The sequence below is a fragment of the Perognathus longimembris genome, chromosome 9 (assembly GCF_023159225.1).
Source record: "Perognathus longimembris pacificus isolate PPM17 chromosome 9, ASM2315922v1, whole genome shotgun sequence".
Taxonomy (NCBI): Eukaryota; Metazoa; Chordata; class Mammalia; order Rodentia; family Heteromyidae; genus Perognathus; species Perognathus longimembris.
Window position 1 is genome coordinate 38,954,594 of NC_063169.1, and position 72,089 is coordinate 39,026,682.

Consider the following 72,089-nt stretch of genomic DNA (forward strand, 5'->3'; position numbering starts at 1 on the left):
TCTGTTGATGGGGCTATTAGCAGAGTTTGTAGATTCTACCACCTGGCCCTTATTCCATTTCATCCGAACTTTAGTACCTGAAAATATACTGTGACAATCATGTTCCACTCCTTTTAAATCTTTTACTACTGCATTAAGTGGAGCATATATAAGAACCAGTTTTCATGGAGTCTAAAAAAGTCCTCCTGCTTATAGCAAAAATCAAATGCCAATAAGAAAATGGCAAAGGTTAAACATCACTTAGCATTGTTAGCTGGCTCTTAGGCTGTCTTTGTGAGAGGAAGTCCTTAAAGTACCAAATGGAGGTAGAGGCAGCTGGAGTTTGTATAATCATGTAATTCAGGGGAGAGAATTTCAGCTCCTTCCTCTGTCACTTTTGCAGGGTATTTCTAAGTACATTAAGGTTGTTCACGTACCAGTAGCTAAACAAAATAGGACCTCAAAGGAAAAAGTCTGCATTTCTGTAGGATGGTTGTCCTGAGCTGGTTGTTCTTTTTATTAAATTTATTTTATTGTTATTGAAAAGGTGATGTACAGAGGGATTACAGTTACATATGTCATGTGAAGAGTACATTTCTTTTTGGACACTTTCCCAGTCCCACCCCCAAGTTGTATAGTTCATTTTCAACACAGTGTCTAGTGAGTACCACTGTAGCATTTGTTCAGCCTTTGTCCATTCATTTTTCTGTCCCCCTATGACCCTCCTAAAGAAAAATAAGGGAACAAACAAGACAAAAAGAAAAGAAAAGAACAACACCAATGAAAGAAAATCCTCATTTCTGTTTCCTGGAGTTCATTTTGATAAATATTGTTTTATATGATGTGATGCACATGGGTGTCACTGTGTGTGAATGCCTAGAGTCCTGTATAATTTATCCTGTCCCAGTCTATTTTAGATCTAGCTTCTGCATAGGAGAGAAAACATGGTTGTTCTTTTTTGAGAAAGGCATGTGAACAAGTTTTGTTCTGAAATCAGACTCACTGAATCCAAATAAAAGGCATGAAAAGTGGTCTTCTGACAGAAAAATAGACTTTCTTGATCTATAGCCTACTCATCCCTTGTCTTCTACAAAACAACATTCATCAGCAACAGGAGATGGAAACATTGTTCCTGACACTGTGACTTAGCTGTTTCCTTGTTTGCTGACATCTGTGCTTCTATATATAATTTTCTTCCTTTATAAGAAACTCTGCAATAGAAATTCAGCTTATTTGCAGAGGTGCTCTAGGGGACCTACATAATCCGAATTTTATTTGGGCTCTATTAAGGCCTCAGTCTAGTAATGCTTTTGGAATGAACTGATAGATTTGAGGACACAATTGTTTAAAGTGAAACCATTCTGGGTCATTCTCACCATTCTAGGCTGTTCTGTACAATGACTCCAGTAGTGTGGCATTCTATAGATACGCAGCACACCCAGGAATGGAAGGGAAAGCCAATGAGAAACACTGTGTGTATCTCTGTTCCTGATGTAGGTCCTCCATACTTTCTACTTGAAACTTTCTGGTGGACACTTGCCCAATATTATGACAAATATGTTCTTGGCCCTAGGTTTGATGCAGTGGATTGGTTTATTAGTAGCAATCATTTAATCAATTCAACATACATTCTTACTACGAATTGATTATATGAGTTGTCTTCCACATTCTTTGACAATTTGATCTAGTTACCGTGTTTGCTTTCATGTAGTTTCCATAGGATAGTTTGCTCTTTGGTTTCCTTTTGTATGACATGAGGGAAATGATGCTCAGGATATGTTTTTCATGAACTGTAAGTATAAAATAGAAACAGTGAGCTATGTTGGATGGCTTGGGAAGACTCAAGTGCTATGAATTCCTACTCTTGGTAAGGACCACAAAAGATCCTGAAGCCCAATCTTCTCAGTTAACTACATCTGAAGATCTTCATTTAGTTTAAACTCCAACATTGTCAGAGAGAGAGAGAGAGAGAGAGAGAGAGATCAATATTAATTAAAATCATCCTTTTAAAAATAATAAAATGTGCTATTCTTTCTATTATGGTTTAATTTATTAAACTTGTCATTTGGTTAATCAAAATTGAAAATCTACTGTGTCAAGAACTAGCTTAATTAAGGAGGGTAGTATGGCCATTTGTTCATTTCTGTGAATTTGTATGATCTCATGACCTTCTTCACACAATCTTTGACTTAAATAAACACTGCCAAGAAAACTACTAGAATTGAAGAAAGCAGAAAGTAGCTGAGAAGACTGACAGTACATGGAGAAAAAGGGAAGAAAGCAATGAGGCTTTCACATGGGAAATTTAAGAGTGCTGTATCTGGGCTGGCAAGTTGAGGCCTTTAAGTAACCTTGCCTTCTAGATGTGCTAGTGCAAAATTTGCAAATTTTGTCAAGATGAGGTACAATGAACAACTTCTACGTGTGTGTGTGTGTGTGTGTGTGTGTGTGTACTTATTTTTAAAATAAGCTAGGTCTGCAGAGTTTGTATTTAAAGGAATTCAGTTCCATTTCAGTAGTGTTTAAGTAGTAGAAACAATCGTACTCTCATTGTTTTTTCACTGCACCATTAACTCTAACAGTTATACCATGTTTTTATGAAACCTGCGCCATCTTGAGAAAATACAGTTGCAAACATTTTGAAATCTTGTGAGGAAACAGAAATAAAACATAAAAAATAAAAAATAAAACATAATCTTTTGCTTATGCTGGTAACAGCAGTGGACTCAGTCACATTTAAAACAAAAGAATTCTTGATTGTTCTCTAGCTTAATGACTTAGTGACCAGAGGTAGGAAGGAAGTCTGTCCTCACCCAGGGCTGCTCTTCTGTGGTAAAATATTGATATATGCAATCTTGTTGAACCTTACAAATACCCAATGAGGAAACAGACCCTCTACTTCAAAGATAATGAAACTCAGGGAGAGATAGTCATAGTTATTTGCAGTGGCAGCACCAGATTCAGAGCAATAACTGACACAATATCCTATGAGTTTTCTAGATTGCCTGACTTTACTAAGTTGATAGTGTGTTGTGGGGGTGGCCTGTCTGAGCCTCAAGCTCCTTGCACACTGAAGATGCTTCTTTGAAGAAACTACACTGAGTCTGAGTGGTGGTGCATATCTGTATTCCCAGCACCTGCAAGGCTGAGTGAGAGGCTCTCAAGTTCCAGACCCATAAATCTAGAACTCCCATTCCCATATAGCACAACTGAAGAATTCTCTATGGAGGTAGGACCCTGATATTCTACTAAAATACAATATCTGGCATACAATATACTCAAGACATATTTACTAGGTAAATATATGGAAGATTGGAGGAAATGTTACGGCCGACCAACCTTTAAGAATCTGAAAATTAATTCTCAAATTATATATTTTATAAGAAAAAGAAAAGGAGAAGTCAGTGGGAAGAGCTGCCCATAGGTGAGCCTGAAGAAGTGGTCAGGAGACATTGTGAGGAGTTAATGAAGGGATGAAGGATTTCAGTGACTGCAGCAAGAAATGACAATGGCTGCTGTTTCAGTAACCTGGACGGACCACTCCCTAGCTATGGGACTGCACAAATCGTTCTTCCATTTTGAGATTCTGTTTTTTATGTGTAAAATGAAGACAATAATATTTGCATTCAACTTAATATGCTGACAGTTACTGATGTGCAATAATAGTGCAATGGTTTTACATTAAAAATATTGTTATCATTCCTGCTATCTCCCAGCATTAGAAATCTCTGGACAAATAGCAGCACAATTTGGAACACTAATTAATTCCTTTTGCATTTTTAAAATCCTTTTTCTGGTGATGCTGCTGTGGCTGGTCCATATAACTCATCGAGAAGCAAGGTTAAACCCCTTCAGAGGCTCTGGCGCTCCTTCCACAATCAAGTTCTACCAGTGGTTCCTATGCATACTAATATGTGAGAAGCATTGATCTAGAATACAAATGGTTCAATGCAAGGGGACAGGCTTTGTATAAGATAGAATAGCAAGATGAATTTATGCTGGTCTAAATGGTTACTGCAGAGTGATTTTAATGGGACCTATCACCTTCTGTTTTCTTTTCACTGGGACCATTTGAGAAGGTAACTGGTGCCCAGGAAGGCTCACTTGCTGCCACAGATACAGCTAAGCCCCTGCCCCTCTCCCTTGATTTTATGCAATCAACGCATGATACAGCTGGGCCGGTGTATTCTTAGAGTGTTACCACCTAGGCCAAAGTGAATCTGCCATTACAACTGAGGCCCTTCTTTTGTGTGTCAGTCCTAGTTCTTGAACTTGAGGCCTGGATATTGCCCCTGAGCAGTTTTTGCTCAAGGTTAGAGCTCTATAACTTGAGCCAAAGCTCCACTTGTGGCTTTTGGGGGAGGGAGGTTTAATTAAGTCTCATAGACTTCCCTGTCCCACTTGGCTTTGAACCTTGATTCTCAGATCACAGCCTCCTGAGTAGCCAGGATTAAAGGCTCAGCATGTAAAAACCAAACTGAAACAAAACAAAATAGCAGTCACTTGGTGAAACAGGTTCTCAGTCTTTCCACCCCCACTAGATCTCAACAAAAAGTTCCCCTTATGGTTTGTTATCAGAACTTCCCAGGCTTCCAGCAAGAAACCCTCTCCCTCCTGTTCTCATCCCAGGGACTTGGAACAGGAACAACAGAGGCTGTTTTCCTGTTCAGACTGTCTTCATCTCAAGTAGGGAGCTCCCAGAGGTAGAATGGCTCCCATGTGACTGACTGTCAGCCAGACCTTGAAGAAATGGAGACAGAGAAGAAGAAAGGGGATATAGGGAGAATGAAATCAAGGGGGAAGAGAAAAGAAACTTTTTAATTCTGAAGAGGAATTAAAATCATTGAGAATCCCAGGTCCCCACTCCCTAGATCCACATTACCCTAAGAATCATTGTATCACTTTGGAGAAGACAAAAATAAGATCTGTATATGGGTGTTCTATCTGCCAGAAGCTGCAGTCTTGAAAAAAAAGATGAAGACATCGGCCAATAGCTATGTGCATCAGACTATATAAAATGATTTTTATCAAAATGAATGATTTTTATCGAAATGAAGTCCAGGAGGTGGAAACAGAGGCTTTTGTTTTCCTTTCCCTTTGTCTTGTTTCGTTTATCTGTCTTTTGAGAGGGGAAGGGGGAACGGAAATGAAAGGACAAAGGGTGAACAAACGCAGCAGTGGTACTCACTAGACACTAGATTGAAAATGAACTATGCAGCTTGTGGGAGGGGACAGGAGGGAAATACTAAGAGAGAGAAAGAGTGACATTGTTCAAAAAGAAATGTACTCTTTATCTGATTTATGTAACTGTAACCCCTCTGTCCATCACCTTTACAAGAACAACAGATGAAAAAAATCTTTTTAAAGAAAAAAGGTGAAGAAACAAGCCCTTAAAGGAGCAGAGGTCTAGAGGCGATTGATTATCTAACTGCAGTAGCAGTCTCTGTTAGGTAAGAAAATCTGAGCTCATTACTCCCCCTGCTGGAATTGCGAGAGTTGATTACTGAATACAGAAACTCCCAATTAGTGATTCGATTCAAATAATCTATCCTCCATGAATGAAACAACCAAAGCACAAAATCACATTTGATGGGATGGGGAGAGCAAAGCCAATTTACCTATTTCTGAACGTTTATATCCCAGGTAATAAAGAGAAAATGTACATTCTGCCGGAAAGAAAACTAGAAGGAAAAGACCCCAGGGAAGATACCTTCTCAACAGCAAGGGTACTAAAGCATTAGTGTTCTGCAGATCCAGCAGCACATTTGTCTAGAAACCTCCTGTCCTGCTTTTCTACCCAGTACATCACAGCACAGCACAGCACAGCTCCCTTTCTCCTCATGGAAAACAGAGATGCTATGGCTGGCTTCTCTGCCAACTATTACACTATTCAAAAGATTTTCCAAGAACACAGTAAGAATCCTGTTTTAGAAATATGTTCTTCTTCATATATTCCTAAGGTAGTTTGTGATAAACAAATACCCTGTTTCCCATCATAACAAAGAAATTATTTTGTATAATATAATTTTTAAGATTATTATGATAATTTCAAACTTATATAGAACAGGAATTATCATCATAATTCGTTATACAACTGCAAGAATTATCTTCAGAGAGCTCAAGATGGTGGCACATACCTGTAATCCTAGCATTGGAAAAACTTAGGCAGAAGGATTATGCATTCAAGGCAGCTAGGCCTACATAGCAAGTTCTGTCTCAAACAAACAACCACCTAATTATCTATACAGCACTCATCAATATCCTTACTGTTTTATAATTTTCAAGTGTGTTTCACAATTATTATTTTATTAATAAGTCATTCAGAGTTTGTTCTAAATGATACACTATTCCTAAACATAGCAACAATATTATATCCACAAATTAACATAAATTATTGATATTGACTACTTAGTAAGGGTTCAAAATCCTATTCTCCTATAAAGGTCATCAAAATTTAAATTTATTTGCATTACTTTCCAGATTAAGTTAACACGTTGTGTCTGATTGATAATTCTTTCAAGATAATTTGGTCTATAGATTCTTCCTCCAAGCCTTCCTTTGCTCTTGTACCTTATTTCTGGGCAAGACCAGGATTCCCTTTAGAATGTCCTTTGTTTTGGATTTTGCTGATTGTGCATCTCTGGGGTATATATTAATAAAGTTTTCTGGTCTTCTGCATATTCATGTTTGTATATTGAATTGGTATTTGTGGCTTAGAGGCTTGCTGGATTTAGGTTTAATTTTTTTTTTTTCTGTAAAACCACTGTAGGTGATGAAGTAGACTTCTATCAAGAGGCATCTAATGACTCTTATCACTGCTTTCTCTCAGTAGCTACTGTTGATACTCAATGCCCAAACAATTCGTTCATTGGGGTTGGAAAGTAATTATATTCTAATTCTATAAATTGTTATGCATTCATTAGCTTTATACTTGTATAAAAGTTTTCTGCATTTGCTTTCCCACTAATATAGTTTATGTAGGATTAGGAAGCTAAATGATGGATCTTTTCCCTCTTTTTACTAGATATCAAAATAATGACTTGATTGCTAAGAATCTCCCATAGATAGCCAGTGTTTATTCTAGTCATGTCTTATTAAATTACCTTGGAGACAATCTTAGGATTGTTTAGTTTTGTCATAATTCTCAGGTTTCTAAAAATTAATTACAAACATGCATTTATATTATTGTCATTCTTTTTATAATGATAACACATTTCCAACCTTTCATTTGGACAAGTCCCTTCATTCCTTCAGCCGGGGGCTACACATTCGTTCTTAAAGAACCTTACAGCAATATCTAGGCCAGATTCTCTCACCTAGTTTTACACATGGATGAGAGGGAATTTCACATAGATACCTACCCATTCATGCATCCATCCATTTACTTGTTCACCCATTAAACTCAGCCTATTTAGTGCCAGCCAGTGTCAAATATTGCCCTAAAACAAATAACATTCATTTCATCTTAGAATTATAGTTCAGTGAGGAATGAAGTAGAGTGGGGGTTCGCTACAATGAAACGGGGTTCCCCCCCCAAGGGAGGGGATTCTTGGTTCCCCCAAGAGTCCACCACACAGTCTCCAGCTACAAGATGATAAAAAGACAGTTTTATTGGGGAAGTAAAAAGTGAACAAAAAGTGAACCTACCGGCCTTGGTCGCAGCCCAGACTCGGGAGCCCAAACTGCCAACCACGAGTTCAGGAACAGGGTCTAGACTCGGGAGCTGGGACCACCCGCACGTGTGCAGCCCAGACTCGGGAGCTGGAACTGCGTGTCCCTGTGGCCTTTCAGCCTGGTTATAAGGCATACATCACAGACAAAGTTGCCACACGCAGGTGACCAATGAAGATACAACACTTACAGAGCATGCTAGGCCACATGCAGGTGGCCAATAAAGTTACAGTCTGTCTCATAATATCTGTTTGAACCAACCTATCATTCTAGTTAGAATTGTCGAATGGATTTGGCGGGGCTCACGTGATGCAGGTGGATACACCTACCCATGGGAGGGCACAGGTTCCCTTGAAGCTCCCAGGCCTCAGGTGGTCAATTTACATAATTTAACATAGTAAAGGGGAGCTTCCCTGAATAGGGTGGGGGAGAGCTTAGTGGAGATGGAGTTGGCTTCTGCTCTTAGCTGAGCAGGAGTCAACCTGAAGTCCCTCCACAGTTAATGATGGCACTGGCCAGATCTGACCTCTCTGTTACAAGGAACACATGAAAAACATAGCAAATTTACAAAAATACTTCTTTTTCATTACAATCTTCCCATTTTTTAAAAAAGTTTTAGAGCTTTTTGTAGTAGCAAAGAGACAGTATTTGGGAAGGAAGTCTGAAAGAAGTTGAGGTAAAGGTGAAGTAGAAAGAGCTAATTTCCACAGTTGTGATTATATATTTGTTTCTGTACATATCTTTTTATAGAGTGCTATGTGTCCATAGTATGCATATCAATCACTTTTCCAGTGACTGATAAGGAAAATCTGTGACCACAGCTGTGCCCCTGAATAGAGAATTACAAACTAATGACACAGATGAATGACCATTGGGTTGTTTAATGCTCCAGAGGTTGGGATCTAACATTTTGATATTTTGATATTTATTTCTCTGCCTAAATTAGCATTTCTTAACATGAGGCATGTATAGGGCCTTATGTACTACCACTAACCATACTCCCAGCCCTCACATGAATCTAAAGGATATTGCAAAAACTGTTGTAAAGATAATACATAGGATTGGATAAATCATTATCCCTGGGTTTGAGAGTATGAATTGTTTTATGACCCTCCAGATGACACTAATGTGCAGTTAAAACTAAGAACAAGAACCTAAACAGGGTTTGTGCTTAGTGAACAATGATCAAATGAAACAAATTCTCTAATACTATCATTAGAGGGCAGCACTTCCCCAAACATTCAAACTCCCATCCAGCTCTTAGAACTTACCTGACAGCTTACTTTTTCTAACATTTAACATTGTTCTACTTGTATAAAAATGTGACTTTGGTTCTAGAGTCATATAAGCTTTAGCCATATACTACAATTCCATACATTTTAAACTTATGTAAAATTGAAGCTTTTAACCTAGATTGTGGCCATAATCCAGCCATTTCAACAATACCAAGTCTTTCCAAACTGCATTATTTTAAATTATGTAAAACTACAAATGAACAATTCAGAGCTGTTAACACAGTAAATAATACTTTGTTTATAATGAAAAATATTTTCAAGTTTAGAAAACGATCTACTAAACTAAAAAGATAATAGTGTGAATTATCAGACAAGAAAACCAGGAAAGAAAAGTTGGTCATTTCACAGTCCTGCATTGCTACCTGAGAATAATCATTCAATGTTTACTTTGTTAATTAGATTCAGCGGGTGAGACCAATGACCCAATTTTATTTTTAAAAAAGCTTCCCACATATTTAAAACATATTCCTCACATTTACATACATCTGTGCACAGTCAGTTGCATGTAGAAACCATTTTCAAATACGTGCGTGTATACCATTTACTCATGACACTGGACCTTAAAATGCAGTTTTCATTAAAGCTCATTAGGTTTCATTGTTGTTTGTTCTCATGGAGCTGAAGAAAAAGTCTAGGGCCTCCCACATGCTAGCAAGGGTGCTGGGGATATACTAGGATACATCTGCAGCTCAATTAATATTTCAGACCATCCACAGACTATGCTGAAATGTCTCATTACTGCAAAAATGATGATTCAACAACATTGTCTCAAAATTTGCACATATTACAGTGTTGCACTCAAGAGTTTCTGAAAGACACAGGTAAGTCTTAAATTTTCACCATGTCATTACAGAACTTGTAGTAGACAGACAGGAGATTACATGCTGATTATACACATATTTATTTGGTAGAAAGTTGTTTAAAACACACAAGAAAGGCAGACAAAGATCAAAGATAGCTTCCATCGTATAAATAATAATCTCCCTTCTTGGGCAAAATCACTTTGTACTTGATGTCTCTAGTGGAAATACTTCTCATCTCCAAAGATGCCAAACTGTCTGTGTGTATGTGATATTCATGCTTTAGCTTGTAAAAATGAAAACAAGATAAAATAGTGTTAACAGATGGCACAAGGGACTTCCACACAAGGATCCAAGAACAATGAACATTGCTAATGCCACTTTGGAAACACTCTGCTGCCCAAGTCTGCTAATCTCCTTTCCTATAGTCATGGAAGCTATTTGACCACTTTGCCCTAGATCACAAGATCAACTGCTGCCCCAGTCTCATTGCCACAAGCAGGCAAGGGTAAGATGGAAAACAGTTTCAACATTCACCACTTGGACTCCTGCCTTGAGCAAGCACATTTGTTGTTCATACATGGACTTTTGGCTGCCTTCTCTCATGGCCATCTGTTCACCGAGGCATTGTGCCTGCTCGTGTGTGATGGCACAACTACTCCTAAGAGACATACACTGAATGTATGTGTCTAAACTATCTGCATTTTCCAAATTTAATTAAAAATATATTACATATATAATTTCTGTTGGTCCTAAAAAGTCATCAAAGCCTTCCTTTTGGAGGGAATAGTTTCAGGGTCCCAGCAAAATGGAGAAGATGTTGACATACGCCATTGGTCCTCTGGCCCCATGCATGCATTTTAAACCTCTGCTGGACTGAGAAATGAAAAACTGATTTCTGTATCCAGACAATTTGTGAGGTTCCTTTGAAGATCAATGGCAGATGTCTTTTCAGTGTGATTGGCAATGATATTGACAGCTGTTTTTTCCATGATTAAATGCAGGATATAAATACAGCTGCATGCATCACTGCTTTCACATGACCAGTTCTGAGAACACAGTCACTGCACACTTGTTAGCCTCTATCTTCAGGGACACACGTGTCTTATCAACTCACAGAGGTCATTTACCCACTTGGAATATTTGTTTTTCCTATAATTGGTTATGGTTCAGCCTGAATTGTCATGAACGGCATTGAAATAACACTTGATCATAGGATTTTTTGATAAAATCCCCAACATCTAGGATTGCCTTGTCAAGAAGGATGAGTTGGGCCTTTCATACCTTTCAGCCTCAGTAAAACATTTCACTTTGCTATGTCCCTTTTCAAGGTTTCACTGTGTTTCTTCCCAGATTCCTGAGCATCTCTGGGTGGCATTTGAACTTATTCCCAGGTCAGGTTTCATCTTTCCCACTGGAGAGATCATCACGTTTTGCAGCCAACTTGACTATCCTTCTGCCTTTGGCTGATGGGCTATTTCACATACTTACATCTAGAACAGAAAGGGAAGTTAAATTGGGAAGCAACCCTAATAAAGCCAGCCAGATACTACCTGCATGAGCTCTAGCACTGAAATAATCCATCAAAAGGGTTTGTGTACACAAACACCAGTAGATTTCATCATTTTAAATCTTTTGCATCCAAAACTCTAGTTAGAAAAGTAGTGTTTTCTTAACCAAGACTAGCATTCAAAGAATTACACAAAATAGTACATTTTATAAATAATTGGTAAATTTATAGATTGTTGATGTGGCTTTAATAACTAATACATTTTTATTGTGCTGGGATTGGTACTTAAAGTTTTGTACATTTGTTCTACTTACTTGCTTTGCTGGTATTTTAAAACTTGAGCCATCCCTCTAACCTTGCTTTTAGCTGGTTATTTTGGAGATAGAGCCCAATACATTTTCCAGCCTAGGATGCACTCAAACCACAGTCCTCTGTATCTCAGGCTCCTGAGCAACTGAGATAACAAGCATGAGCCACCTGTGCCTGTAGTATTTATAATTAATATACTTTAATATATAATATATAATATACTTTAATATATAATTAATATAATTAATATACTGTAGTATACCTCTGTAGTATTTATAATTAATAACTTACTTAATCCTTATGACAACCTTTCTAGATTAGTTACAGTTATCATTTTTACATAGCTCAATTAGCACTAGTTTGTCCCAGAATCAGTAGATATGTAACTGAGATTCAAACTCAGGCAGTATAGCATTGCTTTGTTTGGATGTGTCACCTGGAAAATGCAGGTGTGGCAGATGTGACAGGATTGGGAGATGCAGCTTTTAAGAGGCAATGAAGCTACGAGGATACCCCTCCTTGTAAATGCCTGTGTTAAGGGCCTGTGGCATGAAGTTGACATGGTTGCTTTTCTACCAATGATGATGCAACTCTTCTCCTCTGGAAACTGTTGTGTTCAAGGCACCTACATGTTAGCAGAGATCAAAACTTACTAGGCAACAAACCTTATTATGCCTTGTTTGTTGACTTCCCAGCCTCCAAAACTGTGAAAAGTAAGTCTCTATTCTTTGTAATTTACAGAGTCTCAACTACTTTTTTTTTAATCACAGCATGAACAAACCAAGACAGGCAATAAAGGCTAGATTTCCTTGTCACAAACTGTTGTGCCAAGTCGCAAGACCACCCCCAAAAATACCACTGAGATTCAGACACTCCGAAATGCAAAAGCAAGGCAAGGCTTTATTTAACGAGCTGCCAACTCTGGTCTCGTCCTACCCACCGACACAGTGGAGGTTAGGAGGAAGCCCCGAGCTGTGATTACACAGGGCTTATAAAGGCAAAGAACAAGGTTACAACAATCAGCTGTGCAAGCAAGATTAGAACACAGGTACAAATCTGATTGGCTCAGGGTTCGATTCTAAAATGGGGTTCACGTGGTGGGGCCTGACTTCAAAGTCTGGCACCTCAAAACCACCTCCCAAATCCAAAATATACATGGCTTCATAGAATTAAGAAAAAGTTTGAGAAAAGAAGAATTAGTCAACTGTGCAAAATGCTATTAAGAAATCAAGTAAGAGGAAAACAGGGAGGTATCAGTTGGGTTTGCAAAATGGAAAACATCCTTGATATTTATAGGAGTGCATATGCACAGTTTCCAGTTCCTTAGGAAATAAGCTTGTGTGGATTGAGGAGTGAATAAAGGCTAAGAATAATTTCACTCTTCAATTCGTGATTTTTATTATGGGTTGTATATTCAACTGGTATGTATGGGCATGAATGTGTAGGAATTAAGAAAAACTGAAAATATTAAGTAACTAGTTGCTATATATGTAAAGACAATTATAGTAAGTTTAATCATAAACAAATCACAATACTTTGGTTATAACTTTAATTATAGACTTGATAGATGATCAATTTTGCTACTTACCAAAAGGATCTTTTTCTTTTCCCCCCTTACTTCCCACACAATTTTGCATGGTATGAAGAAGAAGGCCTGTCTTTGTTTTGTTAAGAACAGAGTCATGTTTATCAGATGATGCCCTTCACTATCAATCACTGATGTGCTAAAGTCCACAAGTCTATGAGTCTTAACTTCTAAGGAGAAAGAGGATGCTATAACTCTGTCTGTGGATTTCTGGGACAGATATTATAAGGATTTCTTACTGACAATAAATATTTAGGGAAATTTTGCTGAAATGTCAGCATAGTAAAATTTAAATCTAAGTATATCCTGAGTCAAGTTATCTTGAAGTACTTAGGTGCTAGAAAGATTGTATCTGCCAGCTTGAAGAGTCTATCCTGTGCTGCAAATGTATTCATTAAAACTGACCTATATCACACTGTATCTCTAATATTGAAATGGTTTGTATCTCAAATGTATAAATTGAGCATAAAACATGATGGAAATTCTACTTTTAGTAAAGAAGCCATTTTTAGGAATTAAAAATTATCTAAATCTGAGGATGCAGAAAATAAATTAAGCATACTATCACTGAGTATTATTTAACCTAAATAATACTTTATCTATGGATAAAGTCACAGCTATATTCTACAGAAGTACTTTGTGATATGATTTCCATTGTGTATTATTCTCTGAGCTCAAAAAGGTAGAATTACTATATTTTTTTCTAAATAGATGTCAATATCAAAACTGAAGATGCTTGCAACTCTCCAGTTGTTGGGGACTCAGTTTTGGCCTTGGTGGGGGAAGGGTGCCAAGAGTGAGAAGCTGCCCTTCTCCCAGCCCTGGGACAGTGTGGGAGGGAGCCCCTCCCACCTTCCAGCCTCAACCGGAAAAGAAGCCCTCCGCCCCTGGGGGGGCCAACAGGTGCATGCCACCATGATAGGGTTGTCCAGCCCACAAAGGAAGTTTCATGACATCACCTGATAGGCAGCCCGGCTTAGCCAATGGCCCAAGTCCTTCCCTTTCCCGCCATTACCGCTATATAAACCCCCCTCCCAATTAAATCCTTTGAGACTCATTCAACCATCCAGCTGTCTCCCCATTATCTTTGTCCTGCGGTTCCTGTCACATTATGGGGGGCCGAGGAAGGGATTTCAGCATCCCACTTCAGCCTAGAGCAGTCCAGAAAGGACACGCCTTACTCCTTCTGCCTGTATGAGGGGTAGGGCGGAGTTTCTTCCATAGAATCGAGGTTCAAGCATTCCCCCCAGGAGATGGGGGGGGGGAAGGGGTCCTCGAGACCCCAACATTTGAACATCTCCTCTGGGGAAGTGAGGAGAAAGGGTGCTCAGAGATCCCGACATCCAGTGGCATGATTTTAGCTAGTTCTTAAACTATCTGAATTTTTTCAATTTTATCCTCTTTAAGCTAGGAATAGTAATAGCTAGTTTACATGTGATAAGTGTTTAGTAAATGTATTCTAATTTCAATTAGAGTGGTGTTGCAGCATCAAATTGATGTACAGACAATAATACATGATCTATGCAATGATAACACCCTACAGTATTCATTCTGTTTGAATTTTTAGGCACACAGAAATATGAATGTATTTGGGCTTATATCAGTCTAGATTTAATTTTAAAAGATAAATTACAGAGAAGAGCTAGTCCTCTTAATTACTAAAAATATTTATTTTTCTTCTCAATTAAAAGATAAACATCTTCTATCCAAATAAATATATGAAAATCTAAGTGTGATAGAAGTTACAACAAAATCAAGCAGTTACCTGGCCACTTAACTATGGTGTATACTTTATATTAGTTGGCATGACTCCTTGACCTTGATTTTTGACATTAATAGTGGTCTTTTTCTAAAAAATCTTCATAAGTACCTTTGAACGAGTGGTTGTGGTACAGATAAAGTTTGGGCAGATAGAGCCAGGTCATGTACCTCCTTTCTGCTCTTTTCCGACATGCTCTCTCCAACATTTCTGCTGCTCTTCCCATCAGTTATGGTGTTTTGCTTGGATTCCAATCTAGGTGGAGCAAGAGGCTAGACTACTAGGATTTGCATCAATAGACTGAAATTTTACTCATCTTCTAGAGAGAATGACAGTATACCACTTGTAAATGGAAAGACTAAGAAAAAATTATGTGAAGTGAGGTAAGTCAGGCCCAGAAAGACAAAGGATGCTTGTTTTCCTTTATACATGGAAGTTAGATTTTATAAATAAATATGATGGATGGTATGCAAACATATTAACTAAAATAAGGTAGATTCAACAGAGACTTCAACAGTGGAATTCCTTTAAAAAGCTAGATTTAATTTATAAACTTACAAATAAATGCATTGGATAGAATTGAAATAAGGTAGAGTCAACGGAGAACTCAAACTGGAATTCCTTAGAAAGGCAAAGTCAAGGTTCAGCAAAATAAAACACCAGGAGGCAAGTACTTGAAAGGTACTTGCCTTTCAAGGGGAAAAAGGGTAGGGGGACTCAGTCAAGAATCCAATGTATATACAGTATATGCTACCAAACTAAGAAGAGATGAGGTAATAGGGGAGGGGTGAGTGAGAATGTAGAAAAGAGTGACATCAAGATACATTCTATTCAGCCTCCTTGCACTACTACTTATAAATAATTTAAAAATAGTACCAAACATGATTTGTCTCTAATAAACAAGTAATTAATATTCAGATTTTTGTCTATAACAAAGCCAAAGTTTATATCTAAAGCAGTCAGCCCATAATTTTCTTTGAAAACATAAAAACAATTGGTCTGACTAATGTTTTCACTTATTAACAGGTGGTCACTGCCTTGAATGAAATATACTTTGTATTTTAATTTACAAAATAGACATAAGAATCAGAAAAGCTGGATCTCAAGTCTACCTCTTTACTACCTCTTTACTAATGTTTTAAAGTGCTCATCTTTACATTTTTTGCTTGTCCTGGGACTTGAACTTAGGGCCTGGGCACGGTCCCTGATCCTCTTTGTGCTCAAGGCTAGTATATTACCACTTGAGCCGCAGTGCCACTTCTGGATTTTTCTGAGTAGTTTATTTGAGATAAGAAAGAGTGTCATAGACTTTCCTGTTCAGGTTGGCTTTGAATTGTGATCCTCAGATCTCAGCCTCCTGGGTTGCTTAGATTATGGGCAGTAACCATTAGTGTCCAGCTCACCTTTAGATTCTTTATGTATGAGTTGGGAATACTCATGCCACTATCAGAACATTTTAATGATTAAAATCACAAAGCATGTGTAATATGCTTGATTTAAAGGAAGAAAAGAGAATGAGAGAGAAGGACTAGGTATGAGATGTCAGAAATTACAAATATAGGACAACAGTACTGATGACAGATTAAATATACACATACTTGTACACATACATGTGCAAGTCTCTTGGATCTCTTTCAGATGAATGAGTGACAATCTGGAAATGGGAAAGTGTGGGAAAGAATGCAGAAGAAACAACCCGGATGGCTTTAGTTTCAAATATGTTGGTTTAGGATGCCTACTAGACATCTAAGTGGAATTTAGGAAACAGGGACAGGCTGGAAAGACACACACAAGAGTTATTAGCAATTAGTTGACTATAAAAAATTTAAGCCATGGGATAAAATGAGTTTTCCAAGGGAATATGTGCATAAAGAAATGCCTAGAGTACAAAGGACTGGGTCTTTGAACCTTAGGAACAATAGCATTTAGTTCCAACTTATAAAGATGTACCATTAGAGGAGATGAACTAAGACTAACCTCTCTCCTGAATTCATTTACATATTCAGGATCTTTGGACACTATTCTAACACTTCATAGTAAGCAGGAATAACACTAATATTCTTGTAGAAAAATCCAGAAAATATATAGCTGTTACAAGTGATAACATTTATACATTCAAGGCATAAAGAATTAGTATGTACATGACTTTCCATAGCATTCCAATCTGTTTACTTTTATGCAAAAGATTTAATGATTCTGAAGTCCAAAGGTACAAACTATAAGTGCTCAATATGTGTTTTTATTTCCTGTTTCTATGTATTTATTTACAGCAAAAGCTCTATGAAGGCAAAAACTCATAATGTGTCTTCTACAGTAACTTAAAAATACAAAGTAGCTCGTGTTTTGAAAGAAAGGTTCTATTTCAACAATTACCATTTTTCTAAGGACAGTCATTCAAAAAATAAATCATATGGTAGACAAGGAAGATTTTTTGTGAGATGGTATTCTGTAGCAGGGTATTAGGGCTTTCTCTTATTTGATTCTCTTATTGACAACTATTCATTGCACAAATGCTTTTGTCCTTTTCTCCCTCTCTTTGCCACAATAGACCAAGTAATTAACCATGTGAAGAGGCTGTCAATTAAACACTGATACTAATCTAGGCATAAAAGCTTCTTTAGGGAACATTGGTTTTTGAACATATTTTCAGCATTATCAGCAGTGATTTTATTCAATCCAATTCTCATACAATAGAGTGCTCTAAATATTTACCTGCCATCCGGGAAACGCTTGCAACATGGGTGACCCACACTGTAGAAACAGCATTCACAAAGAATGTACAAAGAAGAAGCTCTCCATTGTGCCCACAATGCCTATTTCTTCCAGGAATAGATGTTCCATCATTAATTAATGTCCCACATCTTTAATGATAAGATTGTCAAGGACAATTAAGGAAATGATTACAAGTGTCCTTGGTAACTGGAATGCCCCATAGATTTTAGCTGACTTTCCCTAAGTGTGGCGTAAAGGTCATTTCTTTGAAGTGTAAAGATTTAAGCATGCCTTGCATTGGTGTCATTATGTAAAAATGTTACACAAAAAGAAAAAAAAATTAGCTTGATTTCTTTGGCATGAATAAGAAGATATAAATAATTATAATTTTGAACCACTGCCTCAGTAATTGACTAACATTTAATAGGACCATTTTCTTTGGGATTTGTTAGCATTTATTATTATCTTTCTGGCAAATGTATATGTCATAGGCTATAATTAATTTCCTTCAAATAAATACACTTTTGGTTCTCACTAACAAAACATGACATTCTTCTTCCTCTAATTTTTCCTTCAGTCTGTTGGTAATGCATTTAAAGATACTGTTTTTCTCAAGTTATCCCTAAGAGAAGTTGGGAGTTTGAGCAAAGCCCATTTCCCAGATGACTGTCAAACTATAGGAAATCTGTATTTTTATCCTATTTTAAAGCCGATGAGCCTGCCTGACCCAGGTTTATACATTTTAGCAGAAGCTGTGAGCCCTCAAACACTTTGTTACTCTTGGCACTGCAAGCTGCAGGAGCTAGCATGTTTGCTAGCATTGTCGTGGGGTTGAAAGTCCCACAGGTGTGACACAAAGGACCCAAGATGATGCTGTGCATACAAAAAATTTGAGTCACAGCTGAACACCATACATTTTTTAACATTGATCTTTTATTATAGGCAGTAAGAAACTTGTGTGGCCTATGTTGAGAGAGAGAACTTCCTTTAATGTCCAACACCCAAGGCTAAGTGCCCTTTGTTCCAGAGAAGTCACCATCTCCATCTGGTAAAGCTGCTTGCTGTAAACATCTTGGTAAAAATCATGGTAAGTAGTGTACTTGCTTTAAGAACATACGGAAACATGGAAGACCCATGGACAGGCCTCTTTTTAAACCTGTTTCTAGAATGCAAACTTTATAAGAGTTTGGTAAGTTTGTGGCAACTATAATCACTTTGGAAGGATGAGCTACATATACCCTTACCTAGCGAACAAGTAAAATTATTTCTGGCCCCTAAAACTAAAACATGAAGGCCATTAAGAAAACACGAAGTTTCATTAAGAAACTTTGAAGGTAGTAAACCATATGGGATTATAGTTTTTAATAAAATTAAAACACATCATGTCAAGTATCTAAATCAAGCTCTAATTATACCCCACCTTACCTGTTTGGAAACTCAAAGGTAATGATTTCTAGGCTTTCTTGAAAATTAAGAAATAATGCCACAGCTTTTTTTTTTTTTTTTTTTTTTTTTTTTTTTTTTTTTTTTTTTTTTAGTACAAGTTTTCTCATCCTAGGAAAATTGCTGGTAATTGGCCCTTTGGAGCATGCTGCTACCTCGAACTTACTAGTAAACTGTAGAGATGAAAGGACAGTAAAGCTGGGTGATATGGAAACTGATAGCCTCTTACCCACCATCTACCTTGGATGAAGCCATAACGGACTCCAAAGGCCAGGCAAGATCAGCCTCTCCACAGATGCAACTTTAATGGTGTTGGAAGTTCAAAGGGACTTGTGGGTCTGAGTTACTCTGAGTAATCTAAATCCTCCAGATTTTTGCTGTTTTAAATTTCAGTGTACACAACAATGTTCATTGCAGCACAATTTGTCATAGCGAGAATCTGGAACCAACCCAGATGCCCCTCAGTAGACGAATGGATCAGGAAAATGTGGTACATATACACAATGGGATTTTATGCCTCTATCAGAAAGAATGACATTGTCCCATTTGTAAGGAAATGGAAGGACTTGGAAAAAATTATACTAAGTGAAGTGAGCCAGACCCAAAGAAACATGGACTCTATGGTCTCCCTTATTGGGAATAATTAGTACAGGTTTAGGCAAGTCATAGCAGAGCATCACAAGGCCCAATAGCTATACCTTTATGAACACATAAGATGATGCTAAGTGAAATGAACTCCATGTTATGGAAACAGTTGTAACTACTTTCAACATCCTATGTGTATCTATTATTGATGATGTTCTTGTATCACCTTCCTGTGGTTGTACCTACACTATCTCTGTAATCTTACCTGAGTATATTGGAAACCGAGTATACTGGTATTGGAAGTAGGAAATTGAAAGGGAATACCAAATTTGAGAGACACAGGGTAAAAAAATAGAAACAACTACAAAAGCAATACTTGCAAAACTGTTTGGTGTAAGTGAACTGAACACCTTCGTGGGGGGGGGAGGGAAAGGGGGAGGAGGGAGGGGGTTATGAGGAACAAGGTAACAAACTATACAAGAAATGTATCCAGTGCCTAACGTATGAAACTGTAATCTTTCTGTACATAAGTTTGATAATAAAAATTTGAAAAAAATAGATAAATTTCAGTGTACAACTAAGGGTAATTTTTTAAAATCTTCATTTCTTATTCTAAATCTAAACCTTCAGATGGAACATTGATATAGAACCAATCAATGTCTTTGATTAATTTAGTGATGTTTCTCTTTAATTTTATAGGTATGTAGACATATGTTAACTATAATTTAAGATGCCAACATTTCCTAATTCCCATGCAATCTACAAAGATGGATTCTAAACAATTTACTTGCAGTAATTTCTCAATAACCATATGGTAGACAAACCTGTTCCCATTTTACAGTTTATTTATTACAGAGAAGTCATATGAAATAAAAAAATTGGCATTGAATTAAAACATTTTCTCTGTTAAATAACTTTTTAATAAAAAGTGATTGTCATCAGTGATCAATAGCTAGGAATAAAGACATAAGTCATCACCTTTTACAGTCAGTGTTGCAAATTAAACTATTACTTCTGAGTGTAATAGCCATGATAAAATACAGCAATCTTGTGAAAGTCCATTAAGCGGTTTTCAGGGGAGCAGACCATTTTCTTTTAACTCAGGGAAGTAAAAAGTCAGTGATGGGGAACATTCAAAATCACCCTCTTCTCACCAAAACCTCAGCCAATCTCTATGGCTTTCAGTAGCTTTATTTTCCATGTAGGAAGATGCATTGTGGCTAGAGGCCATCTGGGAAGAAGCTGTGATCTTACTGTAAGAACAGAAACTCCTATACTGAAGAAACGTTTCACAAACTCTCTTTCATTCCTTTCTTCCCTTGAGAAGTAGTCAGAAAAATAAACTTCAAGTCCAGCTATTGCTCTGCTTGGTATGCTTCCAAGACATGTATTTGAATGACACTATACTAGAAATTATTTTTAAAAAATGCTTTGTAAGTGCTCAGCACCCTTTGAAAATCAGTAAATAATTGAATGCTTTCAACAAAACCTGAAAGACAACTTATTTTTAACCATTAAAGCCATCCAAGGTAGACAAAAAAGAAGAAATCAATCCCTTTTGTAAATGTTTCTTCAGCACTTGACTTGGTTCTGAATGTGAGCATGTCTATAATACTGTTTGATTTAAATTGCTTCAACTGCTATCTGTTTAGTTTGAACTTGCTGGAATTCCAAATCTGGAAACTGCATTCCAACTCAACAGTAATATACCAGACAGTATAAAATCCATACCAAAACAATGGGATTAGCTAATTGTAATGAGAGATGAATTCATTAAGAATCTTTGAATGGAAGTAAACCATATGGGATTATAGTTTTTAATAAAATTAAAACACATCATATCAAGTATCTAAAAATAAACCTCTATTAAAATATTATTTACAAACTGGGCACTGGTGGCTCACGCCTATAATCCTAGCTACTCAGAAAGCTGAGATCTGAGGATCTGCTGGCTCAAAGCCAGGCCAGGCAGAAAAATCTATGAGGCCTTATCTCCAATTAATCAACAAAAAGCTGTGGGTTAGTGAAAAAAGTGCTAGCTTTGAGTAAAACCTGTGAGAGCAAAAAGCCCTGAGTTCAAACCCCTGTATCTATCCTTCTCTCTATCATCTACCTATCTGTCTATCTATCTATCATTTAAATATTAAACAAAGATTTTTGGGCCACTGGATATTGTTTATATGCCTACCTGAATTAGGGAAGGGAAAGAAAAATGAGGGTATAACAGATATCACAAGAAATGTACTTACTCCCTTATTATGTAACTGTACCCCCTTTGCACAACACCTTGTCAATAAAATTTAATTAATAAAAAAGCAACTGATAAACTTAATATAGTACTTTAGAATACTGACTACTGAAAAGAAATAAAGTGATTTTTGGGCCAGGGTAAATAATTCTATAAATAAATCAGAGTCAGACTGAACTATGTGCAGCTAGGGGGAGTTAATGCTAAGTAACTGGGAATAGGCAAAAGCCAATTGTACAATTAAAATATTAAATTACACATCAATAGAATGTTTGATTAAAAATTAAAATAATGTAGAGATCAGTCTTCTCCTTCCATGAAGGATTATAAAAAGTCAAGCAAAATACAGAAAGAGTATTCAAATATAAGTGTTGCCTACTGATATTAAACTAATGTAGAAATTTAAAATCAAAATTCAGGTTGTACCTGAAAAGTTAACATCTAATACTTTTTGCTTATACATACTAAATCAAAAGAAGAAGTGACTTTCCTGGAGCAGAAAATTATTTGTGCAACAGAAAAGCATAAAACTCTCACTAATAAACAATCTATTTTCAATCCACATTAAGTACTTTCCTCAGTGCCCTGACATGCTTTTGCTGAGCTGGAGAAGAGAGCTCCTGGCAATAGGGACTCATGACAGTGGACATATCAAGCAGGCCAAGTGCAATACAAGCATTGTGTTAATGCAGAGCACACAATGGGACCCTGGAGTGTGTGTCAGGAAGAAACTTCACAGGGCTTTCAAGAGAGGAAAGTGCTTCAAGAGAGGAAAGGTGTGCTTGTTTGAAAGGACCAGAGGTGTCTACCATTTTCCATCCCTTTCATGTGCACAGAAGATGAGTAGAGGTATTCTATTTCTATGTTTTGAATGTGAGAACAACAAAGCTACTGCTGTGAAACTGTTCTTTAGTGACATGGCATTTCAACAAGGCAACCCCAGTGCAGCCTGGGGTGATGGCCCTTTAAGCCTTTTGCTTAAAGGTGTTTGACATCAGCTCAAGATAGCCTCTCTTCATATGCCCATATGTAAATTTCAGATAGACCTGTAGACACACTCCAAAGAAGGAATTCCAGATGATTTATGCATATGCTTCACACTCTTCTTTACCCTCTACAGCTCTAAAACTGGACTGAGGATGTTTTCTTTCCTGTGACCCAATGCATAGAAATAAAAGTCCTTGTTGTTATTGTAGGTATGCATCAGTGCAGGTTTATTGTCTGTTTTCTACCCATTTTTCTTGCATTCTGTAAATGAGATTAATATGTGCTCTGCTATTTGGTTTTTAGATTTCGTGTTCTTGGGAACATGTCAATGTGTAAAGTTTCCTTCACCTCTAAATTAAATGTGCTTATTATTAGTCCATTAAGACTCATTTTGTTTGAGGACCTTGGGCAAATTCTGACAGGTCCGGTTTCACTGTTATCTCTGTCTGATCAGAGGAGGAAGTCTTGCTAGTCCCTCTTTAACTTGAAGCTGATTATTGGCCTCAGAATTACACAAAGGGAGATACCCTTCTTTCCACACCTGAAGGCATTTGGGGTGCAATTTGTGTGGCACTTACCCAACTTGCTAAAAGAAATGGTCTGTTTGCATTTGTAGGCATTGAGAATACACAGTAAACAAGCTGAAGTACAAAAGCTTTCACAGGTTGGTGTGGGACAACCACAACTACCGGTGACAAGGAGAAAAAGCTCTTTACTTCTACACTTCATCAACTGACTCATGTTTAAGGCTCTTCTCAGAGTTTCTAAAATGATTAGAGCTTGCCATTTCCACAAATACAGACTAAAATACACAGACCCAGGAAAATATTTTTCATCTTCTAATTTCAAATATTCTACCCTGATGAAAAACATGTTGTACTTTAGGATGCAAATATGTTTGTTTAGTGTACAAGTGAAAGATACTAATCTTAAAGTACAGGATGGACAGTAAGAGAAATTAGTAAATGGACTTCTGTTGGATTTGTTATGTGATAATTGTTTCTGAAATTTGAGATGGGTTAATATTGAGAGACAGCTCTTTCAAATACTGTGGTTTCTTATTGTGCACATCTCTGCTTTAGATGAGTGCTTTAAATATGTTTTTAAAGTGCAGAATTTCTACTGTGACTCTCAGCAGATGAAGTCTGAGCATCAATGCGATATCACTAATTACTAATTTGGTGGAAAAGGCTTTCTCATATAGGCAGGTAGATTTAATGGTCTAGGTTGCATATTAGAGAATTTTTTTATATTGATGGGTCATTTTTATTATCCTGAATACAATCTTAAAATATAGCTAAGGAATATTCTGAGTTAACAAATTATATAGATAATATAGATCTACCTATATATAGGTAATGTAGATCTATAAAGATTCAGAAGCAACAATGTAGTAAGTTGAGTAGGATTATTAAAATGATTTTTTCCAATTAGTTTTTATCTTCCACTGTAAAACATGTAATATACCAAGGTATTAGTGATATGAACATGAAGACAGTCCTTTCTCGCAGAATGAATTTTGTAGACTAGTAGTAAGTCATTAGTTGAGACAGAGATATAGATATAGAAATATATCCAGTGAAATGCTACAGAAGGCAAATGTACTTCATATGACAGGAATCCGGGTAGTGACAAAGCTTAGAGTGTCACAGAAGATAAGAATTAGCCTTATCCATAAAAAAAAAGCACCACATGCTTAACAATCTGGTTATACTAGCAAAGAAGTCATCTTGGCAGAGGAGCTATGTGAGTAAAATAAAAAAAGATGTGAGAAATGTTTAGGCAACATAAGTTTTAAATTTGTTTAGATGCTAAAATTCAAATAAATATGTCAGTCATTAAGAATGATGGATCTGGAAGAGATAATGACATGTCAGAGGAAAGAAGGAAAAAAGAGGCTAAGCCCAATAGTTTGTAGTTCTTTACTCATTGAGACAGATGTCATTGGAATCAAAGCTGTGCAGACAGAATATGAGAAGCACGTAGAATCTGAATAGAGCAACCAGCAAAACACAGTGGTAGAGAGATAAACAGTGGACCCCAGGACCCTCCAAGGAAGAGGAATCTTGGTAAATATCCAGATCTTTCAGTTGGGATCCCTAAAGTGATTTCCTTTACTGGCCATGATTTCTTTCTATCTTTTTGTCAGTTGTGGAGCTTGAACTAAGGACCTAGGTGCAGTCTAAGAACGTTTTTGCTCAAGCCTAGTGCTCTACTACTTGGAGCCACAGCGCCACTTCCCATTTTCTTGGTGATAAATTGGAAATAAGAACCTCCTGGCTTTTCCTTCCCAGGCTGGCTTGGAACCACAATCCTCAGATCTTAGCTTCCTGAGTAGCTAGGATTACAGATGTGTGATACTGGCACTGAGCTACTGTACATAATGTGTTTCACTATTTTATTGCTGTAGAAGAATACAATATACTTTGACCATATTCACTCCCATCTACCACATTCTCCTTTAACTCATCTTCCCCTCTGGTTCTTCCACAAACAATCTTCCCTTTATATTCATGTCCTTAATTGTTTTTAATTTCTTAGGTCTAGATGCCATATATGACTGAAAGCAGGTTATTCCTGATTTTCTGACCTTGTCTTGCTTCACTGAAATGCAGACCTACAGTCCATTTCCTTATTATTTAAGATAAATGCCCAAATGTTTTTGCTATATATTCAGTCTTTGGAGGACCCTTCACAGTGGCTGTTTCAGATTAAATTCCTATATGTATATAAAGTGTATATAAAGATTCATTTTTTTTCCCTGCAACCTTGTCAGCTTTTGTTGTTTGTTTTCTTTATGATGATAGACATAGGACTGGTTTAAGATGGAATATTAATGTCATTTTTGCTTGAATTTCTTTATTAAAATTTTTATTGTCAAACTGATGTACAGAGAGGTTACAGTTTCATATATTAGGCATTGGATACATTTCTTGTACTGTTTGTTACCTCCTCCCTCATTCCCCCCTCCCCCTCCCTCTTTCCCTTTCCCCCTGAATTTCTTTTTATAGCTAATGATAGTGAACATTTATTCATGCATTTACTTGTCATTTGTTCTTGTAAGAACTTTTTATGGAGAACATGTGTTAAAACCCATTTGCCTACTTACTTGGGTGGATTATTTGGGGTTTTGTTGTTTACTTTTTTTTAGCTCTTTATGTATTTTGGTATGGTTCTGGTAAGTTATGTTTCCTGTTCATTTGATTCTAGGAGCTTCTTTATTTTTCTCCTTATTTCTTCGATAGCCCACTAATCATTCAAGTAATTTCCATGTGTTTGTGTACTCAATCTGGTTTCTCTTACTGTTATTTGTAGTTTTAGTTTACTACCATCTGATAAAATACAGATTGTTATTTAAGTTTTCTTGGATTTGTTAAAACGTAAGGTCCTCAATTATGGTCTGTTTTAGACAAAGTTCCATGGTTGCTAAGAAGATTTTGTATTCTGAGGCTGTTGGTTGGGACATTCTGTACATCTTTGTTAAATCCATTTGATCTATAGTGTCTTCTTGGGGCTGAGGATTTAGCTCAGCGGAAGAGCGCCTGCCTGGAGAGTGCAAGGCCCCAAGTTTGGTCCTCAGCTCTGGGAAAAAGAAAAGAAAAGTGCTTGATCTATAGTGTCTTCTTTTTCTCTTTTTCTTTTTGTCAGTCATGGGGCTTGAACTTAGGACCTGGGTGCTGTCCCTGAGCTTTTGTGCTCAAAGCTAGCACTCTACTCCTTTAGGCCACAGCTCTACTTCAAGTTTTTTGGTGGTTAATTGGAGATAAGCATCTCATTGGACTTTTCTGCCAGCCTCATGAGTAGCTAGGATTACAGGTGTGAGCCAACAGGGCCCCATCGTGTCATTTAGTTCTGACTTTTCTGTGTTAAAGTTTTTGTCTGGGCTGACTTATTTACTATAGGACTGGGTTATTAAAAACACTATTATAACCAAAGAAGGATACTCTTAGGATAGGAGCACAAAAGTACAAGTATCCTGTATCTAATCACATAAAATATTATTTATCAAAATGAACTCCAGGAAATGGAATTGTGTTTTTTACTTTGCTGCTGTTCTTGTTTTCTTTTTGTTTTGTTGGTTTGATTATCTGTCTTTGGGAAGGTAAAGGCAGGTCACAGAAATGGAGGGACAAGGGGTGAACAAATGCAGCAGTGATACTCACTAGACACTATGTGGAAAATAAATATGACTTGTGGGAGTGGATAGGAGGGAAAAAAAACTGGGAGAGAGTGAGAGAAGTGGGTAACACTGTCCAAAAACAAATGTACTCTTTATCTGGAACCCCCTGTACATCACCTTTACAAGAAAAATTTTAAAAATTAGAAAAATCCAGTTATCTTATTGGGATCTCTTGGTGCTCTTAAGTCTGGTAGTGTTTGTTTTATGAAATTGGGTATGCTGATGTTTTGGGTGTATACATTTGTATATATGCTTATTGCAAAGTGTTTGGTGGATTGTTTTCCTTATCGATGGGAAATGATATTTTGCCTCTTTAGAGAAAAAGTCTGCTTTGTCAGATAAGTGTAGAGCTACTCCTGCTTACTTCTAGGCTCCATTCACTTGGAATATATCCAACGTTTCATTTTAAACCCAGTTTTGTCTTTGCCAGTAAAGGGAATTTTTTGTGGTTGGATCTTATTTTTTAATCTGTCTGTCAGTCTGTGTCTTGTAGAAATATATTTAGTAATTCTAATCATTATATTGTGTTGGGATGTTAGATTATTCCCTAATCCTCATTTCTTTATTTAATCACCTAATGTGGTTATTCTTTCCCACAATTCCCCTGTTGCATTTTTCTTCCTCATTTGTGTGCAAGATTCTTTTAAGCATCGACAGTGCTAGTGTACTATTTACAAGTTCCTTCATCTCTTGTCTATCATAGAAGGTTTTTAAATTTCTCTTTCAATTATGGAAGATAGCTTTGCAAGCTAGAGAAAATACATACATCTAGTTTTTAAATACCTTTCTTGGTCTTAAATATCTCTCTTTTTGTTGAAAAGATGTATAGAAAAAAATAATCATCTTTATCAGGAATCATATAAGATATTTAAAGAAGTAAAAATTGTAAAAATAAAGCAGTTTGGGGGAGCTCTCTAGAAAACAGCAGCTTATGAAGTACCTTTTACCCAGTAAAATGTGCCATATTCAAATGATGTTAGTAAATTATTGTGAATCTATTTTTCAGAGCATATCCTATCATATTCCAAAAATATAATTTCTTAAATTCTGACAACTAACAATTCACATAAACACAGACCCACAGGAACAAAGTGTGAAAATATATTAGTAGAAAAGTACAAGGACATCCGTAGCGGATAGTGCTTTTGAATAGAGAAATAGAAGCTCCTTTCACAATGAATGGAGGGGAATCTATTTGTGGATTCATATACACATTTTGAAAGCTCCCAATTGTGGGCTCAGTATCAAAATAATGAAGTGTCAATGGCATTTCTCCTCACAGCAAAGAATTAATTAAACAACCTCTAGAATGATCTGGCTTCTAATAGTGCTATTTCTGACATGAGACCCTTTTACCTTGGTTCTGAATTATGTGAATCCTTTGAATGCTTTTGTTACAAATACTCATTTTTCTTCCTTGTGTGTGATACGAATTTCTATGATCATCGGATCACAATTATCCCCTTACTCCTTTCAGAGAATTTGTATAGCCTGTATTTGTATAACAGAATCTCAAAGCATTTTGCAGATACACCGCTCACTCTAGCCAAGATGAACCACTGCCCTTATTTTGTCAGAATTGCAAGACTACCTCCCATTCAAATCCTTAGGCAAAGCAAAGTCTTAAATCAAACCTAAGGACAGGCTGCAAGGACAATGAGAAAGCTAAGTTCTAGAAATCAAGCCATTATCAAACTGCCTAGTCTAATGGTTTTCTAGTCAAATAAAAATTTAATACCTTCTGAAAACAGATTCCATAATAATAAACCCTGTTGATTTTAGTTATTGAGTTTCAAAAGGGGAAAGAAAACATGTAGTACATATTCCAGAGAAAAGTTCACTTAACCTATACTAAGGTTTCAATTTCCACCATTTACAAAATCCAACATTTATAGCTACAGGAAGTTGACATTACCTGAAAGAAGCTGAAATGTGGGGTGGAAGGAGAAGGAAATCACTGTGGTATACTGCAAGGCTATACCCCAGCTCAGGAGTAACCACTGTGCTAATCTCAGCTTGAGGAGTTGAGGCAGAAGACAAATCCATTTTACCATATCCTTCAAGTTGTAAAGGCATAATAGAAACCCCTTGGTCTATGTGAAACTTTATGATATCTTCATTGTACTGTTTGCAGTTCTTTTTTCTTGTTTGGTTTACTCCATTGTCACTATTCTTAATTTCTGTATTATTTGTCTTGTTTATATGATTTGGGGAAGGGAAGGGGAATCACAGAAATGGTGGGACAAAGGGTGAACCAATTCAATAGTGATACTCACTAGACACTACATGAGAAATGAACTTTACAACTTGAGGGGGATGGGGGTCCAGAAGGGAAAAGTGGGAGAAAATTAGGGAGGGGGTAACACTGTTCAAAAAGAACATCGTAGATGTGAGGGATGAACAAATTCAGAGTTGTGATGTGCAATGTAAGGACTTAAGTTAATAAAATCTGTATTGTATTAGAGATTTTTATTAAAATTAAGCCATTTTGTCACAAAATGTAGTAAGTAAAGTTAGTGAGGTGTATTCATGTGTGTCTCTACAGTCACTATCTTACAGTTTTTCAGTATCCCATAACATCACCTCAGATACACATGATAGAATTTCCTTTTTCAAAGAAAGAGTTTCTATTTGACCAAAACACAGTTCAAGGCAGTCTTTGCTTCTGCAAGTTGTTGTTTTCATGTTATAAAAGATCTAAGGCTATTATACACAGCGGCTACTCTTGCAAGGGGAGCCACTTAAGTCCTCTTACAATTCTAATGGAAGCATTGTTCGAAGCAACTGTGATGAGTGATGATTCTGGTTCCTTCCAAAGGAGCATTTACCAGGGAGGAAACACTGACCTTGTTCTTCTATTGGGCAATATTGCATTTTAGTAAAGTCATACTGAAATCAAAATTGAATTTTCTTTTCTTATTAAGACATGTTGTTTGTTAATATTTACTGGAACAGTCAATGTATCACAATGGTGTGCAGCTAGGTATAACATATAAAGAAAGATCTCCAGTGTGTACTGCATATTTATAAGGGTTTCCCATCAAGAAGTTATTATGGCAAGTGCCCATGGCTCACACTTGTATTCCTAGCTACTCAGGAGGCTGAAATCTGAGGATCATTGTTTGAAGCTAGCCTGGCCAGGAAAGTCAACGACTCCAATAAATGACCAAAAAGTCAGAAGTGGAGCTGTGGTTCAAGTTGTACAGTGCTTGCTGGCCTTGAGTAAAAAGAAGCTCAGGGACAGTGCCCAGGCCCTAAGTACAAGTCTACCCTCCCTAAAAAGTTATTATGAGTAATGTTTTATTTTAAGCATTGTAATCTAGATATTTACATATGTTCCTGGGAAATATATTTGCCCACATGCCTCACTACATCCATATTTTACATGTAGTGCAAGTATAATAAAAATATAATACATTTCCAATTTATATTTTACATATAGTAGAAATATCATAACTGGGGATGGGAATGTGGCGTAGTGGCATGCTTGTCTAGCATGAATGAAGCCCTGGGTTCAATTCCTCAGCACCACATAAACAGAAAAGGCCAGGAGTGGCGCTGTGGCTCAAGTGGTAGAGTGCTAGCCTTGAGCAAAAAGAAACCAAGGATACTGCTCAGGCCCTAAGTTCAAGCACCAGGACTGGCAAAAAAGAAAACAATCTCGTAACTGTGTGTTTAATGAATAAATTATGCATTTGGCAGAACAAAAAGTTCTTCTTTTTTAAGAAACACTCACAAAACTGTTTTACATTTTACTTGTAACTCCCAGGGAGAAATTTCACCCAAGTTAGAAAAGAGTTTCCCTGGGGCTGGGAATATGGCCTAGTGGCAAGAGTGCTTGCAACATATACATGAAGCTCTGGGTTCAATTCCTCAGCACCACATATATAGAAAATGGCCAGAAGTGGCACTGTGGCTCAAGTGGCAGAGTGCTAGCCTTGAGCAAAAAGAAGCCAGGGACAGTGCTCAGGCCCTGAATCCAAGCCCCAGGACTGGCAAGTAAAGAAAAGAAAAGAAAAGAGGTTCCTTGTAGATTCTACAGAAATCACACAGGCTTCCCTGTGTAATTCATGGTTTCATATTGTCCCAGCATTTCCCAATACTACCTTTCATATAATTTTAATTTGCCCTTGTCCTTTTCAAGTTGTAGTCTTAGAAAGACTTGACCAAGTGTTATAGGTCAAGGTTGACTATGGGACAGCAGCTGTTTCTGCCATGGATTTGTGTCACTGTCATTTGCAGAGCAGCCTACCCACTGAAGGCAATGCTTGGCACCTTGTAGTTGTCACTGCTCAGTGCAAAGGGCTCCAAGACTCGAGGTCTATAAGCTAGGTGGATTAACAAAAGAACAGGTCTCATTCTCAGCTCAAGGTACTGAGTGAGGCAAACCACCTCCACAACAAAGAGACATAATTTTCTCTTCCAGACATGAGAATAGCAAATGTTAAAAAAGTAACCTCTCAGGCTGGGATGTAGCTCAGTGGCAAAGCGCTTGCCTAGCAAGTGCAACATCCTGGGTTCGATCCCCAGTACCCAAAAAAAAAAAAAAAAAAGACAAAAAAAAAGAAAAAAAGTAACCTCTCAGTTTGAACTTGTGAATCATTAAGTCATCAAGTGTGTAGAGATTACTTGGGCTAGTTTCTCTTACTTGCTGTTTCACTGTATTTGGATTTAGAGAATAAACCACTTAGTTGCCAAGTAGGAAGTGAGTGGTAAACTGAAGTTGAAGGGTTTGGGTTTTTGTGTTTTTTTTTTTTTTTTGCCAGTCCTGGGGCTTGAACTCAGGGCCTGAGCAGTGTCGCTGGCTTCTTTTTGCTCAAGGCTAGCACTCTACCACTTGAGCCACAGTGCCACTTCTGGCCTTTTCTGTATATGTGGTCCTGAGGAATCGAACCCAGGGCTTCATGTATACAAGGCCAGCATTTTACCACTAGGCCATATTCTCAGCCCCTTGTGTTTGTTTGTTGTTTGGTGGTACTCAGAATTTGAACTCAAGTCCTCAAATTTGCTGCTCTGTACAGCTGAGCCTTTGCTTTTTTTTTTTTTTTTTTTGTCGGTCGGTCGTGTGGCTGGAACTCTAGGCCTGGGTGCCATCGCTGAGCTCTTCAGTTCAAGGCTAGTGCTCTACCACTTAATCCACAGAGCTGCGTCTAGTTTTCTAGTGGTTAGTTGGAGATGAGTCTCACGGACTTTCCTGCCAGGGCTGGCTTTGAACCGCCATCCTCAACTCTCAGCCTCCTAAGTAGCTAGGATTATAGTCATGAGCCACTGGAGCCCAGCTTGAGCCATGCCTTTTTATGATCTACTTATTTATACTTCTCATGAAGCTAGGATGACCTACACATACCACCACTAATGGTTGAGTAGTAGTCTAGTAAACTTATTTTTTTAAATTAAAGGTTATCAAGAATTTTTTTAGTATCATAGTCCTGAAGTAGGAAGAAACAGAGAGAAAGAAATATTTCCTGCTCTCCATGCAGGAAATAGGAGTTAAAGACTCCTCTAGGTATGTTTTTTTGAGTGTTGAACTCAAATTATAAGGTTCTTTATATCATCCTCCCAAGTAAGTAGGATTACAGGTATGAGCCATCTGGGCCATAAAGAAATTAATATAGAAAATATTACCAAAGGTATGTGCAAAGTGTAGGAAGGGAACACAGAATTATAAAGAAGTAAATGCTATTACTACTCATAAGTCCAAATGTGTGAGAAGATAATTCCCAGACTCTAGAGATGAAAAGAGCTACATGGAAAGAATCACCAGGAGTGGCAGACTTTAATAAAAATAATGAAGCCAACTTGCAACATTCTAATATGCAGGGAACTAGCCAAGCAAACAATCCAACATCACTGCCTTCTCTGTTTCCTATTTATCTCAGTTTCCCAATGGATGTACTATTTATATGCCACTGGCCAAGGGTGCTAATTCATTCAGGTCTAAAGTCCAGAACTCAACTCAAGGTAGAAAAGATATTTAGTTCAGAAAGGTTAAAAAGTGTCATCTCTCAAAAATCCTTGGCTCTATCAATTCAATGCACATGCATTTTTAAACAAATACATGAGTTAGCGCCCACTCAAGTGACTTTCAGTCACAGTGGACATTAGTTTCTATTATCTGTCATGAGTCAAAGAAGCTAAGGCAGCAGCAACAAAATTTTCTAAGCAACAATTGCCATTTTCTGACTCTGACAAGATTTTCACTGTTTTAGCTCCTTTTAAGCTGTTGATAGTTTCAATAAGTATTTCCATTAGAAGACCCGGAAGATAATTCTGCTGAATTAGGAAAGCAAGCTTCTAATTAGCTTATTGTCTTCAAAAGCCACTGGACAACCAGGTATAAAAATATGAGGTTACAGTGAACACAAGAATGATTGATCCTGATTGTCAAGAAATAGTGTTGTTTCTTCATAGCAGAGAGATAAAAGCAATGTGGTATTTCTGGGTTGCAAGCTCATGTGGATAGAATATTAAAGGCTCAGAGGCTTTAAGTCCAATGAGAAGTCACTCAGTCAGCTAAGGAACCCCTCAACTCAAGATCAAGGAAAAAGAATCGGAATAGCAATAGATATAGAACAGTTTTTAAATACTTGTTAGAAATATGCTTATACTAAATCTTATTGATGTATAGGTGCATAATCTTAGTTATGTAATTTAATGAATTTCTTTTGTCAGTCTTCTTTATTTCCCCTCTTGGTTTGAAGCATGTTACAGAGTGTTGAATTTGCATTTCATTTTATAATTTTCAGAACAGTAAGACAGAAGAATACAGAACTCAAGGGAAGCTCTGTCCCCTGACCTGTAGCTGACCTTGGAAATGCACACAATAAAATACCTATTTTTAGATTGTTTTATTTTAGAGAAGAAGGAGTATATGACATTATAGTAGGTGAAAGTATTCCTTTCTGGAAGTAAAATTATTGCAGCAGGACAAGTGTGCATTTCATAGGGGTACCATAACAACCATTTATAGGATATTATTTTCCAGTTGTACTTCAAACCACTTTATCAGATGTCCCTTATTATGAGTCTTTGCCAAAGGTGGAAGACAAAGAGGAAATTTGCTCCTTTCTATCCTCTAACAGTCGACACTCGGCCAAGCAGACAATCCTATGTTCAGACTTTGAATTTCCAGTGGATTGACTGACGATGGCGTCAGAGCAGTGGAATTTGTCAGTGCAGCTGTGTACAGCTGCCTAGTTGTATGGACAACACATGCACAGACATATGCTACTGCTGCCCAGCTGCTGGTGTACTCCCTTGATTCTTGTCCAGTTTGCATCTCCTTCCTCAGTTTCATGAATCGTGTGACCCTCCCTGTAAACTTCTGTTACATTTTATTTTTCATAAGGATATATTGGGACATTTGTATGTTACTTGAACTAAAGACAGAAAGGACTGGTTTCACTATGGGTTACCAAGAAGCCAGCTCTATCTTCAAAATACAGACACTCTGAGAATGGCTGGGTACATGACACATGAATTATTATCTTGTTTTCGCTGCTAAAAAAACATGAATTGCCAAAATACTAAGTAGTCCACTCACAGTTCCAGGAAGAGGAGAACTCAGAATTTGGATCCTGATGGTTGCCTCAAAAAATCCATGGAGTTTATTTTCCTTTGCCCCATTCTACCTTCCAGTGCAGGTTATTGCAATATTGCTCTATGCCATTTCCATAAAAATAAGAGTTCCTTTCTCCATCTCACAGCAAACTGGATTTTCTCAGGACTTATAATATTTACTTGCTCTACAAATTTGTTACTTTGGTGATGATACTTGAAAGAGATAGAGATTAATCTCTCTTTTATTTTTACCTGAGTCTTAATTGATTTAGGATTCTTTTTTTTTTTTTTTTTTTTTAACCAGTCCTGGGGCTTGAATTTGGGGCCTGGGCACTGTCCCTGAGTTTCTTTTGCTCAAGGCTGGCACTCTGCCACTTGAGCCAGGGAGCCACTTCAGGGTTGTTGTTTTTTTCTGTTTATGTGGTACTGAGGAATTGAATCTAAGACTTCATGCATGCTAGGCAAGCACTATGCCACCAAGCTACATTCCCAGCCCTGATTTAGAAATTTATTTAAGGTGAAAGTTAGAGCATTGTTTTCCAACTGTACTACCAAGCACAGAACAAAGGCATAGTAAACGTTACTTGACTCATTTGTCTTGTATTCTGTTCCTCAAAGTAATTTTAATTGCCTGTCTTGGTCTATCTTTGTCACAAATAATGTGGACCACAGTCTTAATGATAAACAAAAAATTTCAGATTGTTCATCTGTCATCTAGTGTCTCAACATAGTGTCCCCTTCCAGCTCATACCCACTTATCTCAAGTGGATTCTTAGTCTCCTCCACAGGGCCACTTGCTCATTCCTGCATGACCCTCTAGGTGTTGATTTCACACTGTCTTCTCATTTATCACATTTAGCTGATGACTTTATAGGAAAAGGAATGCTACCTGTTGAAAATTTCCAAAGATCTGTCAAAACACAGAGCCATGTCTTTGCATGTATGACCATACATTTTTACCTTTCCAGCTCTTTACTATATGAATTATTTGTATTCTTTCTCCACTTCTCCAAAGTCTTTTATCTGTTTAGGAAACTGAATCCAGTCATTGAAGTCTATGCAATCTCAAGGAAAGCCCATTTATGTCACTAATTCCTCTATCTAGCTCAGCCAACTCATGCAGAATCAAGGGATGGACACATAAAGTCATAACTCACCAATAGCATGGCCATTTGCTCCTGACTTTCTAGACCATGCTTGAGGTGTGTGCCTCTAAGACTGCCTATCGGATTTATGAATGAAGACACTTTCTGGATGACTCCCACTGCATATCACTGATACACATCTGAGACCCTGAGCAAGGACTACTTTCTCTGTTTCATTTACCCTTTCTTTTCTGTGACAAAATACCTGGCTTAAAAATGTCAAGGAAGGAAAGATTTATCTTGACCCATAGATTCAGAGGCTTCAATTCATTAAGAACAGGACCCACAGGCCTGAGAAGAAGCTGAAATATTATGAAGGGGAGGATGAAGCAGGGCAGACCTGCCTACCTCCTAGTATGTAGGAAGCACAAAGAAAAACCAATGGGCCAAAGACAAAATACACTCTTTAAAGTTACATCACCAGTGATCCACTTCCCACTATGTCCTGCCTCCTAATAGTATATTCAGCTATGGATCCATCATATATTAATAGTAGTTCATAACTTCTAATACAGATACCATGCAAGATGTTAATGATAGGGGAAACTGGAGGTGAACATATGAGAATTCTATATGTTCTCAACTTTTCTATAAATTGGGAATTTTTCTAAAAAACAAATTCTATTTAAAATGGCCACATAAAATAGTCTTTGTCAGAAAAAAAGGTCTTAAATATCTATTGGAAATGTCTGCAGTTAGGCTGTGTAATAGATCATCCTCTTTTTAAATTATCCATGGATTTGCCTCCTTATTTAATCGAAAGGGATTCTATGACTCAGTGACTTCCTTTATTAGTGATGTGACAGCAACATGGATAAAGACACTTTTCCTTCACCCCATCCCAGGCAGCATCTGGAGTCATATATTCTATCATGACATCATCAAATAAATAACAACAGGGCCTCCAAATTATCCATTTCAAATATCCCATCCATCTCTCACTGTCTTTCTAGCTCTTTCCTGATTTTAGAGCTCCTACTCAAGTACTTCTTTGCTTTCCTTTAGGTCTCCAATCCACTATATATACCATTCTTTCAACAGGCATTACCACTTTATGTTCCTCTTACGCAACTTAGATTCTATCTCTCACATGACAAAACCCTTAATTCCCTCACATGCTTCCTTTCCATCAGTCCAATGTGCCAAAGGGCTAAGCACAAGTAATCCTATCTGCCCATTTCCTGCCTGCATCCATGACTAAACATGCTAAATAGATACACAACTCTCCTCACTTGCTTTAAATCTCTAACCTTTATTTCGAATAAGCCTTCAGTACTATCTACTAATTCTACTGTAGCATCTGATCCAAAGTTTAAAAGCTTCCATAGGTTGGATTAACTAGTTCATATTCTATTCTACCTATTTAAGCCTCCTACCTCATCTTATTCCCTGCTTACCTCTGATTATTCCAATGCTTCTCTCTTTACCATTTCCATTTGCTAATCACAAGGGCCTTTTGCTGAATACACTGACCCATGTTGACCTTAAGGCTTGACATGAGATGTTATTCTCCTTTCTTGCAATGCACTTGTCTTTATATCCATGTGACTCTTTTTTAGATGTTTGGATTTTAGTTTCAAATATACCTCTTTAGAAAGGCTTGTGAAAGTAGCTATTCAATCCCTTTCTATCAGACCATACCTTTTAAATTTTCTGCATAGCACTACCTATAGTATTTGTTCATTTTTGTTTATGTGCTTGCTGTCTATCTCCTGTCCCTGGAATGTAAATTCCATGGCTGGAACAGAACTGGTTATAGAATCAAGTGAATAAAAAGAAACCACTATTTGTAATTTGAAATTAATAAGAAAAACAATGTAGTTATAAATCATACACAGACTGTGATAGAGCTAAATGTGTGGGCAATGCTTGTGAGGGAGGAGAAGACAGGACAGACCGAGGGGAAAGCTGGTTGTGATGAAGACATGAGGAAGGCCAGCCCTTCAGGGAGCTCTGTACACCAGGTAACCAGTTCTAAGTTGGTTCAGAGAATCCATGCTTTCTAACCCCTTCTTCAACCTGTTATTAACCAGTCATTGGGTGCAGAGCCCAGAAAGTGCATATAACATGAGCCAAAAGGCTTTTTTCAACCATAGGCTTTCTAATGAGGCCTAGTGGGAGAGGGCTGACGGCCCTCAGCTGGCTGTACTCTCAGCAGATGCAAGATAAAGCACATCATTCCTGATGAGGACCTTGAACCACATTGATCCATTTCTTTTTCTAAGTCCTGACGGAGACTTCCTTCTGGGGCCTCCACCCCAGACATCTTTGTCTCCTGTCTTCCTTAGTTCATTGAATACTAGCCAAGACATTCAATACCTGTATCTATTCTAAAGTATATTTAGATCTATCAATTGAAGGAGCTAATAGTCACTACTTCTAATCAAGCTTGCCTCTTAGCAAGGCAGAAAACAGCCACTCTATATTTTTTAATTTGACCCACTGTGATGGTTAACTTTAGATGGCACTTTGACTGGGTTAAAGAAAACCTAGAAACCTTAGAAAGCATTCTTTAAGATATGTCTCTTTGTGTATTTCCTGAGGACATTATCATGTCAATCTGAGTGGACTTGATGTTAAAGACTTGCCACCTTGTTGGCTGAGCTCCAGGAAAAATAAACACAAAGGGCAAAATTTCTCTGCTCTTATGGGCAGAGACATTCTCACCTATAGTTTTAGACACTAGAAATTAAAAGTGTCTGGCCTTTGAACTCCTGGAGTTATACCAGCAGCCTCTTCCCAAATTCTAAGGGTTTTAGCCTCCTTGGTTCTGATGCCTTTGACTTGGATTGATTTGTGCTCCCATCATTCTCAGCCCTCAAGCTTACAATCTATCAAGCTTCTGCCTCTCAGAAGCACCTTGACTAATACAATCGTGTCATACAAATCCTTCTGTTTACCCTATTGTCCCTCCTATCAGGCAGTCATAAGCAATGTCCCACCCCTAACTCAGAAGGGCATACATGTGCATTAAACAATGGGTACAGGTAGACAGCTAGGGCTCTGGGTCAGCTTCTAATGCCACATTCTTGTGTTCTCCAATCCTGCTCTTGTTTAGTCTCAGGTATGACACTTTCCTCTTAGGATAGATCAGTGAAGGATTCATTTAACCTTGTAACTAAGGGAATCTGACTTAATGCAGCTAATAATGGACAATTAGACTTTTTGTCTCTACCAGGAGGTATTTTGTGAAAAGTATGAAAAATTCTGCCTTGGAGAATGTGATCTTGTCCTAGAACTGTAGGCACCAATATGACAATGCATTTATTAAGACTTGTAATAAATTCCCTGCAGTGCCACCCTACCACAGTGTCTACCATTACCATAGGCTGTGCTGTGTTGTTTGAGCAATGGCAGGGAGGGTGGTTTAGCTATAGTCCTGACTTATTCTGGATCAATTCCTACAATTAACCCCACTCAAAGTGAAGCTGGCACTTTCTCATTTCAACTTAGTGCTTTAGATAAACATTGTTAGACCAAAATATTGTTTTCAGAAACTGAAAGGAGGAAAAAGAGGGAGCTCTGCATATTTTCTTTAATTTGGAGAGTTTATTCCAGATTTTCTGGGCTCTTGGACACCTACATACTTCACCAATATTCTACAGTCCTGATTTCTGGAGGACTTGCCATCCACATTCTAATGTGCATAGGAATTAGAAAGGAATACTAAATACTTGTCATATTTTTTATTTATTTGCTTTGATTAGCCAAAATATGGTCAATAGTCCAAATTTCACTGATGGAGAGAATAGAAATTAACATAGCCCAAGAGCAAATAGTGATAATTTGTTTAAAAAGAGAAAGCAAAAAGTAGAAGTTAAAAAGGTCAAAAGCTGAAGGGAAATGTTTTCAATATACAGAAAACTGAAGCTTGGGAGATAGGGAGAATCTATAAGCAAAGAGGCAAAGTAGCTTTCTAGAAGAAATAGAGATGCAGAAGTTAAATAGTTGGTTCAGGGTAAACAAGCAAGATAATTTGTTTGAAGTGAAAGAATGGTTTAGGAGAATTGTAAGAGGTTAATTTGAAAAAGCAGTTGGGCCTGGGGTAGGGTGCCTTCAAATTTCAGACTTTATTAGTCTTGACTTGTTACATAATTTCGTAAATAAAGTTTTGTTGCTTCATGTTCACTGATTCTTGTTCTAAGTAACTAAAGGGCAATAGCATAAGCTTATCTGCAGAATAACATAGAATAATTGCAGAACATTGTCCTTAAAGTTCCATGCTTTACCAAAACTGGCACCTTAATCCTTTTTCTGCAACTTCTTAAAATCAGCCTTCTCATTGGTCATTTATTAAGACATAAATGACACTATTGAAATGTGTTTAGGCTTTATTTACTTTAAGCCCACAACCTATAATTGCAAACAAAACCAAAGGAACATCATCAAAACTAAAATATCTAAATATGATCGACCTAGTAAAGATTATATCTCCTTTAGTTCCCAAGTTGTACAAAGATAAACTCATATCTCCTACACAGCTCTGATAAATACAAGTATTTTATCTAAAGTCAAAGTATGAAAGTACATAGCAGAGGGAATTAAACCTATCACCCAACTTGACTATTATTTTTCAACTATTTTGGCCTTTATGACTATAATAAACAAACGCATTTGTAAAAAAAAAAGTACAAAGCATCAGAAGTACACATATGTTTTGAAAGAACTAAATATGAATGGGCATTAAAGGAACTAAAAGAGACAAAAATAAAAGCTATTAAAATGCACTTATGGTAGATTTCTTCCTTTGCACAGAATATTTGTTCTCTGTAAAACCGTAAAGCAAATAACAACAAAAAAGAAAAGAAAATTTTACTATTTCAATTCAAAACTTAGAACCAACCACTCTGGACATGGTATCATTCTCTAAGTAAGGCAAAGAATTCTGGGAAAATCTGAGAGAACAGAACTAGAAACAACCCCATGATAAACATGACAGAATGAAAGACTGGACCAGTATGAAATAACCAACATTAAAGTCATCTATTCAACAAATATTTAATCGTCTTGGCCATTTTTCATGTTAAAAACATAATATGCTTCACATACAAATACATAAAGAGTGTTATTGATGTAGCCCTAAATTTTATATATTTTTGTCCTAACCCTCAAGTCCTCAGAATGTGATCTTATTTGAAAATAAGATTAATTGTAGATGTGATTGGTTAAGATGAGTTCAACATGACTGATGGACTTCAGTAAATGGGGAAATTTGAGGACACACACATATGTACAGGGATTTCTTCATGAAGATGATGAGGTCGGGCTGCCTGTTTCACAAGCCAAGTACACAAAGACTGCCAGTGAACCACCACAAGTGAAAGGTGATGGCTGAAATATGTTCTTCCTTACAGACCTCAAGAAGGGATACAGCCCTGCTGACTTGAACTCTCACTTCTTTTTTTTTTTGGCCAGTCCTGGGCCTTGGACTCAGGGCCTGAGCACTGTCCCTAGCTTCTTCTTGCTCAAGGCTAGCACTCTGCCACTTAAGCCACAGCGCCACTTCTGGCCGTTTTCTGTATATGTGGTGCTGGGGAATCGAACCCAGGGCCTCATGTATACAAGGCAAGCACTCTTGCCACTAGGCCATATCCCCAGCCCCTGAACTCTCACTTCTTAAATTGTGAGACTATGCCTAATACTCAATGTACATATGTGAAAATGGAACTAGGGTTATTGAGATGGATGGGGATGCAGGAGGATAGAATGGTGGAAAGGGTGACACTAATCAAGATGCATTGTACACATATTGAATTGAAACTCCTTTGTACAACTATGAAAAGATAATAAAAACAATAGATGAACAAATTTTAAAAAGCTGTGACACAATATGCTTTCATTATGTAAGCCATCTAGTTTGTGGTACTCTGTTTTGGCAGCTCTAGGAAACAAATACATATAATATTAATTGAACTTGCTGCTAAATATTGTGTGTGTGTGTGTGTGTGTGTGTGATATTTTTGGTATTTTCATAGCAACTCTTGTCTGGTCACAAATCTTACCATTTATATTTTCTTGCTTTAATTTATTTGTGTATAATGATCAATATCTAGCATACCCTACATTTTACCAATTGATCTTTTCTATTGCCATTTGCTGCCCTAACCTATTGTAGCTCCCACAAAAATGAGGATTTTAATTTTTTAATCTTTTTCACATAATTAGATCAATGCCATAGGAGAGACATTCAGGAAATATTCTGCAGACAACTGCAAAATATCTTCAATTAAAAGGGAAAAGCTATATACCATAATGCTTAATGTTAAAAAGTAATTCAATCTTGATAATGGGATCAGAAGTTATTGGTTGTAAGTTTTCAAGTTATCTTCATGTATTATTATTACATCCAAGAAAATACCTTTAAAATAATTTTAAAAGTCTTTTTTGTTTGTTTTGGTGCTAGTCCTAGGGCCTGAACTCAAGGCCTTGGGCATTGTCCCTGAGCTCTTTTACTTAAGGCTATCTGTCTACCACTTAAATCACAGTTTCACTTCTGGCTTTTCTTTTGTCTTGTAGTTTTGTTTTGTTTTTTTTTTTTTTTGAGCTAAGAGTCTCACAGATTTTCCTGCACTGATTTCAAACTCTAGTCCTCAGATCTTAGCCTCCTTTGTTGGTAGGATTACAAGCTTGAGTCATTGGTGTCTGGTTAAATTTTAAAGTTTTTTTCAAAAGCAAAGTAGGCAAAATTAATCATGAAAAGCTCTTTAGAAGCCATTAGTTTAATTAATTTTACACTTTTTTGCCACAGTATGTTAAGCAAAGTATTAAGAAATAGTTTGTCACTGGTCATATCATTTGCATTCAAGCAATTCATTTAGTTACAGGTTACTGTATTCTAGAAGTATGGATGAGCACGTATTTGTATAGAAGCCATGATTGGGACATACTTTTGAAAACATCAAATGAACTTTTGGAATGAAAGCCCCTTTGCATTCCTTGCATGCCATGTAATTGCCACCATGAATCTGATAGGAGAATCTGGAGAATTGTACAAACTTTTCTGCTTCTAGGCTCACTCGCCTACAAACTGTCACCACTACTGGCAGGGAGTTACTGATGCATGTAAGGCCAGGAAGCCAGAGGTTCTGAATGCACTGAAAGATGTGCATTTATCCTCCAGAACAAATCAGGAGAGTCTGGGATTATTACACAGATAGTCCCTAAACAGAGCATTGTGTTGTGGGTTTTTTTTAAATGCCACAAGAGAGATGCAGAGCTATTTGTTAAGCAGAAGTAGTTGGGAAGATCAGAAAATACTTTGCAATGTTCTACTTAGAATAATTCCCAGGCCTGCCATGACCTACCAAATACCAATCTTTCATTCAGAGTTTACACCCTGATCTCTTCCAACCTTTCCACTATTATTTCCTCTAAGTAGGTTCCCTGTTGCTCAAGAAACGCATTCTATTTCTCATGCCTGCTCTGGAATTTTTTTGATCCCAGCTTCAGGCTTTGTGTCCTCAGACTTCTGCAGAAGTAGAATTGAATTGCACTTCATTTGGAGGTTGAAAATAAATCATAAAGAAAAGAAAATTTAGTCATACTGGTCCTGATCATCTATCAGGGCTAGCTAGTTTCGAAGGTGATGATAAACATCTGATAGGCTGGTAATGTGATTTCCCTTCAGAAATTTCAGGTCAGGAAGCCCAGAAGTCCCATAACCAAGTGGGAGCATCAGACCATTGACTCAGAGGGCATTTCAGAACAAGCAGAAGATGAGCAAGAGTTTAGGAGAGACTTCAGCAAGTTTGAACTCACTTTACAATTGTGTTTTGTTCATGTGAGATTGTACTGATTTTCTGTAACTCACCTGTGGAACCACAATATCACTCATGAAAAGTCTTAGCTCTGAGAGAATCAGTAAGGATCCTCCTGAATGGAACCTCCTACTTGAACCTTCTACTTGATTATAGAATCAATCCAGCAGTCAGAAGCAACTCCTCTAGTTTACTCTTACATCTTAGTACAAACCCTCTCTACCATATTCGTTTACATACACTCACGTCTTTGGTTGTTACTGTGCTGCAAGTTCTTAGAAAGTAAGGACATGTGTATATACTTATTACTATTATTATTATTATTATTATTATTAATTATTTTACCTCTTAGGACACCTCTGTGCTGGGCATATCTTTAGGATATGATTGAATGCAAGGACATTTCCGGCTTATATGGGGATTGTTGAATGTTGTTCATTGTCCAGAATTGTTTCATTTTATAAAATAGAAATTCACTGAAAGAATTCACCAGAAAGGATGTGTATTACAAAAACACAGTGAAATTTCACAAAGTTTAGTTGTGGTATTCAGCTTGCCATTAGGGAAAGTAATACTTGCAGTCATGTCCCATCTGCTTTTCTGTCTTCCAGGGACTAGGTAGATCCTTTCAGTTCATCTGCCCATCTTGTTCTAGTGTTCCTTAAGCATCCCTCAAAGCCACCTGTGTGTCCCCATCATTTTAGTAGATGTAAATATTACTTTATTGAGGAAAACTTTGCTCCAGTTTAATGTGACTGTACAAGTACAGCACCCACCAGCATTTCATTGACAATTACAGCTTCTGGTAGTCCTTAAAAGTTCTGAAGGAAAAGAATATGGTTGATCTTGGCTAGCCAGGATCAGATTAAAACATTTAGGGACCTAAACTAAATTCCTAAAAAAATTACAATGCTTCCTATATATTATCAAAAATTTTAAATAACTTTAACATTGAAATCAGTGTGGAAAAAAATCCAGAACATCCTGAGTTTCCCCCTTCATTAATACTTCGATTTTTCAAAAAAAAAAACAAACACAATTTCAATATTGAGTATTTTCAAAAAGAAATTTAAGGTTTTTCAAACTTTCCAGTTGTTCCATCATTATCTGATGGGTAATCTGTTCTATTGACTTCTTTTTTTTTTTTTTTTGGCCAGTCCTGGGCTTTGGACTCAGGGCCTGAGCACTGTCCCTGGCTTGTTTTTGCTCAAGGCTAGCACTCTGCCACTTGAGCCACACCGCCACTCCTGGCCATTTTCTGTATATGTGGTGCTGGGGAATTGAACCTAGGACCTCCTGTATACGAGGCGAGCACTCTTGCCACTAGGCCATATCTCCAGCCCTATTGACTTCTTTAATCTTCATGATTTTCTTCTTTTTTTTTTCTAACTGGGGGCTTAATTTTTCCCCCTCTTTCTAAATTCCTTGAAATATACCATTAAGTTATTTTCCTGAGATCTTTCTTATTTTTTGACATATTTCTGTATTGCGATGAACTTCCCACTTGAAGCTGATTGTACTGCTCCCTACCTTGTTGATAGGTTAGGCTTCTATTTTTGTTTGTCACAAGATGTTTTTCAATTATTCTTTTAATTTGTTCATCAGTCTACTGGTTGTTCAAGAGGATGTTGTTTTGTTTTCATGTACCTGTACATTTCCCAAAATTCCTTTTATTATTGATTTCTTTATTGAATTGTGATCAGTAAAACATACTTGTTATTTCAATCTCTATAGATTTTATGTAGTCTTGGTTAGTGGCCTAGTATATAATCCATCCTAAAGAATGTTCTACATGCACGCAAAAAGAGCCAGTAAGCTGATACCCCAAATAAAAGTAATTATGATTTCTTAAAAAGAAATAAAATGTCCTCTATATTACCACTGACTCTCAAAACATAAAATCTGGTCACTGGCATCCATGTAGATTAATCTGATATTCTATTAAATGAAATAAGCCAGTCACAGAAATAATAAAAGGTGCAATATAAAGAAAGGCAAATCCATAGAAACAGAGTGAATAGTGATGATCAGGTGTTGGTTTGATGTCATATAATTTCAGATAGGAGTTTGACTTTATATAATTTTACATAGGAGTTCTGTTGTGCAGAATCTATTGTATTAACATGGTGACTATAATTAATAACAATGTATTGTATACTTAAAAATTAGTAAGAGTGGATTTTTTAAGTGTTCTCACAAGAACAAGTATGTAAGGTTTTATATGTATGTGAGAGAACTACCATGAGTTAGCAATTCCACAATGTGTATATGTTTTAAAATATCACATTTGACACCATAAATACTTGTAATTTTTTTTATTTCTCAATTTTCAAACTAATTAATGTCTGGCTGGACATGGATAGTTCATATCTTGCAATCCTTGTTCCTGGGGAAGCTGAGAATAGGAAGATCACTCTTCAAGGCCAATCAGGGCAAAAGGAATTTGAGAGACGCCTTCTTAATGAAGACATGAACATGGTGGTCACATCTGTAATCCTCGCTACCATGGAAAAACTAACATAGGTAGACTGGGACCAGGCATGAGCTCAAGTAAGATGTGAGACCCTATCAAAAAAAGCAGCTCTTTCGTAAAAGACTATCAAGCATAAGGACCTGAGATCAAACTCTAGTATTAACCAAAAACAAAATGATTTTAAAATAAAAAAGAATTTGATGGAGCAAGCAATGGTGTTCATACCACAGAAGGACACACACCCTCACCTCAGCTTCCTTCTTCTAGTAATGCAACTCTAAAGTAAAATAATTAAATTTGTTCATTCATCCACCAGCTCTCCAAAAATATTTGAGTATCTTATTTTTCCTTTTTATTGTTGAATTGTATGCTCTTGTGCCTAGCCAGAAAAAAAGAAGAGTTAGAACCTAACTTTTTTGTTGTTTGTTTTTTGTTTTTGCCAGTCCTGGGCCTTGGACTCAGGGCCTGAGCACCATCCCTGGCTTCTTCCCGCTCAAGGCTAGCCCACCTAAGCCACAGCGTCCCTTCTGGCCGTTTTCCATATATATGGTGCTGGGGAATCGAACCGAGAGCTTCATGTGTAGGAGGCAAGCACTCTTGCCACTAGGCCATAATCCCAGTCCAGAACCTAACTTTTATATTTATCATAGAATGTATAGCCTAACCCAACAGTTGTAAAGAAAGTCTTACTGATTATCTTTTTATGTCCTTCAAGTTGACCTCCATGAAGAAGTATCATATTTTTGCAGTAATCTTTGATTCTTTATGATTTCTTGTTTTTAAAAGTTCTCAAAAGTAAACAATAGTAAAAACATTTCCTTTATTTGCAAGAAGTATTTTATTCTTGGGATAAGAATTCCTTCAGGAGCTAGGGATACAGCCTAGTGGCAAGAGTGTTTGCCTCGTATACATGAAGCCCTGGGTTCAATTCCCCAGCACCACATATACAGAAAATGGCCAGAAGTGGCGCTGTGGCTCAAGTGGCAGAGTGCTAGCCTTGAGCAAAAAGAAGCCAGGGACAGAGTTCAGGCCCTGAGTCCAAGCCCCAGGACTGCCAAAAAAAAAAAATAATAATAATAATCATAATAATTTCTTCAATGTTTCTGGGATCCTTCAATAAGATGTAATAGATTTGGAAGGTCATGTAAGACCCTTAGTCCCTGTTTTCTAATCCAATAACAACCTGTGTATTTCTGGGTATGAATGTGCAGATATTAGTAAGGCTTTTGTAAAACAAAAACAAACAAAACTAATTGCTTTGCCTTCTATATTATGAGAAAAATAAACTATCCTTTAGGAGAGAATTATTTCTGTATAGCAACTTTCTCTGAGAATGCATGGCTAAAACAAAAAAAAGTCTTTATAGAGGTGGAGCCTGTTTTCTTCCTTTTGTAATTGTCATAATCCACCAGAAAAAATATATAATTCCATGTAACTTTACGGCTGTCTCACAGATGGATGGTCTAATATGTCTCTGTTTCCTCCAACCCCAACTCCAATCTCCTACTTCTGTTTCTCCACTCACTTAAAGTCCCTGTAATTGTCACTTGGTAATGTGCATGAGCACACATGCACAGAGAGCTACCCCAGCATGCTCACGTTCTCCTTGCCCCTGATGTGTGTTGCCTTATGTCATAAACAGTAAATCCTTTATTCTGAAAGCCTGTTCATTTTCACACCATGAGCTTGTTCACTAACAGTTGTCCAGATTTTTAAATTCAACCTCTTACATTAATCCTGCAACTGCTGGTCCCAGACAGGTGCAGGGATCAGACTGGATCAGTTAAGTAAAACATCTGGCCAGAAAATGATAATAGTCTCTTTTTACTCCCTCAAGTCCTAAGAGGAATGTGAAATTTTCAAATGTTAAATCAAACAATTAGGCTGTAAAATTCACTTAAACACATACTTCCCTAACCTGCCCACCACTATCACATGCACTCATGTGCCTACACACACACACACACACACACACACACACACACACACACGAGCTAAGTGCCCACTATTTGCCCTATTAATCATGAAGATCTGATTCTGTGGCAAGCCATAGCTCTCATAAAGGCCTAAAGATAACTTTTTGTAGGAAGCCTATCACTTGGGCGACATTCTCAGGTTTTATGACTTTATGAGTTCAAAAGAAATTATAGATGATTCAAGAATAGAATGATGATGCCTGAGGATGGAGTTATCTGATGGATGGTCTTTCATTTCACCAGTCCCATTTAGAATCTAGTAATGGGTAGGGACAGGGTATGACAAACCACTGACATTTAGGAGTTTTCCCAGCTCTAAATATAAGATGACTTTTTAATTTCACTGCTTTGAGGTGGCTGTGTGGACAGGGTGCAGTCTGTCCAGTTCTCAAAAGGAAAATGTAACTAACACAAGGATTCCTGATTTTCCACAAAATGGAAATACTCTTCAGAAGATTGGTATCAAATGGCTTTCCTCTGAAGACAATTTCCCCATTCACAGGCAGAACCCACTATCAGGATGTTTGTTTGGTTTTGGCTCAAGTTCTGGGGCTTAAATTCAGGGCTTGGGCACTGTCTCTGAGCTTTTTCAGTAAAGCTAATGCTCTACCACTTAAAGACACAACTCTGCTTTTAGCTTTTTTTGGTAGTTTAGTGGAGATCAGAGTCTCCCAGATTTTCCTGCCTAGAGTGGCTTCAAATCACAATCCTCAGATCTCAACCTCTTGAGTAGCTAGGATTATAGGTGTGAACCACCAGCACCCAGCTCACCATCAGAATTTTTAGTACTACCATCAGCATCACTACTGGCATCATCTTCACTTCATATTTTGGAGCTATTTTTTTCTGTGCTAGAGATTATGCCAGAATACACACTGTAACATCAAGCTCTGCCCTATCTTGTCACTTTGCATTTCTATTTGAAGGGCAGTGATCTTTTAAGGTATGTGTCCGTTTTATTTAGTGAACAGTCTTAGTCCCTAAATCCACTTTAAGTGAATAATGTAGTGAAGAAAGCTCTATAGCCAATACTTCTACTAACTGAACTTCTTTCTTTCCCTTAGGATACCTTATGTTCTTAATGTAACAGATAGACAATGTGAGAACATGCACATCACTTTCTTTTTCATACATTATTTTATTGTTATTATAAAGAGGATACAGAAGGGTTAAAGTTATATATATCACACAAAGAATACATTTCTTTTTGAACAATGTCACCTCTTCCCTTTCTTTCTCCCATTTCTATGTTAAATAGAAACATAAATTTCTTTCTTATTTTTTCTATTTTTTAATTTTAAACTATGAACATAGATGTGATATGTTCTTTCTTATCTCAGTGGATTTTTTGGCATGCTCCTGGGAATATTCACCCAGAAACTACTGCAATAAAATAAAACTAGAATGTTGACCAACACTTTAGGACTTACTAGAAAATTAATCAATTTGGTTCCAAAAAAGTATGTTGGACGTTTTCTTGATATAGGACATTCTTACTGGGGTGAGACAGAATCTCAATGTTGTTTTGATTTGCATTTCTTTTATGGCCAGTGATGTAGAGCAATTTTCATATGTCTCTTGGCCATTCTCATTTCCTCATCAGAGAAGTCTCTTTTTAAGTCTTTAGCCCACTTGTTGAGGGGGCTGTTGGTTCTTTGCAGTTTTGTTTTAGAGGAATTTAATTTTTTAGTTCTGCATATATTTTAGATATGAGGCCTTTGTCCTTTGTATGGCTGGTAAAGATCTTTTTCCAATCTGTGGGCTTTCTGTTTATCTACCCAAAAGACTACAAACAAGCACACACTAAAGCCAGCAGCACAACAATGTTCATCGCAGCACAATTTGTCATAGCTAAAATATGGAACCAACCCAGATGCCCCTCAGTAGACAAATGGATCAGGAAAATGTGGTACATATACACAATGGAATTTTATGCCTCTATCAGAAAGAATGACATTGCCCCATTCATAAGGAAATGGAAGGACTTGGAAAAAATTATACTAAGTGAAGTGAGCCACACCCAAAGAAACATGGACTTTATGGTCTCCCTCAGAGGGAATAATTAGCACAGGTTTAGGTTAGTCACAGCAGAGGATCACAAGAGCCTAATAGCTATGCCCCTATGAATGTATAAGATAATGCTAAGTGAAATGAACTCCATGTTATGGAAATGAGTGTTACATCGCTGTTGTAATTACTTTCAACATGCCATGTGAAACCATAACTTCTATTGTTGATGATCCTCTTGTATTTCCTTCCTGTGGTTGTACCTGCACTATCACTGTATCTTATCTGAGTACACTGGAAACTGTATATACTGGTATTAGAACTAGGAAAGTGAAAGGGAATACCAAAATCGAGAGACACAGGATAAAAAGACAAATGACTACAAAAGCAATACTTGCAAAACTGTTTGGTGTAAACCAACTGAACAACTCATGTGGGGAGAGGGAAAGGGGGAGGGGGGAGGGGGGAGAGGGGAATGAGGGAGGAGGTAACAAACAGTACAAAAAATGTATCCAATGCCTAATGTATGAAACTGTAACCTCTCTGTACATCACTTTGACAATAAATAAGAATAAAAAAGTATGTTGGCAGGGAAGGAATTTTCTTGTATTTTTCTTTATGAAACTGTACTCTCAATATTTTTGCATGGAGATCTAAGATTATGAGTTTCCTACAGCATCCTTTTATGTTTAATTGTATCTATTCCAACTTTCCACTTCCCCAGTAAGAAGAATATGCTTTAACCTTTGGATTAATGTGATATCTTCTCATATCATGTATGTGCACAAAAATTCTGAATATATATGTGTGTATATATGTATGCATATGAATATGTGTATTCTATCATACAAAATCAATTAAATATCTACAATATTCCAGCCATGGAACATGAATAGACTTATAGAATTACCAAGCATTTAAAACTGGAACAAATCTTCAGGGTCAAGAGTTTATAGCATTTTGTCATTGCCTATGTCCATATTCTAAATGATGCTTTTGAGGTGAAAGGCCCATGTTTAAGTGAAACTCTCAGATAACCCAATCTGAGGATTGCTGCTCTAAGACAGCTGGGATTTGAATTTCTTTTATGGCCAGTGATGTAGAGCACTTTTTCATGTGTCTCTTGGCCATTCTCATTTCATCTTCTGAGAAGTGTCTTTTTAGGTCTTTAGTCCACTTGTTTAGGGGGCTGTTGGTTCTTTGAGGATTTGTTTTGGAGGAATTTAAATTTTTTTAGTTCTGCATATATTTTAGATATGAGGACTTTGTCCATGGTATGGCTGGTAAAGATCTCCCAATCAGCGGACTTTCTGTTTATCTTGCAAGCCATGTCTTTTGCCCTGCAGAAGCTCTACAGTTTGAACAGTCCCATTTGTCCAACCTTTCTTTGATTTGTTGCATTTCTGGGCAAATCAAAACAACATTGAGATTCCACTTCACCCCAGTAAGAATGTCCTTTATCAAGAAAAATAACAATAACAAATGTTGGAGGGGATGTGGCCAAAAGAGAACCCTACTTCATTGTTGTGGGAATGTAAACTGGTTCAGCCACTCTGGAAAGCGGTATGGAGTTTCTTCAGAAGGCTAAACATAGAGCTCCCCTATGACCCAGCAGCCCCACTTTTGGGCATCTACCCAAAAGACCACAAACAAGAACACACTAAAGCCACCAGCACAACAATGTTCACCACAGCACAATTTTTCATTGTTAAAATATGGAACCAACTCAGATGCCCCTCAGTAGGCGAATGGATAAGGAAAATGTGGTACCTGTACACAATGGAATTTTATGCCTCTATCAGAAAGAATGACATTGTCCCTTTTGTAAGGAAATGGAGGACTTGAAAAAAGTTATACTAAGTGAAGTGAGCCAGACCCAAAGAAACATGGACTCTATGGTTTCTCTCATAGGGAATAATTAGTACAGGTTTAGGCTAGCTAGTCACAGCAGAGGATAACAAGAACCCTATATCTATGCCCTTATGAACACATAAGATGATGCTAAGTGAAGTGAACTCCATGTTATGGAAACGAGTGTTACATCACAGTTTTAATTACTTTCAACATGCCATGTGAAACAGTAGCTTCTTTTGTTGATGATCTTCTTGTATCCCCTTCCTGTGATTGTCCCCGCACTATCACTGTATCTCATCTGAGTACCCTGGATACTGTATATACTGGTATTAGAACTAGGGAAGTGAAAGGGAATATCAAAACCAAGAGACAAAGGATAAAAAGACAAACGACTCCAAAAGCAGTACTTACAAAACCATTTGGTGTAAACCAACTGAACAACTCATGGGGGAAGAGGGAAAAGGGGAGTGGGGGGGGGGAAATGAGGGAGGCGGTAACAAATTGTACAAGAAATGTACCCACTGCCTTACATGAAACTGTAACCCCTCTGTATATCACTTTGACAATAAATAAATACTTATTCCAAAAAAAAAATTTAAAGAGAGCTGGGAAATAAATCCCATGAGACACTTATCTCCAATTACCAGCAAAAAGCTAAAAGTGAAGCTGTGACTCAAGTGATAGAGTGTCAATCTTAAACAAAAAAAGCTAAAGAACAGTGTTCAGGCCTGAGTTCAAGCCCTAGTACTTGCGCGCGCGCACACACACACACACACACACACACACACACACACACACACACACACATTTTTTCTTTTTTAGTACATGTTAATCTTAGCAAGAAAGGCCAAACATAAAAGATCCATTGTTCAGCTATAAAGAATAGCATAACTGTCATTTTCAAGAAAGTTTGTAATACTGAGTGACATAAAGCTCAGAAAGACAATTCTACATCTTTTATCTCATAAGCAAAACCTACAACAAATTAATGAATAATATAACATAAACACATAGTAGAGATTGTTGGGTGATGGGGCCAGCAAGAGAGATGGGGAACAGAGAAGATGATAGGAGGGGAATATGCTTGAAATACCATACATATAATGTATATGTATAAAAGTAACATTGTAAAACCTTCTAAAAACTATAATGCAAAGAAAGGGAGATGTTAAAATAAGAGAAAGTAACAGGGAGATGAATTTGATCAAAGAACATTATGCTCGTATATATGGAAATTTCACAATAAAATTCTTTACATATTTTATGTATATATAGTATATATGCTATATTTGTGTGTGTGTGTGATTACTCCCTTCTTAACAAGGGCAGTATAGTATGATCACTATACTTACGCACATCAAGAGCATTCTTCGACAGCTTTAGTTTTGTGAATCTGTCATTTCTATTTTCCTGTGACATACAATTTTAATTCTCATTTTATTTTACACATAATTCTAGTTCCTTATTAAATTTAAATTTCTTCATCTATAAAAGTCATTTAATGATAACATTTCATTCATAACATGATATTAATTTCATTACCATCCAATTTGCCTAATGAATTTTTTTAATGTTTCATTATCTTTAAGTAGTTATACTTGGACTATAATGGATTTGATGCTTTTGGCAGTTGTAAACTTATCTACTTGTCATGATCTATATTGCTAGTATTTGCCTAGAAACTACCCTTCTAAAACCAGAAATCTTTATTTCACTTACTAAATTAAGGATTTTTGAAATTCTATCAAGATGTCTAGTCTGATTCCATTATATATTGGTTATATATTGTCCCTCAAAGACTGTCTCAAAGATTCAAATTAGAATAAACTTTAATTTGATTCTGATCACTGTAACACAACAGAAGTTTTGGGACATGAAAAGGGAAAATAATTTTACAATTGTATTTCTTATCAAATACAATTATCTATATTCATATACTTCTTTATTGCTTCAAGTTCTCAGCTTAAAGTGGATTTCTTCCATTTGCTGATCAGCCCAAACTTTTCACTCTCATGGCTTTCCTGGTAATGAAAAAACCCAAAGGAAATTTGTGTAGCTCACACCCAAACTCCACAAGCAATGCTTGGTAATTGTTTCCTAGGAGGAAGGAAGTCCTTTTGTTATTACCTCTTCAGGGCAGACATTATAGATTCTTGTATAACTGACTTAGTATTAAAACATAGGTGAAATCTCCTCTATTCATTTATAGTGAATGAAGAGTCAGCCAGTCTAATTTCTAAACCGAGAATTTGATTTCATCAAGAAATTGACCATTGTGGCATGCTTTCTTCTTAGGTGTAGCATTGAGCTTTCCTTTAAGGAAGGAGATTCATGAATGGAGTCTTTTCCCCATAAAAGGACAAGTTGTAACTTGATGATGTTAGTACATCCTATGTACATTAAGATGTTCCTGGAGCACCTAAGAAAAATTACAAACATTTTACAGTAGTATTGATCTTCTATTTGTTCAAATCAGCTTGGGAAGCCCTAGTTTAGCATGCTTTTGATTATACTTAGCATTTGTATTCTGTAAATTAAGAAGAATTGTGATTGTTCTCCTTTGCATTTTTTCTGGAGCAATACTGTGTGTTTACTTTTCTTTGCCACATATATTACCTTGTATGTTATCCCATTGTGTCTGAATATTGTCCTCCTAAAACTCCAAATTTAGTTTTCTCATTTTGGATTAAACTTTAAAATTTGTCATGATCATTATGGTATGCATTTCATCCTTTCCTGGGAGATTAATCTTCTAGAATAAAACAAAAACAAATACTTGTATTTCGGTCACAACCTTTTTCTAGAACAGATCTCATGGTATACTAAGATCATGACTCAAAGCAGAAATGAAAGGATTCCTTGTGTCCACATACACTTTAGCTTCCTTTTCAAGAACTCAAAATCATGCAGATTACATTTCTCTGTTCTCTCATTGATAGATGGTAGAGCAAGAATGGATATAACACATAATAACACTTCTTGTTTTCCAAGTTTTTAAAATAATTTATTTATTAATTAAACAATTTTTTTGACACGGTGTTGTGCAAAAGGGGTACAGTTACTTAGTAGGGCAGTGTGTACATTTCTTGTGATATCTTACACCCTGTTTCTCTTTCACTTCCCTAGGTCAAGTAGACATATATACAATACACAGTGTACCAAAAACATATACAGTAGCCATGTGGCCTACGCCAAAAAATTCGCCTAAGGCTTTAAATGTAATGTCGACAATAGGGTTTGCTTATCCTTGTCTTATATGAACGCACATACATAGCTTTTGAGCTATTGTGATCCACGGAGAGGTCTATTTTTGACCTTTATATGTTGAGTAATTGTTTGGTTTTAGTTACATAATGTAGGGTTGCTGACCCAAACCTGTGGGAAATACCATTTGACAAGAAGTTTTTGGTTTCGCAGACCTGGTCTCTATCCTCCATCTTAACAGTCATATATCAAGAAGATCATGCCCCTTTGTTTTCTGTGTTCTAGGCTTGTCTCACTCAACATTATTTGTTCAAGTTCTGACCATTTCCCTGTGAATACCAATATTTCACCAATTCTAATTGCTATGTAGTATGCCATTGTGTTTAGGTACCATATTTTTTGGATCCATTCATCTGGGTTGTTTCCATATTTTGGCTATTGTGAATTGTGCAGCGATAAACATGGAAGTGCAAATGTCTTTTTGATATCTTGGGACCTGCTGTTCAGGATAGATGCCTAGGAGTGGTATGGCTGGGTCATAGGGTAGGTCTATGTTGAGCTTTTTGAGGAACTGTTCTCCAAAGTGGTTGTACTAATTTGCATTCCCACCAACAATGGAGAAGGGTTCCTCTTTCTCCGCACCCCCTCCAGCATTTGATGTTGCCTGAGTTCAGAGTATAGGCCATTCTAACTGGAGTGAGGTGGTATCTCAGGGTTGTTTTTATTTGCATTTCCTTTACTGCCAGAGATGTTGAACATTTCCTCATGTTTCTTTGCCATTTTTATTTCTTCTCTTGTGAAGTCTCTCTTTAACTCCTTTGCCCATTTCCTCATTGGTTTACTGGGCTTGGAGGGGCTTAGTTTTTTTAGTTCTCTGTAGATGACAGATATTATGCCTTTGTCTGTTGCTGTGCTGGTAAATATCCTTTCCCATATGGTTGGCTGTCTTTCTAGTTTGGTGGCTATGTCCTTAGCTGTGCAGAAACTATTTATTTTATAGTAGTCCTATTTGTCGAGTCTCTCCCCTATCTGTTGTGCCCCTGGGACTCTATTCAGGAAGTTCCTTCCTGTGCCTATAAGTCTAGCATCTTTCCTATTCTGTCCTTCAGTAGATTCAAAGATTCAGGTTTGATGTTGAGGTCATTGATACATTTTGAGTTGATCTTGGTGCATGGTGATAGGCTAGGGTCTACTTTGAGTTTTCTGCATATGGCTGCCCAATTTTCCCAGCACCAGTAGTTGAAGAGGCTCTGTTTTTTCCATTGTATGTCTTTAGCTCCTTTGTCGAATATCAGCTGACTGTAAGAGTGCGGTTTTATTTCTGGGTCTTCAATTCTATTCCATTGGTCTTCAGGGCTGTTTTTATACCAATACCAGGCTGTTTTTGTTATGATGGCTCTATAGTAGAGCTTGAAGTCTGGTATTGTGATACCTCCTGCACTGCTTTTTTTGCCTAGAATGGCTTTGGCTGTTCTAGGTCTTTTGCTGTTCTATATGAATTTATGGGTTGCTTTCTCTATTTCAGTGAAGAATGTAGCTGGGATTTTGATGGGGATTGCATTGAATTTGTATAACAATTTGGACAATATGGCCATTTACACTATATTGATTCTGCCTACCCATGAGCATGGGAGGTCTTTCCATCTCCTGTGTCTTCTTTGATTTCCCTCTTCAGATTTTTATAGTTCTCATTAAATAGGTCTTACAAGTGTTTGGTTAGGTTGAGCCCTAGGTACTTTTTTTTTGGCTACTGTAAATGGTATTATTTCCATAATTTCCTTTCCTACTTGTACATTGCTGGTGTACAGAAAAGCTGCTGACTTTTGTGGATGGACTTTGTATCCTTCTACTTTGCCCAAATAGTTTACTAGGTGCAGGAGTTTGGGGACTGAGTTTTTTTGGTCCTTCAGATACAAGATCATGTCATCTGCGAATAGGGATAGCTTGGTTTCTTCCTTGCCGATGTGGATCCCTTTGATGTCTTCCTCTTGCCTTATTGCTATGGCTAGGGATTCCAGCACTATGTTGAACAGAAGTGGGGAGAGTGGGCATTCTTGTCTTGTTCCTGAGTTTAGGGGGAATAATTTTAGTTTCTCCCCATTTAATACGATATTAGCAGTTGGTCTGTTATATATGGCTTTTATTATTTTGAGGAATGTTCCATCGATTCCTGTTCTCTCCAGAGGTTTTAATAAGTATGGATGTTGTATTTTGTCAAAGGCTTTTTGGGCATCGACTGAGATAACAATGTGATTCTTGATTTTAGTTCTGTTGATGTGGTGAATTACATTGATTGATTTACTGATGTTGAACCATCCTTGTGTCTGTGGGAATAAGCCTACTTGGTCATGATGTATAATTTTCTTGATCAGTTTCTGGATCCTGTTAGCTAATATTTTATTGAGGAGTTTTGCGTCTGTGTTCGTTAGTGATATTGGTCTGTAGTTCTCTTTTTTTGTTGGGTCTTTGCCTGGTTTGGGGATGAGTATAATATTAGCTTCAGAGAATGAGTTTGGGATTTCTCCCTCTGTTTCTATTTCGCAGAAGAGTTTGAGGAATATTGGTATTATCTCCTCAGTAAGGTTTTATAGAATTCATTGGTGAATCCATCTGGGCCTGGGCTTTTCTTTGTTGGGAGGCTCTTGATTACCCCCTGTATCTCGCTGTAAGTTATTGGTATATTTAGTTGATTTATTTCTTCTTGATTCCGTTTGGGCAGTTTATACTTCTCTAAGAATTGATCCATTTCTGTAAAATTACTGTTTTTTAGTGAGTAGGGGTTCTGGAAATAGTACCTTATGACTGTTTGAATATTGTGTGTATTTGTTATAATTTTCCAGTGGAGTCCCTTATTTTACGGATATGAGTCTCTCTTCTTCTTTTTTTTTTTTTTGTAACTCTTGCGAGGGGTCTGTCAATTTTATTTATTTTCTCAAAGAACCAGCTTTAGTCTTATTTATTTGTTGAATGGTCTTTCTATTTTCAATCAGATTTATCTTTTCTCTAATCTTTGTGATCTCTCTCCTCCTAGTCATTTTAGATTCGATTATTTCTTGTTTCTCCAGATATTTTGGTTTCATGGTGAGGTTATTCACCTGCTCTGCTTCCATTCTTTTAATGTGAGTGCTGAGGGCAATGATCTTTCCCCTCAGCACTGCCTTAGCTGTATCCCATAGGTTTCTTTGTGATGTATTTTCATTGTCGTTGTGGCTTATGAGTTCATTAATTTCATCCTTAATTTGGTCAGTGACCCAAGTGATAGATAACAGTGAGGGGTTTAGTCTCCAAGTATTTGTATAGCCTCTATGGTATCCTTTGTTATTGAGGGTTACCTTGATTCCACTGTGGTCAGATATAATACATGGGATGACGTCAATACTTTTGTATTTGCTGAGGTTCTTTGTGTGGGCTATGACATGATCTATTTTGGAGTATGTTCCATGGGCTGCTGAGAAGAAAGTGTATTGGGTCTCTGTAGGGTGAAAGACTCTGTACAGATCTATCAGATCTATTTGGGATATGGTGTTACTTAGGTCCTCAGTTCCCTTGCTAATCCTCGAGGTGTTGGATCTGTCTCTTGGAGAGAGTGGAGTATTAAAGTCTCTCACTATGATTGTGTTTGGGTCGATCTTGTTCTGCAGTTCTGTGAGAATTTGCTTGACATATGTAGGGCCTCTTTTGTCTGGTGAGTACACATTTATCACCATGATGTCTTGATTCTGGATTTTTCCTTATATTAAAATGTAGTGTCCTTCTTTGTCTTTTTTTTTTTTTTTTTTGGCCAGTCTTGGGGCTTGGACTCAGGGCCTGAGCACTGTCCCTGGTTTCTTCTTGCTCAAGGCTAGCACTCTGCCGCTTGAGCCACAGCACCACTTCTGGCTATTTTCTGTATATGTGGTGCTGGGGAATTGAACCCAGGGCCTCATGTATACGTGGCAAGCACTCTTGCCACTAGGCCATATCCCCAGCGCCTCCTTCTTTGTCTTTTTGAGTTGATTTTAATGAGAAGTCCAGCTTGTCTGAAATCAGGATGGATACTTCTGCCGTTTTGCTTGGAAGATCTTGCTCCATCCTTTCATTCGGAGCCTGTTTTTATCCTTTGCTGTAAGATGGGTCTCTTGAAGACAACAGATGGCAACTTTTTGTTGAAAAATCCACTCTATCAGTCTGCTTCTCTTTATCGGAGAGTTTATACCGTTTATATTCAAAGAGATCATGGATAAGAGTGTTTTTTTTCCCTTCCATTTTCCTGTTAGGCTGTTTTTCCTCTCCTTTTTTTTCTTGTCTTCATTGAGCTGCTTTTTCTGTTGGGCTCTGGCTATTGTAGTTTCTTTCTGTTTCTGTCTGTGTATCCTGTACTATTTCTGTTGGATGGGGTTCCCCTCTTAGAATTTGCTGTAAGGCTTGTTTTTTATTCACATACTCCTTTAAATCCTCTTTGCTATGGAAAGATCAGGTTTTTCCCTTGAATATGAATTCTAATTTTGCTGGATAATTAATTCTGGCTTGGCAGTTGTTGGCCTGTAGGAGTTGGATTGTGTTCTTCCATGCTCTTCGTGCGTGGTAGGTTTGTGTGGAGAGGTCTGCTGCGACTCTGATCCTTTTCCCATTGTAATAAATCTCTTTCTTCACTTTGGCTGCATTCAAAATTTGCTCTTTATTCTTGAGATCTGAAGTCTTGATTACGGCGAGGATTTTCTAGGGTCTGGTCTGCCAGGCATCCTATAGGCCTCGGTTACTTGGGTGAGGTCCCTTGTGAGGTTGGGGAAGTTTTCTGCAATAACTCTAATGAAAATATGTTGAAGCCCTCTGCTCTGGTATTCCGCTCCCTCATCTATTCCAATTATGTGCAGATTATATCTCGTCTTTGTTTACTAGCTCCTGGATTAATCTGCCCTGGAGTTTAACCATTCCTTGGAGTGTGGTAATTTTCTGGTCCTTATCATTTGCATCGTAGTCCAAAAGAGAGATTCGGGATTCAATATGATCAATTCTTTGTGATGTGGTTTCAAGTATGGAGTTTATGGATGTCAGGGAGCTATTTATGGTTGCCAGATCAGCTCTGATCATGGAAATTTCTTCCTTTAAAGACTTGTATTTTAAATCTATTTATTCATGCATTTTGCTTCTCTGGGTGTTAAGGTCTTCTTTAAAGGAGGTTTGCACTGTATCCATATTTGCTTCCATTTCTTTCTTGACTTCCTGAAGGTCCTTCGAGAATTCCATTCTAATCTCCTCGAATTGTTTTCTGAATTCATTCCTGAGTCTTTCAATCATTTCTGCTATCATGGCCTCAGTTGATTTTTTTATTCTCCATCTCCTCTTCAGTCGTACTGCTTTTTGGAGCTGGCAAATTGGCTTGACCTTTCATGAAATTTGTAATATTTCTTTGTGATTTGTGCCTCTGGAGATCTGTAGGTGGCACCCTTGGCTGGGTTTTGTGCTGGTTCCCGCTGGTCCATCAGTGGAGACTTGTTTGTGTCCTGGCTCTGGATTTGAGTTTGGCTGTTGAACCTTACTTCCCAATGGGTGAGCGTGACCGTCTTGGTTGTTGCTGAGGCACTCACCCTCACTGCACTTGTGGGTGGGTAGGTTCTGTGTCTTTCTCTGCAGGACTGTGCCCTGCCGCTGTGTTGTGCTGACTCTAGCGTGCCCCTGATGGGGGTTTGCAGGTCACTGATTCAGCGTGGCATGGAGACTTTTCTCTTCTTTGATTCTTTTTCCCATTCGGTACCATGGTCAGAGGAGCTCACCTCTCAGCTTGAGAATTGCTGCTGAGAGGCAGCTCGCCCACCTGTGGGGATTGCTCCGGTTGGAGCAGGTGTTGCTGTTGAGGGGCGGCCTGCCCACCTGTGCGTAGTGCGCCTATCAGAGTGGACACTGCTGCTGGGTGCCCTGCCCACCTGTGTGGAGTGCGCCTATCAGAGTGGGTGTTGTAGTTTGCCTGCTTGTGCACTCCCGTGGAGGGTTGGACAGGAGATCCTCCTACTGGGGGGCTAGCACACTGGCCCACGCTGGCCCTCCGGGGGGGGGGGGCACGTGCATGTGCACTCTAGCGCTTCCTTTGGGGAAATGCTGCCCCTAGTTGTTGGAGGGTGCTTGTGCCCTCTTGTGAGTTTGCTGTGGGGGGGCAGTATGCGTGGACCCCAACAGGTTCAAGTGTCTGGGCGCAGGTTGGTGCCCACAGACTCTCTGTGCCTCCGCCATGAGGGGGGCATGTACTCGGGCCCAGGTGTCCCTGCTGGGCTGGTATTGCACACCAGCCAGCCTGTGACTGTTGTTCAAAAAGTCTGGGAGGACCATGCACCTCAGGTGGGGCATCAATGCCTACCAGTCCCAGGGCTCCTGCTGGGGAGGGGGCGGGGCCAGTGTGGCCAAGTTCAGGCTCCTCTGCTGGGGCTTTGGGGGATGCCTCTGCTAGCTCCTGTGTCCTCCCAGAGGCTGTAGGGTCCTAGAGCCGCCAGATAAGGGGCTCCTTTGTTCCCTTGGGGTAGGGAGGGGGAGGGAGGGAGCTCTAGCTTCTTTGTAGGGTTTGGGTCTCTGCTAGCGTTGGTCTCCCGTTGGGGGGGGGGGGTAATGGGGGTCTTACTGGTCCTGGATTGTGTGTGTGTCCTGTGCTGCTGTGGGCTTTTCGGGGCTGGGGTGCTGGGGTGTGGTGATTGGTCGTTTGGTGGTGGCGGTCCTGGCTTTCCCCGTCTGGCTCTCTTTGTCTGCGCCACCTGGTTCCCCTGCTGTTTACATCTGTTCCCCACCATTCGGTCCTATACCTCCGGTCCCTCGCCGCCATCTGTCTGTCTGCACTCTGTCTGGGGTCCGTGGTGCTCCTGCTGTCTGGACTCTGCACTCCTGGTGTGACTTTTCAGCTGTTGCTTCTCTGGTTGCTGAAGGTCTGCGGCCCTGTTTGCTGGCGCCGGGTCCCCTTTCCCAGCCTAGCACTGTTCGGTCTGGGGTTGTGGGGGTGGGGGGAGACCCTGGAGATTTTCCGGCTCCATGCAGGTTATAGGCTCTTCTTTTTTTGTTCTTTTTCATTTCCTGTGTTTCTCTGTTGCTTCTGGTTATTGGGTTTGCTGGATTCTTGATGGGGTGTTGGGTGCTGGAATTCCCAGCTCACTATTCGGTTGGAGCGAGTTGGGGTGCTTCCCTATTGTGAGAGTGCCATCTTCCCTCCTAATAACACTTCGCACTACTCCCAGGAGCATAATGTGGGAAAACACAACTACACTCTTCTTTTGATCAATTGCAATGGTCTGTCTTCTTGGCTCCAAATCAGGGTAGTGCTCAGACCCAGCCAGCTCTTTCTCTGCATGGACAGAGAAGTTTCCTTAGCTCTGTTTATCATTTGGAAAAAGCTGTACATGCTACATAGAACCAAGGCCACTTCAGAGGGGTTGATTCTACTTGATGATGAAATATCAAAATTAAAATACTCTAGATATCTATCAGTGGAGAACTGGATCTTATATGAGAAAATAGGTATTTGCATTAAGGTAAGCATTGAAAGCCTGAGAAAATACTTTTGTTTGGAGAGAGGCTAGGTTTGAAAGAAAGTCACTTGACAGGAAACCTGAAACATAAAATGGTGGAGCACAACTTAGAAAATCTCACCACGCTGCCACTAAAAGCAAAATGGCCTGGAGGAGATGATGCAACAAGTCAACCTGTCAGAGTGCATTCTATTTTCTGCACAATTTAAAAGAAAAGAAAATGAATTAGCTCTTCTTTTAGTGAAAAAAGAATTACTCCAAAGTTTTCTGAGTGAAGAAATGTAGAAGAAAAAGATGGAGAAAACCGGTTCTAGAATTGCTCTGATGTGCCTTTGTATAAACTCTCTAATCCCCACAGGGACCTGGAAGCATTTCTTCTCTCTATTCTTCTATCACTGACAGGGTCAGGTAGAACTGTGAGTGTCTTGGAGCCAAGACTTTGGTTCTTTTCTCTCTATAGATTTATCACAGTGTCCCATCCAGAGGAGCAGCAAATTCAATATTTATGTAATAAAGAATAAATGAACTGCCTAAGGATTTCAAAGAGGAAAATAAGTGCATTCCAACTTATTGACAAATCCCACTGTGTCTTATGGAAAGCCCTTTAAATTATAATATATGCAGTTACATTGTCAGGCTTATTATAGACTCAAACCTGACAGGCTATTTTATGAAAGACTTTTATTTGTATGTATACACACACACACACACACACACACACACACACACACACACATCATTACATCAATAAGTGTGGAACTGACCAATCCATTTTACCCTTCAACCGGCAGCATTCAGAGTCAGTTTATTGTGTGAAATAATGTTGTTCCTTCCTCCTTTTATCTGGCTTATGTCTGACCTTCCATTAAAAGTTGCTTAGGAACTGTTGAGCAAATCGTCAGGGGCACTCCTCACTGACATCTTCCTTTTGTGATTTCTCAGCTATTCTGTCAGTCTGTTGCCTTTCCAGAAGTGTTTTTAGGCTTCTTTTCATCTCCTTTCAACAGATAGGACTAAAGCCTAACATTTCCCCTTCATTGAAAGCAAACATCCGCTGCATGCAAAGCTTTGCTGCACACAAGCCATGAACATACACCTGCCAGTTAAGAGCAGAGTAGATTATAAAAGCTTCCATTGGCTTTTGATTTTTATTAACAGCTTTTCACACTGTTTTGAGTCATAAAAAGTTGAGTTTTTTAAAATTCTGAGTAAATGTAGTACATGGTGCTCACCAAAACCAACCAGAGCTGGAAGGACATGAAATAGAAAGCCACAAGAAGTCCTTTCAGACACACAAAAAGCATGGGTTGGTCCACACTATTCTGCAAACCCAAACCAAGTTAGGATTCTACAACAGTACACAAGGCATGGAGCTTATCCCAGCTCACAATGTATCAAACAAGTCACTCCTCTGTGCTTTCCTCGACTTGACACTTATGTTGAGGTAGTTGATTAAGGTGAACTGCACAAGGATGACTCAGAAGAGCAAGAGCATTCTGGCCTCTGGATGGGTAATACTCCAGAGTCTTACCACTGTGTTGTGACTGAATCTTAGCTGTGTTCTGCTGGCTATATGGGGAAAGCACTGGTGGTGCAGTGGGAAGGGCTGGGTGAGTTCCACTGGAAGAAGAAAGCAGAAGGGTCAGAGAAAAATACACAAAAGTGAGGAATTCAAACTAAGCTTTCATAAAAGCAATGCTGTTAGTTAAGAGATGCTGAGGATATCTGAGTATATGTGGATGCAAAGAGGCAAGCCCACCCTGTATCTTTATGACTAGAGCATGACAGTAGTAGTAATGGGTTGATTGTCAACCCTTGACCTATCTGCTGGGTTAGTTTCTTTCTTTCTTTTAATTTTCTAGCAATTCTGGGGATTGGCCTAAGGGTTGTGTGCTTTCCTGATAAGCACTCTACTACTGAAGCCATATTTCACTCCTTTTGTGTTTTAATTTGTTTTTCCAATAAGTCTTATTCTGTCACCCTGGCTTTCCTCAGACAGTAGTCCTCCTACACCCACCTCATGGTAGCTGAGATGGCCGGTGTGTAAGACAAGGCCCACAGGGTGAACTTCCTCTTCACCTGCTGTCTTGTATTCTGAAGCCTGAAAAAAGCCAGTCCGTTGTATTTTATATAGTTAACATTTTCAGTTCTCTGAACCAGGAGTGAAAACACAACTAATTTTCTTCCAGAATTTTCAAGAGTTTTTCCATACAAATTTTCTAAGATACTTATTTTTAGACTAAATATGTTATATCTTATTTTTGTGCTGTTCCTAAGAAATTTCTTCCTGATCTTAGTATTAACAATGACTGTGCTTTCCCTGAGTAAGTGAGCACTCCCTTAAATTTCTTCATTGAATGGTCGAAAGTTAACCATCAATATTATGTCAGTAGTAGTAAGTGGACAGAATCAGATTGTACACAGTATCTGCCTTCTGGATCCATGGGCTCTACCTCCGCAGATTCAATCAGCTTCAGATAAAAGTGTTCACAAGTAAACTGTGCCTGTGCCAAACATACATAGAAATTTTTTTCTTGTGCTTATTCTCTAAACAATACAGTATAACAACTATTGGCATGTGTCTGCATTGTATTTGGTGTCACAGGTAACATAAAGAAGATTTTTAAAATACAGTTAGATGTACGTAGGCTATACACAAATGCAGCAGTTTTATGTATAGGGCTTCAGCATGTGTGGATTTTGTATCTGCAGGGTTTCTAGACCCCTGCAGGGTTTCAGTCCCCTGAGAAGACACTCAGAGGCTATACATTCATGTGATGGTCACAATCCTGGGTGTCACCATGTCTTCATACTTACCTGTTCTTTTGTTTTACACCAATTTTAGCTTTCTACTTAATATGTCCTTTAAATCCTCCATGGAGTAAAATGAAATAGGAAAGAATAAGAAAGAAAATAAATTAATGAATAAAATGAATGTAATGAATTGATCTTACTGAAAATAGCTACGTTCTAGTATAAAATTACCAAGGGAAACTGGCGAGATATGATTACTGTTAAATCAGCTACTGAGAAATCATTAAACAGCAGCACCTAACAATGTGGTTGTTTTGTTCTTGCCATGATGTAAACAAATAGAAATTCAAGGTCAGCAGCTGACCTCTTTTGTTACTGCCACATATAATAGAGCTTAAAATAATGAGGTAAACATGAAGATGATTAGAGAGAGCAATTTTCAAGAATCTGGCTAAGAATAAAAATGAATGTTAAAACAAAACAAAATGATGTTAAACAGGCATCAGTGGCTCACATCTGTAATCCTAACTACTCAGGTGGTTGAGATCTGAGGATCACAGTTCAAAGTCAGCCTGAGCAGGAAAATTCATGAGACATTTATATCTAGTTAACTATCCATACAAACCAGAAGTGGAGCTGTGGCTCAAATGGCAGAATGATAGCTTTAAGCAAAGAAAGCTCAGGGACAGCATTTAGGCTCTAGTTCAAACTCCAGGAATAGCACAGAAAGCAGTGTGGGGGTGGGGGGAAGAAAAGAAAAAAGGCATGATGGTATTTTTTATTTGTATACTTTACTCCATAATAGTAATTTTTGAAAGACCGGTATACCACCATTCATTTCATATTAAAATTATTTTGTCAAATCTAAATTAATATTTGACACTCCCTAAAATTAAAACAAAAGTAAGTAACTTTGGAAGAACATAACATTCTCCAGAATGAAACAGGTTAGTTTTTTTTTTTCTCTTAAATTCCTGCCACATAAAAATCCATTTCCTTCTTCTATTTGCCTCTTCGATTGCCCATTCTCAGGATTACCAGACATCGAAAACCATGTTTTCTGTAATGTTTGGAATCAGAAGCTGAGAGACATTCCCTCTATCTATATACAAATTACCAAGGCTTTCAAGTTTTGTTTTGTTTTGTGTTTTTACTTTCTTGTTGAAAAAGGGAAGGAAACAGCTATTCATTAAATACCTACCATATGGCAGGTGTTTTGCTGAGTGCTTTGTATACATTATCTTTCCTAATCCTCCCAGTAACCCTATGAGGAAGGCTGTTTTATCCCTATTTTATAGCTCAGGAAACTCGAGCTCAGGAAGGATAAGAAACTTGCCCTGGGTCATCCAACCATGGGATGCATTCTGACCTTGGGTCTGCTGCAAGTACTTGGACCTTCCTCAAAGGCCTTCTCTCCTCACCTTATAAACCTTTCTCTTCTTTACTCTGATCTTTTTAACTTTTTAAAAATAAGTTCTCATGGCAGTTACATGAATCTTCAGTCAGGGATCTTTATGTTGAGTTCATTATTCTAAGGGGGTTTTTTTTTTAATCCCTGGGGAAAATTTTAGATTATACTGTCATCATGAAAATGTTATTTTAAGGGCCATTATAATCTAAGTGTAAAACATAAGCATAAAAACTACTGTAGCAACTAGTTTCAAAAAACTGTGTAGCAGCAATTGAGCCAGCAATTGAGCAAATGGAGATGTTTTCTTCCCCCTTTCTGAGGATCTATTGCTGCATAACAAATTACTCTAACATTTAGCTGTGTAAAAGAACAACCATTTTATTATAGCTCATAATTCTCGTGAGTCTGGAATTTGTGTAGGGCTTTACTGGCCAATTTTGCTGCTCCATGTGGCTTTGACTAGAGTCACTGAGTTGTATTCCACTGCCTGATTGGCTGACCTGGAAACCTCCCCTAGCTCAGTGTGTTGAGATGCTTGGAAAGCTGGCTTCAGCTGGGATTTTCAGCTAAGTCATGGACACTCACTTCTGCCACATGGTGGTCTCAGCAAAATCCGACTTCTCACCAAGCCATCGAGGCTTCCTGGCAAAGGAGTGCTCCAGGAGGCAAGGAGAAGTCATTTGTTTCTTACAGTCTTGTCCTTGATGTTGTACAGCAGTGCTTCTCTTATGTTGTAGGCTCACTTCTGCATGGGAAGGCATCAAAAGTCTTCCAGCCAGGCTTATAACAATCACTTTTGAGAAGTGTCTATTTGTCTTAAAACACATATAAATCATATGAGACAGACTTTAAACTCATCCATTGTAGGCAACATTGAAAACATTTTATTGGGCAGTTAACCTAATAATATCAGTTACTAGAATTTTCTGTGTAACAAGAGAAAGAACATACTAAAAATTGAAACAAAAATCAGTAAGTTCTTAACCAAAGGAAATTTGAAAAAACCCTCGTGACAACAAATTATCATCCCCAACTTCCAAACTCAGTGAAGTTTGAAGAAACAGAAAAGGTGTGTGTGTGTGTGTGTGTGTGTGTGTGTGTGTGTGTGTGTGTGTGTGTCTGTGTCTGTGTCTGTGTGCGTGTAGTTTCTTACATATTGAAATTTGTACTCATTTGTTTCTATTCTTTCTCTAGTTGACTTAGAAGGAGGTTTTCAGATCAGCCTATATGGTTCCTTATGCAAAATCAGGAAGGATTCTACTTCCCTAAGAAACAGAGGAGTTGATTTTTAAATCTGTTGCTGCTATGTTCAGGCTGCTGGCTTTGAACAAAGGGCTTATTTCTCCTTGGTCCTTAGGCACAAGCTTGGGGCAATACATGTGACGTTGTAGGTCAGGAGGTGGCAGGCTGCTGCCTGTTTTGTAAATAAAGTTTAATTAAAACAGCCATGGCCAATCCTTGACTATTGTCCATGAGTGCTTTCACTTGAAAATGACAGTGTAGAGTCTAGCCTACTTAGTGTGAAATATTTATTCTGGCCTTTAACAGGAAGTGTTGATCTCTGTTCTAGGTTTACATTTGGTAGCCTCCTTTGTAGTTAACCCTGGACATGAGACCAATGCTTTGCTGAAGAGTGAAAATGGTATGCCACTTAAGTTTGGCTTCTTAGGAAAATGGGGAGCCTCCTCTTACCACCTATTAACCCAAGGTGACAACAACTGAGTTTTGATCCATGACCAATGCCTGACAACATGACAGAAAAATAAAATGGGAAGAACCTCACCCCTGAAAAACCATATGAAAGCAGAAGGAACCGTCAGTTTGGATGATCTCCTTCCTGAATTCTTACATGAAAAATAAATAAACTATCAATTCCTAATGGCTAAAAGAGTACTAGCTTATTTAAGCAGTCAAAACTTACTCTATTTAAATATTATTAGATCTAATAACTACACAATTTGAATTACCAACAAATCATATAAATAAATATCTAAAAATAATAAAGATAATCATGATTAAATCTACTATTTTTCCTTTTGATTAGACCATAGTAGTAGAAGAGGAAAATAAAGAACTTCTACCTACTGCATTACTTCTTCCTCCCTCCCTCTTTCTTCCTTCCTTCCTTCTTTTCCTGCTTTCTTTCTTTTTATAGTAAAGGTGATATACAGAGGGCTTACAGTTACATAAGTCAGGTAATGAATACATTTCTTTTTTATCAGTGTCACCCCCTCCCTCATATTCTCCCAGTTTCCCCCAGTCCCCCTCCCCCACAAGTTATAAAGTTCATTTTCAACATACTGTCTAGTGAATATCACTGCCGAGGTAATTCACCCTTTGTCCCACCATTTCTGTGCTTCCCCTTCTCATACACAAATCAGATAAACTTATATACAAGACATAGGGTACAGAAAACCAAAACAGGAAAAAATAGAAATAATTGATAAACATCATTTTACATGATCTTATGTGCATAGCTACTGAGTCCTTGATATCCTCTCCTAAGAATATCCTCCTTTGTTCTCACTGTATAAATGTCTATTGTATAATTTCTATAGGTCATGTAGGATCTATAGGTTATGTAGATCATTATATAAGTCATGTTGTTAGGTGTTTTCTTGCTTTTAGGAAATGACCTAAAGAATAAAACCAAAAATTATAATATAATTTTTACTCTGATCCCATCACAGCCTGTTTTTTTGAGCTTCTTTGTCAAAAAAAGCCCCAAAACAAACAAAAAACCCAACCAAACCAAAAACTCCCCCAGAAATCCAAGGAGAATCTGCCTAGACATTTAGAACCCTTTGGTCTTATTGGCTTCAATATTTTCACTTCACCTATGACAATTCTTTTCACTTTTTTTCTGTCTCAGGATAGATGATCACTCACATAGGTGATCTGAATCACCTAACGAGAGTAGTTTTAATGAACACATAAGTGATATTTTAATCATTTGTACAAATAAATCTATTATAGCCAAGGATGAAAATCTAAAGGTCATCTCCAAATGATTTCTGAGATAGCATGCTTTCCATGCTCCCTTTGTCTTCCTACATTTTTTCTTGATAAAAATTCTAGATATTAATTGTACCTGTCATTCTTCCCATTCCTAGATAGGTGCATCATTCTTTTGGAAACAAAAAATCGGGAGGTTAAATACACAAAGAGACCTTCAGAAATACACTGTCAAACCTAAATGGTTAACCAGTAATTAGGGCTCCAAATAGAACTCAGAATCCTTTCTGGGTAAGATAGGAAGACTCTGAGCATCCTATGGTCTGTAGACTTCATTCTTTGTGCCCTTATTGTAAGACTTGTACACCACTTTCTTGAATGCCAAATTTAGGCATCCTTCCTAATTAATGATTTTTTTCAAGCCATTTTCAGAAGCCATTGGATTTTGATTAGTTCACAAAGGAAGGTTTCCTTTCCTGAGCACATAGTTTTCTGTCTCCCTAGCAGTTAATTGAGTAGAGAATAATGGTTTCCTTACAGAGTGGTTTAAAGATCGCCCAGAGTGGTTGATGCCTCTTTAGTCTCTGGGAACTTCAGTAACATTCAATAATGCTTGGTAAATTTAAGGCCAGAATTAGAGACAGAATAGATGCATTTAGACATATCTCAAACTAGTGTTTCCTGAGCAGCTGGCTTAGTGAAAAGATGTGTATGCTGGCTTCAGGCCTCTACTTTTCTTCTTCTTTGTCCACCTCACTAAAACATTGACATAACCATAAATAGATCCTTGTAGAATTAGCTAGTTTTAGTTTTTACAGACCAAACTTTCAGAAGAAAACTACAATCACTACAACTGAGTATGGAGAGGGAAGTGTGTGTGTGTGTGTGTGTGTGTGTGTGTGTGTGTGACTCTACTTCTGCTCACCCCATAAAGTCCACTAGAATGACAACAAAAGAGACTGTAAAAGAACAGCCACACATGAGCATAGTTATAAAATACTAGGCATATTTGGAAAATGATGAATGGGTGTACAAGTGGCTTTACTGTCTGTCATCAAGCAGTAGATCTTGTTTAAGAAAGATGGGGGGGGGGTTAATGAAAAGAATTTAAAAAATGGACAGTCAAAACCAGTGAGAGAATATCTTGAGTTATAAATATCAAAAACCATTGAGATAGCCTGTATTCTAGATATGTGTCCATTCTTACCAGCCAGCATCCATTCCTCTATCTTCCCATTCCATTTTCCACTTGGGATATTGCCCCTCCCATTTTTGTCATCATAATGGATAGCACATCCTGGTGTTGGACACTCCAAAACAATCCAGAGGAGTCCTAGGTCCTATCTTTCCCAGATGTGAGATCCTGTAATAAGAAATAGAATAATATGAGGAACAAAATCCAAATGTGGCCTGTCAACAGGTAATTATAATCATTAGGGTTTGGGAGTGATGCAATGTATCCATTATCAACTAATCATTTTCCTGTTGTAAAATAATTGCTGGCCCACTGTAGGCCAGGGTGGACACTGACTATGTGGATAGAGACAGCCATCATGAGTTAGAAATTTTCTGGTTCATGAACCATGTCACCACCAAAGCCTCTTACAGACTCACATTAGAAGGCTATCTGTTGTGCTTTGGAATGTGCAATACACTGCATAGTACATGATAATTAAAAGCCACTCATTAAAAAATTACTTAACATCCATATATATATATATATATATATCATTATACTTTTGACTTTGAGATAATATAATTCATTAACCAGACATTTTATAATAGATTTCAAGTTCCAGATAATCAATATCCATCCAAGGGTCAGATAAAGTACAAGATACTAAAAGATAGGAAGACACCTTAACTAAACAAAAGATGATTTAGATTTGCTCAGTAGGTAATGTTTCAAGTTTAAATCTTGTGTTGTAGAGAAAAAGACTCGAACCAAGAAAAACACATTGAGTTTGTTGACCTTGAGTAAAATTTCCCAATTTTCTACCAAGCCCATAATGGCACTGACCTGAGTTGGAAATGCTTCAGATAGCTTTCTTGTCCATTCTCCCTTAACAAAGGTTACTAAGCAACATCCCCACATAAAACAAAGTACGCGAGATCACACTGTGCCCACAACTCCTGGCAAAGACTGCAATGTGCAATAATGATGAATTGTGCTTTTCTCTGATATTATACAATATGAGTGTTTTGTTTTACAAAGCATTTCAAGGTAACACTACCTCTGTGTGGCTAAATCAGTTGACTTACTTTGGAAATGCATTTGCTTTACTATGGAAATAATTTTCATACAACATGAGTAGACACTGAAAAAAATAAGCATGTTTACATTGGAGCCCATAGATGGAAGGATGTTAACGAAGAGGGAAAGAAAATATTAAAACAAAAAAAAGATTGTGCCAAGTATTATGTACTGATAATTTCACATCATTCT